Here is a 52,687-nt window from a genome sequence, read left to right on the forward strand (position 1 = left end):
GAGCTCATCAAAGTCAACCTGCACCCGTGAGTTTGTCCCCATTACTACAGGAGGCCCCCCAGGGAGCAGAAGTGCCCGGCAGAAATATAAAACATGCGAAACGTAGGATCTCTCACCATCTAAAGCATCAATCTGATCATGGGGCTTCTGATGCATCTGATTCTGATGGGGCTTCTGAGCAATATGTCTTTAGATTTTCACTAAGAATCACTCATTAAAGGGATAGTTCACTTTGAAATTAATTTTTGATATGTTTTAGCTTACCTCAAGGGCATCCAAGATGTAGGTGTCTTTGTTTCCGCAGTAGTTTCAATTTTGATATTTTTAGGTCAAACCGTTCTTGTCTGTCAGTCATATAATGCAGGTCTATGGTCACTGTCTCAAAACACAAGCACAGAGTCCAAATTAAAACAATTCCCCATCGTCCAAATGAAACAATTCCCCATCATAAGTACACATTGATGGCCTAAGACACGAAACGAGCGGTTTGTGTGAGAAAACGAACAGTATTTATATCGTTGTTATCTCTTGAAAACAGCACACGTCCAAATGATCTGACGGCGCGGGCGGGATGTCGCTTGGCTACGGTTTCGTTCCAATGAACTGCAGTAGCCAAGGCGACATCTATGTATATCTCTATACCCGCCCGCGCCGTCAGATCATTTGGACGTGTGCTGTTTTCAAGAGATAACAACGATATAAATACTGTTCGTTTTCTCACACAAACCGCTCGTTTCGTGTCTTAGGCCATCAATGTGTACTTATGATGGGGAATTGTTTCATTTGGACGATGGGGAATTGTTTTAATTTGGACTCTGTGCTTGTGTTTTGAGACAGTGACCATCGACCTGCATTATATGACTGACAGACAAGAACGGTTTGACCTAAAAATATCAAAATTGAAACTACTGCGGAAACAAAGACACCTACATCTTGGATGCCCTTGAGGTAAGCTAAAACATATCAAAAATTAATTTCAAAGTGAACTATCCCTTTAAATCTGGTCAGAATTGCATGATTATGTCTGTTCCTTCAACAGGACAATGCTGGCAAAAATTAAAGATCCCTGAGCCACTGAGACAGGAGCTGCTGCAGCAGAAGCCTCCAGTCTATTCTCTTCAGGGAGCACCTGTGCCCAACAAGATCCCAGAGAAGAAAATAATTAATATCCCTGAGCCACTGAGGCAGGAGATGCTACAGCAGAAGCCTCAAGCTTCTTTTCTAAAGGGAGCACCTGTCTGTTGTGCACAGGGTGCTCAGGGTGTCTCTGACAAGATCCCAGAGAAGAGAACTGTAAAGATCCCTGAGTTGCTGTGGAAGGAGCTGCTGCAACAGAAGCCTAAAACCTTTTCCATACAGGTAGAACCCATGCCTACCAAGTCCCCACTTGATGCACCTTTACCCAACAATACCCCAATGGGTGCGCTTGTGCCTGCCAGGTCTCCACAGGCAGCGGCAGTGACAGCCGAGTCAGCAGCATTGCTCGTCCAAAAAAAAAATAAGAGCAAAACGGAGGCTTGCTGAGCATCTGAGGGAGAATTTACAAAATGCACCCGTCTCTTTCACCCAGGGTGCCCCTATGTCCTCCAGGATCCCAAAAGGTGTATCCGTGCATTCTGGGACCCCACAGATAGCACCTGTTCCACCATAGCCGCATTTCCACTGTCACTTCTGGGGCTTGATCGAGCCTTGCTGGGGCTTCCTTCCGAGTTGACTTAAAAACACTTTTTCTTGAATTTTCTAAAGAAAGGGTAAATTTGAGATTAGGCGAAAGTTACTCAGGAGTGTAGAATCCAAATTTGCTTTTTTAAGACAAGGCAAAACCTAAGCATGTTTAAGACAGTCGGGAACGATCCTGGTGGGAAGACATTTGTTAATGATGGACAACAAATCAAGACTTGAAATACTTGCTTAAGAAAAGTAGTGGGAATCACATCCTGAGAGCAACTAGTAGGTTTTAAAGTTGCAACAATCTCATTTAGGGAGTCCAAAGAGACAGGCTCAAAGACAGACCAAATAGAAGACCACACGAGGTCATCAAGTGGCGTATATAGGCTGACGAAGGCATTTGAGATTGAATCAGTGAGATCTCATTAAAATATATTGCAAAATCCTCACAAAGAGAGTCAGACATCTCTGGGAACTGAGTAGTGGGGTTAAGAGCAGATAGAATAGAGAGATAGATAGAATCAATTCTGAAAATTATTTATTTATTGAAAATTATAGTATTTACGCTGGGCAACAGTAGCAGCTCGCCGGAAAGCAGAGAGGGAATCCTTTAAGATTTCATAGGAAACGTGTAGTCTATCCTTGTTCTACTTGCGTTCAGCCCTTCTACAGATCTGTCTGAGAGAACGAACATTGTCATTTAACCAGGGCTTCGAGTTGTGTTTTTTTTTTTTTTACCTTAAGAGGAGCAACAGCATTTAAGATGTTAGAGCAGATCGAATCAAAAAAGTTCAAATGTTCATCAGCATCCAAGAAGCTTAAACATGAGTCCATGTCTTGATTGGCATGTAGACCAAGATATGATGCACTAAATCCTCTCTTGCGTGATCAGTAAACATGTTATATCTAGGATACACCTCAAGTCACAGACAGACAAGTCCTGCTACTTGTAAGATTCTGTAATCTGCATTTACAGAACATCATTCAGATTCAGATTCTAGTAGCTTCACTGGTAGCCTAATATTTACACTATTTATTTATTTGTTGTATTTTTTTATTGGTATGATGAAAAGAAGCTTTACATTACCATTATTAAAATGACATGCATAAATGCGTGAATGTATGCTTAAATTCAAATTTGCGGCTATAAAATGTAAAACAAAATATTTTTTGTACATTTTATTCTTTATGGTTTTAAAATTAAAATTAAATTAAATTAAATTATTTATTTTTTTCGAGGATTATCATGAAATTTGTCTTTTGGTTGGAGTAAATTCGACAAATGGACGCTGTGTAATTTTAAAATGTATTAGTAATGAGTCAAACTCCTATGTGTTAACAAGACAAACATTTTAACATAAAACTGAGACAAATTTAAAATGTTTGCAATAAACATATTACTGCCATTAAATGAACGACTCAATATAAAACGTGTATATGGCAGACAGTAGGCAGGCTAGTGTAAACGTGACAGTGATTGGATTGGTTAAGGTGACTGGCGTGGGTGGACCAATATAGTAAACAAATCCATTGTGCGCATGCGCAGTGTGCGAGTGCTGATGGAGGTTTGTCAGGAGAAGGATCTGCTGTTAGCTAAACGTCTCTGCGAAGGTTGAGGGCAGCTATAACCATTTTGTTCGACAGACAGTAAGTAAATATGTGCATATAACCTCCTTATTAATTTCTGTATTCAAGCTATTTCTATAATATACGGTTTAAAAGCATTGTTAGTAGTGGTAAAGTTGCTAGCTTCGATGAGCTAACGCTAATCGTTGCACTTTCACTACTGCATCCAACAGCTAGTGTCCCAATTTTTGCATATTATATGTTATACTTGGTATATTCTGCACAGCCTGTCGTGTACTTTGTATAGGTTGGATCTTTAATTTATCCGATGATAAATTAATGCTAAATTTGTACATGATAATGTTTACGATTGGCCTAACTCGTTAGCCTAGCCATACGACTTTTAAAGAGACGCTGGTGTTAGCCAATAAGCATCAGATCTTCCGAATACAAGGCGGGGCGTGCGAATGGGCGTGGCGTGTATTGTGTACAGTACACTGACGGGTTGCAGTGTAAGAATATGAGGTTTTGTCTCACTGTCTTAGGCCTATTAACCAGCCTTTACACCGGAATGCTAACTGTTACTCGGATGTAGTTTGTCACATGTGGTTTAAGGTTTTTAACTCCGTTCTGCTAAAACATCTGTGGTTAACAATATTATAGGAAGTTAATGAAACCTAGCAACCCAGCATGACAGTAATGCGATGACTGTGATGTAAATTAAGTCAAAGTGACTGGTTGTCTGGGTAATCGTATAATAATGGTCTAAAGTCATCCCACATATTATATAGCAGGGGTTTTCAAACTGTGCTCTGGGGGGTCCAGGTTAGGGGGTCCATGGAAAAGTGCAAAGGAAAAAAAGTGTAGAATAAATAGTTAATTACATAACAATTATATTTAAACAAATAAAAATGGATTAAAATTGAGTAAATAGATGTGTAAATAAATACATACTAAATCTAACAGTACAGTACAGTGCAATGTAATGTAAGATTACTAGATAATTTCCAAATAATATTTTAGACACATTTTCACATTATAAATTGGGTTTTTATACAAGATAATATGAAGATGCCTTTTCAATTTTAGGATGGGTGTCCCTCACAGAAGGAAGATCATTTTTGGTGATCCGTGGCATCTGAAAGATTGAAAACCCCTGTTATATAGTGCTTTAAAACATGACTATTCTATTGTCAAATAATCAAATAATAATTTTATGTTTCAGTATTTTGCTAATATAGTCTGTTTTATATTAGTTGTACTTTGAGAATACAGTTCCAATAACATTTGTCATACAGGTGCTAAGGACTCGGTCGGTCAAGATGGCATCAGACACGCCGATTTCGAGGGGTATAATGACCTTTTACCCCACCGTTGAAGAGTTCAAGAACTTCAGCCGCTACATTGCGTACATGGAGTCCCAAGGCGCACACAAGGCAGGCCTGGCCAAGGTTAGAGGAAAACCCTACTTTCTTAGCATAATTTGTATTTATTTATTTCTACTGCTGTCAATAAGTCATTCACAAAATGACATTTATTTTTCTAAACTACAGATCATCCCACCCCAAAATTGGAAGCCTCGACGTTCATACGATGACATTGACGACCTGCTAATACCTGCACCGATTCAGCAGGTTGTGACTGGGCAGTCGGGGCTGTTTACGCAGTACAACATCCAGAAAAAATCCATGACTCTGAAAGAGTTCTGCAAAACAGCCAACAGCGACAAGTAAGTCTTGTTGACTCATTTTCTTGTTCCTCATTTTCCAGTAGAAATGGACTATAAATGCACCTGTCCTTCCTTTTTAAGGTTTTGTAGCCCTCGGTATGATGATTTTGAAGAGCTTGAAAGGAAATACTGGAAAAATGTAACCTTTAACCCTCCCATCTATGGAGCTGATGTGAATGGGACTCTTTATGACCCGGTGAGTAAACGCTTGTAAGCAATCTGAATTTTATTTTTATTTTTTTTTGGTTTGAGAGCTCTGAAGTGAATGGAGTCATTGTTTCTTTTTTCGTGTCTTATGCAGGATGTCAAGGAATGGAATGTAGGGCATTTGAATACCATCCTTGACACCGTGGAGCATGAAAGTGGTATTACTATAGAGGGAGTAAACACACCCTACCTCTACTTTGGCATGTGGAAAACCACTTTTGCTTGGCACACTGAGGACATGGATCTCTACAGCATTAATTACTTGCACTTCGGGGAACCAAAGTCCTGGTAATTGCACCTGCGGCTTTCAAATAAAGTCTTGAATTGTTTTTTTCTTTATAGAAAAATGTCATCTGTAGATGAAATGTGTGCCTTTTAGTCATAAAGATGGTTGTTGTAATTGTCTGTCCTGATGCCAAGTGCTAAATTTGTCTGGAATCTCATAGGTACTGTGTGCCTCCAGAGCATGGAAAAAGACTGGAGCGGTTAGCCAAAGGTAAACAGCTTTTTTTGTCGTCAATTCTGCACACACAATTTGACAAATATTTTGCTTGATTTATATTTTCTCATATATAATACATCCCATTGTTATACAGGCTTTTTCCCTGGAAGTTCACAAAACTGTGAAGCATTTCTTAGACACAAGATGACTCTTATTTCACCTTCAATTCTAAGGAAGTATGGCATTCCTTTTGAAAAGGTATGTTTTTATGATCATGAGTGCATTTTGCCCAATTTTTTATGCTTCCTTAGAATGCACGTTTTTGTAACTTAATGTTTGGGGAGGCTTTGTGATGTCATTGTCCATTTTTGATTTGTAGATCACTCAGGATGCAGGAGAGTTCATGGTGACGTTTCCGTACAGCTATCACGCAGGCTTTAATCATGGCTTTAACTGTGCGGAATCTACTAACTTTGCCACAAGGCGATGGATCGACTATGGAAAACAAGCCATACTGGTAAAAAATAATGTAAAAAAAGTTCATTCAAAAATTTGGGGTCAATAATCTTTTTGTTTTATGACCCTTATGCTCTCTAAGGACATTTATGTCATATTGTGAAATGCTAAAATAAAAAAATTATATTTGAATTTTAAAATGTAATTTATTCCTGTGATGGCAAAGCTGAATTTTAAGCATTACTTCAGTCACATGTTACATGATCCTTCTGAAATCAGTCTAAAATACTGATTTGGTGTTCAAGACACATTTCTGGTTATGTTGACAACAAATGTGCTGCTTAATTTTTGTGCGAACTGTGATCCTGTTTTCAGGATTCTTTGATGAATAGAGATGAAATAGAAACATTTAAATAGAAATCTTTTGTAACATTATAAATGTCTTTACTGATGCTTTTGATCAATTGAATGCATCCTTGCTGAATAAATGTATTCATTTATTTAAAAATATATATATTACTGACCCCAAACTTTATTTACCATGTACTGAAATGCCTGTACACAACATAGTGCATCAATCTTATATATAAAAATATCAATCTTGTATCTTTTTCCCCTCAGTGTTCATGTAGGAAAGACATGGTGAAGATCTCCATGGATGTGTTTGTAAGGAAATTTCAGCCCGAACGCTACGAGCTGTGGTTGGCGGGGAAGGACAATGCTCCCATTGACCACTCCAAGCCCACGCCTGAAGCAGCTGAGTTTTTAGGTGGAGAGGCTGGAAAGAGTGGCGCTCAGGAACTCATTGAGAACCAAAGTAGTGAGGGACAAAAGAAAAGGTAAAAAAAGTTACGCTCACTTTACTTCTTACATCGTACATACTGATATGTAAAAAGCATGTAATATCAATCTCCAATGGTGCCTTTTCCAATTAAATTAGCCTGTCCAAACAAAGGATAGGAACCAAAAGACACAGAGTGTGTCTGGACTTACCAGAGGAAGTTCTTCCAAAGAGTGAAACAATTGACGAGGAGGCTGAATATGGAAAGAAGGGGCGCTTGACCTCATACATAGAACAATGCAGAGAGTATCAAGGTACATCCTGTGGTTATGGCCTAAAAAACGTTAACTTTCAACTTGAAGTGATAGCGGTTGTTGGAACTCCTTTGTTTTTTACATTTGATAAAAAATGTTTTTCAGAATTGAAGGACGAAGACAACCTCCTGCCACTGACAGGTTCGAACAGTTTAAAGATGCTTCCAGTTTCCAGAAGTCCTGCATCTGGGGAGTGTGGTAGGGGTGCGGGTTTTAGTGCTGCAAACCCGGTGACTGAAACTACTTCTCTGTCCTCAGCCTGTACCCAGTCCTTCCCAAAGCGTCATCTCTCTATAGCATCTGTCCCTACTGTCCCTCACTGCCTGTCAGCCGTGCCACGGATTTCTTCCAAACCAGGGGTGGCGAGCCTTCTCTTTCATCGGACCCTGAGCCCTTCAGATGCCCTACAGGTCCAAAGCTATGCAGCCAAATCAGCGCTCTGTAAACCTGAGCAATCCAGGTCGGAGAAACTCAGAGAAGAACTCAAAGAACCAGACATTCAACTAGATGTGAGGCCAAATACGCAAACTCCACAACCAAACACAGAGGTTGGTAACTGCATTGTCTTAGTGTGTATATTTCAAAAATGAGCATTTTGTAGTCAAGTGCTTTAACATATAAAAAAAGCGAGTGGGTATATACTATGCAATTAAATCAGGGGTGGTATTAAAATTGTACGTTATGGCTGTTAACTGAATGGATAGGGGTCTGTATCTTGTCTGAGTAAATTGAAAATAAATCTCTAAAATCAATACCTTTAAATGTGAATTCAGGCATCATAACATTAGAACGTGCAGTATGATAATTGATATTCGTTTTAAAATTTATTGAAGATGAAATATTATTAAATGTATTAATGTTTTTAATGATTACTTTTAAATTAGTTAGATGACTTCAAAGGTAATCTAAATGTAAAAATAGTGGAATGAGCTGCATAATTAAATATCTGAAAACAACCATTACTGATAAATGAAAAAATATCTGATAACTGATATGGTACCAGTATATTTTGCATACCTAAATAAAATGCAAAATGTAATAAAATGTATCACAGTTTCCACAAGAATATTAAGCAGCATTGTTTTTAATAGTGATAATTATATGAAATGAATTAATTTTAATTCACATGAAATATATTCAGCTTTTTTCACAAACATTACAAATAATGTTTTAAAAACAAGCTCAAAATGAAGCACTTCCACAACGCATATCCAAATGAAATTAACGCCTCTCTTTTTTTTTTTCAGCATGAAATTGAGGGAGAGAAAGAGAATAAGAGCATGAAGAGGAAACTGCAGCCACTCAGCAAGTTGCCGTGCTTGCATCCCCTGCTCAGAGAGAACTCCAGTGATGACGGTTAGGGTCTGTTTCATGTTGTTCATTTATTGGTGCATCACTGTTTGCTCTTTCTCATGAACTCCTTCACTCCACAGAGATTCAGGTACCAGCAGCAGAGCCAGAGGAGACCGATCCCTGGGCCAGACTCCTGGCTCCCATGTGGCAAAGCAAGCCGCGCAATTTTAGAGTTGAGAAGGATTTCAACTTCCGCATGGGCCAGCAACCGCCGTACTGTGCAGTGTGTGCCCTCTTTCACATGTACACACAGGTAACACATGCTAATACTATCATCACGAAAATCTATTATTACTCAGTTTTCATTTGTGCGAACCAGCCAACACAGTCTGTGTCACTGGCTGTTTGATGCTGCTAGTGGCTCAGAGATCACACACTTATGTCTGGTGGATTGTGAAGACAAAATAGGCTAAAAGATGTGATGCAATCAGAAGTAATTATTCTTTTATTCGTGAAAGATGACTTGTGCGAACCTCTAAAAGACAGTGCCCTGCACATTGCTGTTTCATCTGTGTAGAGTGATGTAATCCGTCTGAGCCAGTGCAGTTCTGCAGCTGAAAGTGGAGAGCAGAGGACCATGCCGCTGATTCCAGAGATGTGCTTCACCAGCAGCTCTGAGGGACACCTGTCCACCCCGAATCTGGATAAAGATGGCACCAGCAAACTCGTCAGCTGCACTGTGTGTAGTGTGCGCGTACACACCAGTAAGTTTGTCCTTCACTGTTGCCACTGAAATATGTGCAGGCAGTCACTGCATTTTAAAAGCATTTTTCTACTTCCTTTATAATTTTGTTTCCCTTTTACGTAACCATTCAAAAGTTTGAGGTCAGTAAGATTTTTTTGATTAATTTACATTGTAATCCTTTTATTTGTAATATTTGGCTAGTTTGTGTGCCGCGTCCATGTGTGTGGAATAAGCAGAGTGTACGCACGTTGTGGACCTGCCTATAGGCGCATATTACTACTGCGCACTTTAAATAAACAAACAAAAAAAAACGCGCCATTGACCAACTGAAACCTGGTCTAAAGTCAATGACGCGTTTTTTTTTTTTTGTTTATTTAAAGTGCGCAGTAGTAATATGCGCCTATAGGCAGGTCCACAACGTGCGTACACTCCGCAGTCTTTCAGTTGAATCAAAATAGCAATGTGCCAACAATGCGCCCGAACACACCTCGTTTTCAGACTAGCACACATGGGCGAACAGATGGGCTCAAATGCATTTACTATTTAAACAACGTGGCGCAGGATGTGAAAACGAAAACTGCGTTGAGCTGAAACTAGCAAAAGACACTAGCGTCGCGCCTGGCGCTGCATTGCGCCAGGTATATGATAGGACCCTAAAGTGTGTTGCTGTTTCATTTTGATTTTGGTGAAACTGTGAAAATCTTGAGATGGTAACCAGTTACATAATTAAAAAATATGCACTTTTCTTTATTTATTGGTATAAATGTTATCCTCAAGTTTTTATGTTGCAAAAGAAATGTTTATATCCATGTAATTTGTCTGCTACCTGTAAAAAGATAGTTTTGTCTACAGGTTGTTATGGTGTGTCTCAGGATACTAAGCTGGACGGGTGGATGTGTTCCCGCTGTGAAGCGAACGCCATTACTCAGGTTAGTTGGATCATTTGTCAAGGTTTACAGTTGGATTTATTTTTTAATTTATTTTTTAAACCTCTGCCATGCATTTTTCGAGCTGTTAGGGAGCGCTATCATATCTGGCCATCATGCGTGACAAGGTTTTGCTCACACTTTAACTCGTTTGTTTATTATTCTCAGTGGTGTGACTATGCGTTTGTGTCTTTCCCTCAGGACTGCTGTTTATGCTCTCTGAGAGGAGGAGCTCTGCAGAAGGCAAACAATGACAAGTAGGTACCCAGGAGCCCTCCTGAGGGAGCCCTTCATGGTCAGATTGCACATTTTCAATAGCACACATTCCTCTCAGCTGAATGACACTTTTATGTACTGACTCTCTCAGCTGCTTGACAGCGTGTCATGTGAACGGTTTTACTTTAGGCGCTAGTGAAACCTGATTTGGTTGACAGTGTGGTTTTGTTGCAGGTGGGTTCATGTGTTATGTGCTGTGGCAGTGCTGGAGGCTCGATTCGTGAACATTGCAGAGCGCAGTCCTGTTGATCTCGGTAATATCCCGCTTCAGAGATTTAAGCTGGTGAGTTAATGTGTTGCACAAACATATGACACAATCTGAATGCTGTGCTGATTGGCATATAGAGGGAAAGTGGATTTATATCATTTATTTTAGAAATCTTGGCTAGTACAAAAATGAGTCATTTAATTACACTGTTGAAGATGTAATTAATGACTTTTTTAGAGTAACTTACCCAACACTGGTTTAGGGTTAGTCAATTAATTCATAAAAATGAATAAATCTTACAGAACCCAAACTTTTGAATGATAATGTATGTGCATGCAATATTATATGAAACAAAATATGGCAATGAAGCATTTTTTTCATGCTGTTCATTGGAAAATGATCTTGTTACTGTAAAAGCTTTGCTATTCTGAGAACAGCTGGGGTTTTTTTTTTTATATTACTGAAAAATAGTAGGTAGGTTGGCAGCATCTTTACTCCTAAGGCCCCGATCCCCGATATACTTCAAGCGAAATCGAATAACGAACTGATGTGACGTCATTTCGTACAAAATCAAGCCAAAACAAAGTTAGTGTGGAGTTCGTATTTGGAATTCGAAACAGCTTGCCAAGGCGAGCTTTACGGAAAGGTTTGCTACTGCTAGTAAACACCTTTGTACTACCATTAGTCCGTGGCGATACGTAATACGTATTGGTGTGCACGGAGGCCCCGCCCTCTTTCACGTGGAAATCTTTTCCTTTTCATTTCTCCTGTTCAATCCGTAGAGGTCAGGCGTGACCCGAGAGTGAAAACATGAACACACTGGAGAGCTGCTTTATAGTAGAAAAGTTGTACTTCTGATGAAACACTGACACTGTTTTTCATGTTTAATTAATACAGTAAAGCTGCTTCATTTTAAGCAATCTATTGCAAAAATGCTAGATGAATAAACGTGACGTGACTTTACTAGGGTGCCAAATTGCAGAGCTCAGGCAAACATTTCCACGTTGCTATGATGATCGGATTCTTTTCTTATGCTTTATTAAAAAATGCTTGCTGTTTTCTCAATTTTGTTGTTTATTTTGTTATTGAGAGAAAAAACGAGCAGCACATACAGTATTTACATACAGTATTTTTCTAAAATGCTCGCGTATTTCGAACTTCGTTTTACCCCTAAGCAAAGAACAAAAAAGTCAGTCTTACAAATTTCTTTCTAAATTCATCAGAATTTGTTTAACTCAAGTCTGTGTCAAGTTTCTATTGTTAAAGGCATGACTAACAATGGTTCCTTTTCAGAAATGCCAGTTCTGTCGTAAGTGGGTGAAGAGGAGCTCGAGTTGCTGCGTGCAGTGCTCACACGGCCGCTGCTCATCTTCCTTTCACGCCACCTGTGCACAGGCAGCCGGGGTTCAAATGCACCCAGACGACTGGCCATTCGTTGTTTACTTCACCTGCTGGAGACACAAGGGCGGCAGCCAAATAGAGGTACAAACACAATAAAGACATGTTCAGGAAGAATGCAGTTGAAAAGAGGGTGATAGCAAAGTCTAGATATGACACCTGAACAATGGAAAAGCTTATAAGAAGCCTGTTCACTGTTTTTGCCTTTAACTACATTGAATGGCACAATAAGAGTATAACAGGACAGATTCTCCTTCATTTCCTGGTATACTGCCTCTGCTCTGCACTGGTGGATTTTATCGGCCGATATGAGCCTCCACCGCACTGGTAACTAGTTAACAATTTACTGTTAAGACACCGCTTGACCGCTTGACTGCTTGTCTGCTGCTGCCTGAGCAAGACACCGGACGCGAGCGGCGCGATGCGTCAAAAGACAGTTGAATCTGATTATAATCAGTGATGTTGTCCACACTGGATGCGGTGCGGCGCGAGCGACAAATCTCCGACAGTAAACTGATGCCTCGTTCTGCTTTGTAACTTTCATTCCATGAAAACTTTTTCAACTTTAAAAGTGTGACATTCTTGAGAAGAAAACCTTAAGCAGTCAGGGATAATCTTATTTATTTGAAATAAAAATATTTGAAAAAATCTGCTTTACTGCTGATTAAACCGTAGACGTGCAGAATACTAAAATACGTAAAGGAAATGATATCATAGCCCGAGGGCCCCTGCAGACTCTCATTACTGTGAGTCAAGGCCATGTACTGTAATCTCTTAAAAATCTGATAATTTGATCTTTTTATGAATTGTAAATTGTATGGTTGTAAAATGCCATAGAGTGTGACTCTCCAAATACTTATACAAAATACAAAAACAATATGAAACAAACATAATTCATAAAAATTAATTTCTCAAAACTTGGCACAACCACTAAAAAAGAGTTTTACAGGAACTGGTCCGTCTGCGTGTTTCAGCAGGGTGGAATTCTAATCTTTGAGCCAGCATGTACACATATTTCAAGTGTAAGCAATTTGTTTGCTGTAAGCCAAGTATGTTAGCGGGGTATTGTTAACTCTTCAAAAGATGTGTGTTAGATGTTATCTTAGATGTCTGATCTCTGATGTCATCTTCTGCAGCGCAACAAGGCATCAATGCGGGAGTTGGTGAAGGGGCAGAAAGTGATCTGCAAGCACAGAAATAAACGATACTACTATTGTGAGGTGGTTGAGCTGACCAAAGCCACCTTCTACGAGGTTATCTTCGATGATGGCTCATTCAGTGACAACCTCTTCCCTGAGGATATAGTGGTATGTGAGGGGCTATGCAGCTCAAAACAATGTTTAGTGATCAAATGCACAGTGTACTGAAGCAGTGCTGGTGTTTATTTCTCAGAATAGAGACTGTCTGAAGCTCGGTCCACCGTCAGAGGGCGACGTAGTTCAAGTACGCTGGACAGATGGCCTGATCTATGGAGCCAAATTTGTGTCTGACCATATCATCCCAATGTACCAGGTCAGAGAACAACAAACACAATTGCGCACACGATTTGGGTTAGAGTTCAACTTCAGACACTGCAAAGTGGATAGGGTGTGTAACAGTAGGATCACTGTTTTTTTTCAGTGTTTCAGTGTAAGTGTAATCTGTACTGTATACTGTTAAAGTTTAAAATCATAACATGCACTACCATATCTATTCACATGCATATAATGTGTCATTTTTCGATAGAGGCCGTTTTTAAACTTTTTTCATGACATTGGCCTTCATTGTTGTTGTTGCTATTATTGAGGCAATAAGCTTTGATGGGTCATGCAGTAGGCTTACCCTTACCATGGGTACACTCCTTACCCATGCTAAAATCACTGTAACCCACTGACTCCGGTGGCTTATCGCTTTTATAAAACAGCAACATGATAAAAACTACTGTTATTAAAATCTACTGTTGATGTGTACTGTTATTGTCAATAATATTCATATCATATTGACAGTAAAGACATTTATCATTTTATAAACAATAAAAAAAAAAAAAGCTGTTCTTTTGAACTTTCTATTAAGCAAAGAATCCTGAAACAAAAGTATCATGGTTTCCACAATTTTAAGCTATACAACTGACTTCACATTGATGATAAATGTTTCTTGAGCACCAAATCAGCTATTGAATTGGTTTTCTGAAGGATCATGTGACACTGAAGACTGGAGTAATGATGCTGAAAATGCTGCATTGCCATCACAGGAATAAATGGCATTTTACAAAATATTAAAATAGAAAAAAAATTATTTAAATTGTAATAACATTTCACAATGTTACTTTTTTCTGTATTTTAATCAAATAAATGCAGCCTTCATTCTAAACATATTTTAAAAAAACACGTCAACCCCTTTTGAATGGTAGTGTAATCAGAATAAAAAATATATATTCCTCCATGTACTATGGTTCATAAGCCTGAGGCTGCCTGGGATGTTCCATGAAAATGTTGCTAAAGTCAACATTATTATATGGCATGTTTTAAGATATTTAGGTTTGGAAAATGGACACATTGGGTAGTTTATTTTAAATTTTTTTGCTTATTGACTAAAGGCGAGTTCACACCTAGAATAATAACTAGCGATAACTATATTAGAGTCCACACCAGCGGACGATATCTTTCTGTTTATTCTAAGCACACGCTGCAGGTTCGTCATCTGTTGCTTTAAATGTGCAAGCTCTTTAAAGCAGAATGGATTCTGATTGGCTGTCAATGTTTTTATCATGCATCAGCTGAAAAAAAAAAAAGATTCTGAAAGTTATTTATCGTTATACTTCTGGTGTGGACTCTGCTATTCTTATTTTCTTATTTCTTATTCTTATTTAGAATGATTTTTTTTTTAAACTATATCTTTATTTATTAAGTTGGCTTGAGAGAGCCAACATATTGAAATCCTATTTAAACTTATTAAGTTGGCTTGAGAGAGCCAACATATTGAAATCCTATTTAAACTTATTATTAAGTTGGCTTGAGAGAGCCAACATATTGAAATCCTATTTAAACTTATTATTATTATTATTATTATTATTATTCCGAGACTAAAATTTCTATATGAAACTCGTCCTAGAGCTTTAACTCTACATACTCCAAACTCGGCTCAGACACTCACACTGTTCTGACTCGCGTTGCTTTATCTTTTCAGACTGATCGGACTTACGGTTTTCCTACAAATGATGATCAAAACTCGGAAAAACTCCCATTGACTTACATTGGGGAGTTCTAAAAAATTCAAATCCAGATTCAAACTCGCCAACCGACAAAAATTCAAATCTAAATACCTCGAAGACTAAACCAAACTGCCGTTCTATATATATTAGCCAATGAAACTCATTTAAACTAATAAACTCTAATCTCATACATTTATAAACTAATTAACTTAAATTTAATAACTAATTAACTAATAAACTCATGAATTCATAGACTTATGAACTCTTAAACTCATAAATTAATAAACTCTGAACTCTAAACTCATTTAAACTTATAAACTCTAAACTCAAAAACTCATACACTTATAAACTCATCAGTTTATACACTTATAAACTCTAAACTCATAAACTCTGAGTGTGTGTGTGTGTGTCTGAGTGAGTGTGTGAGCGAGGTAGTCTGTGAGTGTGTGTGTGTGTGTGTGTGTGTGTGTGTGTATCTATCTAACTTATTTATCTATCTATCTATCTATCTATCTCTCTGTCATAAACTTCAAACTACTTTAAACTTCTTAAGTTTAAAGCTCCCAGCTCCCAGCTCCCAAGCAACTCCATAGCAACCAAACTTGAGTACCCTAGCAACCGTTTTGTAAGACCTATATCTCTGTATCAGAACATCGTATAGAGATGAGGTTTGGCTCTTTTGACACATGCTAGCAAACAGCACTTCCAACATGCTACATATGCTAGCAGTGAATAGCTACATGCTAATAGCGATTAGATAAGTGTTAAATCATGCCAAGATCATGCTAAGAACTCTATAAAAACTCCATAGTAACCATCTGTGACAACTACCAACCACCTAGTAACACCATATCAACTGCCCTGAATACCATAGCAACCCCCCAGAACACCCTAGCAACCGCCTAGCAACCACCCAAAAGACCCTAGCAACCACCCAGAACACCGTAGCAACCACCCAAAAGACCCTAGCAACCACACAAAACACCCTAGCAACCGCCTAGCAACCACCCAAAAGACCCTAGCAACCACCCAAAATATCCTATCAACCGCCTAGCAACCACCCAAAAGACCCTAGCAACCACCAGAAATATCCTAGCAACCGCCTAGCAACCACCCAGAATATCCTAGCAACCACCCAAAACAGCCTAGCAACCACCCAGAACACCCTAGCAACCGCCTAGCAACCACCCAAAAGACCCTAGCAACCGCCTAGCAACCACCCAGAACACCCTAGCAACCACCCAAAAGACCCTAGCAACCGCCTAGCAACCACCCAGAACACCCTAGCAACCACCCAAAATACCCTAGCAACCACCCAAAATACCCTAGCAACCACCCAAAATACCCTAGCAACCGCCTAGCAACCACCCAAAAGACCCTAGCAACCACCCAAAAGACCCTAGCAACCGCCTAGCAACCACCCAAAACACCCTAGCAACCGCCTAGCAACCACCCAAAAGACCCTAGCAACCACCAAAAATATCCTAGCAACCACCTAGCAACCGCCTAGCAACCACACAAAAGACCCTAGCAACAGCCTAGCAACCACCCAAAATACCCTAGCAACCGCCTAGCAACCACCCAAAATACCCTAGCAACCGCCTAGCAACACCATAGCAACCACCCAGAACACCCTAGCAACCACCCAAAATACCTTAGAACACCATAGCAACACCATAGCAACCACTCAGAACACCCTAGCAACCACCCAAAATACCTTAGGACACCCTAGCAACACCATAGCAACCACTCAGAACACCCTAGCAACTGCCTAACAACCACCCAGAACACCCTAGCAACCACCCAAAATACCTTAGAACACCCTAGCAACACCATAGCAACCACTCAGAACACCCTAGCAACTGCCTAACAACCACCCAGAAAACCCTAGCAACCACCCAAAATACCTTAGAACACCCTAGCAACACCATAGCAACCACTCAGAACACCCTAGCAACCACCCAAAATACCTTAGAACACCCTAGCTACACCATAGCAACCACCCTGAACACCCTAGCAACCACCCAAAATACCTTAGAACACCCTAGCAACACCATAGCAACCAGCCAGAACACCCAAGCAACCACCCAAAATACCTTAGGACACCCTAGCAACACCATAGCAACCACTCAGAACACCGTAGCAACTGCCTAACAACCACCCAGAACACTCTAGCAACCACCCAAAATACCCTAGCAACCGCCTAGCAACCACCCAGACCACCCTAGCAACCACCCAGAACACCCTAGCAACCACCCAAAATACCCTAGCAACCGCCTAGCAACCACCCAAAAGACCCTAGCAACCACCCAAAATATCTTAGCAACCACCCAAAACACCCTAGCAACCACCCATAACACCCTAGCAACTGCCTAGCAACCACCCAGAACACCCTAGTAACCACCCAAAATACCCTAGCAACCGCCTAGCAACCACCCAAAAGACCCTAGCATCCACCCAAAACACCCTAGCAACCGCCTAGCAACCACCCAAAAGACCCTAGCAACCACCCAAAAGACCCTAGCAACCACCAGAAATATCCTAGCAACCACCCAGAACACCCTAGCAACCACCTAGCAACCGCCTAGCAACCACACAAAAGACCCTAGCAACCGCCTAGCAACCACCCAAAACACCCTAGCAACCGCCTAGCAACCACCCAGAATACCTTAGCAACCACCTAGCAACACCATAGCGACCACCCATAACATCCTAACAACCGCCTAGCAAAAAACATTCTGCTCCAAACTTTCTCAAGCCAACTTAAAGTTTGTCTCGACGAACTTTCGCATCTAGTTATTATTATTATTCTTCTTACCAAAAAATTCCACTCAATCTCCTCCTAGAGCTTTAACTCTACATACTCCAAACTCGGCTCAGACACTCAAACTGTTCTGACTCGAGTTGCTTTATCTTTTCAGACTGATCGGACTTACGGTTTTCCTACAAATGACGATCAAAACTCGGAAAAACTCCCATTGACTTAACATTGGGCATTCTAAAAAAATTCAAACTCACCAACCGACAAAAATTTAAATCTAAATCCCTTGAAAACTAATTCAAACTGCCATTCTATATATATTAGCCAATGAAACTCATTTAAACTAATAAACTCTAATCTCATACACTTATAAACTAATTAACTTAAATTTAATAACTAATTAACTAATAAACTCATGAATTCATAGACTTATGAACTCTTAAACTCATAAATTAATAAATTCTGAACTCTAAACTCATTTAAACTTATAAACTCTAAACTCAAAAACTTGTACACTTATAAACTCTAAACTCATAAACTCTGAGTGTGTGTGTGTGTGTGTGTGTGTGTGTGTGTGTGTGTGTCTGAGTGAGTGTGTGAGCGAGGTAGTCTGTGTGTGTGTGTGTGTGTGTGTGTGTGTGTGTGTGTGTGTGTGTGTGTGTGTGTGTTTGTTTGTTTGTATCTATCTAACTTATTTATATATCTATCATAAACTTCAAACTACTTTAAACTACTTTAAACTTCAAACCAATTTAAACTTCTTAAGTTTAAAGCTCCCAGCTCCCAAGCAACTCCATAGCAACCAAACTTGAGTACCCTAGCAACCGTTTTGCAAGACCTATATCTCTGTATCAGAACATCGTATAGAGATGAGGTTTGGCTCTTTTGACTCATGCTAGCAAACAGCACTTCCAACATGCTACATATGCTAGCAGTGAATAGCTACATGCTAATAGCGATTAGTTAAGTGTTAAATCATGCCAAGATCATGCTAAGAACTCTATAAAAACTCCATAGTAACCATCTGTGATAACTACCAACCACCTAGTAACACCATATCAACCGCCCTGAATACCATAGCAACCCCCCAGAACACCCTAGCAACCGCCTAGCAACCACCCAAAAGACCCTAGCAACCACCCAGAACACCGTAGCAACCACCCAAAATACCCTAGCAACCACCCAAAAGACCCTAGCAACCGCCTAGCAACCACCCAAAAGACCCTAGCAACCACCCAGAACACCGTAGCAACCACCCAAAAGACCCTAGCAACCACCCAAAATACCCTAGCAACCACCCAAAACACCCTAGCAACCACCTAGCAACCACCCAAAAGACCCTAGCAACCACCCAGAACACCCTAGCAACCACCCAAAAGACCCTAGCAACCACCCAAAATACCCTAGCAACCACCCAAAACACCCTAGCAACCACCTAGCAACCACCCAAAAGACCCTAGCAACCACCCAAAATATCCTAGCAACCACCCAAAACACCCTAGCAACCGCCTAGCAACCACCCAAAAGACCCTAGCAACCACCCAAAATATCCTAGCAACCACCCAAAAAACCCTAGCAACCGCCTAGCAACCACCCAAAAGACCCTAGCAACCACCCAAAACACCCTAGCAACTGCCTAGCAACCACTCAAAAGACCCTAGCAACCACCCAAAAGACCCTAGCAACCAGCCAAAACACCCTAGCAACCACCCAAAACACCCTAGCAACTGCCTAGCAACCACCCAAAAGACCCTAGCAACCACCCAAAACATCCTAGCAACCACCCAAAACACCCTAGCAACTGCCTAGCAACCACTCAAAAGACCCTAGCAACCACCCAAAAGACCCTAGCAACCACCCAGAAAACCCTAGCAACCGCCTAGCAACCACCCAGAATACCCTAGCAACCACCTAGAACACCCTAGCAACCACCCAAAATACCCTAGCAACCACCCAAAAGACCTTAGCAACCACCCAGGACACCCTAGCAACCACCTAGCAACCACCCAGAACACCCTAGCAACCGCCCAAAATACCCTAAAAAATACATTAGGAACCACCCAGAACACCCTAGCAACCTTTGCGGCCCAAACTTTCTCAAGCCAACTTAAAGTTTGTCTCGACGAACTTTCGCATCTAGTTATTATTATTATTCTTCTTACCAAAAAATTCCACTCAATCTCCTCCTAGAGCTTTAACTCTACATACTCCAAACTCGGCTCAGACACTCAAACTGTTCTGACTCGAGTTGCTTTATCTTTTCAGACTGATCGGACTTACGGTTTTCCTACAAATGACGATCAAAACTCGGAAAAACTCCCATTGACTTAACATTGGGCATTCTAAAAAAATTCAAACTCACCAACCGACAAAAATTTAAATCTAAATCCCTTGAAAACTAATTCAAACTGCCATTCTATATATATTAGCCAATGAAACTCATTTAAACTAATAAACTCTAATCTCATACACTTATAAACTAATTAACTTAAATTTAATAACTAATTAACTAATAAACTCATGAATTCATAGACTTATGAACTCTTAAACTAATAAATTAATAAATTCTGAACTCTAAACTCATTTAAACTTATAAACTCTAAACTCAAAAACTTGTACACTTATAAACTCTAAACTCAAACTCTGAGTGTGTGTGTGTGTGTGTCTGAGTGAGTGTGTGAGCGAGGTAGTCTGTGTGAGTGTGTGTGTGTGTGTGTGTGTGTGTGTGTGTGTGTGTGTGTTTGTTTGTATCTATCTAACTTATTTATATATCTATCATAAACTTCAAACTACTTTAAACTACTTTAAACTTCAAACCAATTTAAACTTCTTAAGTTTAAAGCTCCCAGCTCCCAAGCAACTCCATAGCAACCAAACTTGAGTACCCTAGCAACCGTTTTGCAAGACCTATATCTCTGTATCAGAACATCGTATAGAGATGAGGTTTGGCTCTTTTGACTCATGCTAGCAAACAGCACTTCCAACATGCTACATATGCTAGCAGTGAATAGCTACATGCTAATAGCGATTAGTTAAGTGTTAAATCATGCCAAGATCATGCTAAGAACTCTATAAAAACTCCATAGTAACCATCTGTGATAACTACCAACCACCTAGTAACACCATATCAACCGCCCTGAATACCATAGCAACCCCCCAGAACACCCTAGCAACCGCCTAGCAACCACCCAAAAGACCCTAGCAACCACCCAGAACACCGTAGCAACCACCCAAAATACCCTAGCAACCACCCAAAAGACCCTAGCAACCGCCTAGCAACCACCCAAAAGACCCTAGCAACCACCCAGAACACCGTAGCAACCACCCAAAAGACCCTAGCAACCACCCAAAATACCCTAGCAACCACCCAAAACACCCTAGCAACCACCTAGCAACCACCCAAAAGACCCTAGCAACCACCCAGAACACCCTAGCAACCACCCAAAATACCCTAGCAACCACCCAAAACACCCTAGCAACCACCTAGCAACCACCCAAAAGACCCTAGCAACCACCCAAAATATCCTAGCAACCACCCAAAACACCCTAGCAACCGCCTAGCAACCACCCAAAAGACCCTAGCAACCACCCAAAATATCCTAGCAACCACCCAAAAAACCCTAGCAACCGCCTAGCAACCACCCAAAAGACCCTAGCAACCACCCAAAACACCCTAGCAACTGCCTAGCAACCACTCAAAAGACCCTAGCAACCACCCAAAAGACCCTAGCAACCACCCAAAACACCCTAGCAACCACCCAAAACACCCTAGCAACTGCCTAGCAACCACCCAAAACATCCTAGCAACCACCCAAAACACCCTAGCAACTGCCTAGCAACCACTCAAAAGACCCTAGCAACCACCCAAAAGACCCTAGCAACCACCCAGAAAACCCTAGCAACCGCCTAGCAACCACCCAGAATACCCTAGCAACCACCTAGAACACCCTAGCAACCACCCAAAATACCCTAGCAACCACCCAAAAGACCTTAGCAACCACCCAGGACACCCTAGCAACCACCTAGCAACCACCCAGAACACCCTAGCAACCGCCCAAAATACCCTAAAAAATACATTAGGAACCACCCAGAACACCCTAGCAACCTTTGCGGCCCAAACTTTCTCAAGCCAACTTAAAGTTTGTCTCGACGAACTTTCGCATCTAGTTATTATTATTATTATTATTATTCTTCTTACCAAAAAATTACACTCAATCTCCTCCTAGAGCTTTAACTCTACATACTCCAAACTCGGCTCAGACACTCAAACTGTTCTGACTCGAGTTGCTTTATCTTTTCAGACTGATCGGACTTACGGTTTTCCTACAAATGATGATCAAAACTCGGAAAAACTCCCATTGACTTGCATTGGGGAGTTCTAAAAAATTCAAATCCAGATTCAAACTGACCAACCGACAAAAATTCAAATCTAAATACCTTGAAGACTAAACCAAACTGCCGTTCTATATATATTAGCCAATGAAACTCATTTAAACTAATAAACTCTAATCTCATACATTTATAAACTAATTAACTTCAAATTTAATAACTAATTAACTAATAAACTCATGAATTCATAGACTTATGAACTCTTAAACTCATAAATTAATAAACTCTGAACTCTAAACTCATTTAAACTTATAAACTCTAAACTCAAAAACTCATACACTTATAAACTCATCAGTTTATACACTTATAAACTCTAAACTCATAAACTCTGAGTGTGTGTGTGTGTGTGTGTCTGAGTGAGTGTGTGAGTGAGGTAGTCTGTGTGTGTGTGTGTGTGTGTGTGTATCTATCTAACTTATTTATCTATCTATCTCTCTGTCATAAACTTCAAACTACTTTAAACTTTAAACCAATTTAAACTTCTTAAGTTTAAAGCTCCCAGCTCCCAAGCAACTCCATAGCAACCAAACTTGAGTACCCTAGCAACCATTTTGCAAGACCTATATCTCTGTATCAGAACATCGTATAGAGATGAGGTTTGGCTCTTTTGACTCATGCTAGCAAACAGCACTTCCAACATGCTACATATGCTAGCAGTGAATAGCTACATGCTAATAGCGATTAGTTAAGTGTTAAATCATGCCAAGATCATGCTAAGAACTCTATAAAAACTCCATAGTAACCATCTGTGACAACTACCAACCACCTAGTAACACCATATCAACCGCCCTGAATACCATAGCAACCCCCCAGAACACCCTAGCAACCGCCTAGCAACCACCCAAAACACCCTAGCAACCCCCCAGAAACCCTAGCAACCGCCTAGCAACCACCCAAAACACCCTAGCAACCACCCAAAACACCCTAGCAACCGCCTAGCAACCACCCAAAAGACCCTAGCAACCACCCAAAACACCCTAGCAACCGCCTAGCAACCACCCAAAAGACCCTAGCAACCACCCAAAATATCCTAGCAACTGCCTAGCAACCACCCAAAAGACCCTAGCAACCACCAGAAATATCCTAGCAACCGCCTAGCAACCACCCAGAATATCCTAGCAACCACCCAAAACAGCCTAGCAACAACCCAGAACACCCTAGCAACCGCCTAGCAACCACCCAAAACACCCTAGCAACCACCCAAAACACCCTAGCAACCGCCTAGCAACCACCCAAAAGACCCTAGCAACCACCCAAAACACCCTAGCAACCGCCTAGCAACCACCCAAAAGACCCTAGCAACCACCCAAAATATCCTAGCAACTGCCTAGCAACCACCCAAAAGACCCTAGCAACCACCAGAAATATCCTAGCAACCGCCTAGCAACCACCCAGAATATCCTAGCAACCACCCAAAACAGCCTAGCAACAACCCAGAACACCCTAGCAACCGCCTAGCAACCACCCAAAAGACCCTAGCAACCGCCTAGCAACCACCCAAAAGACCCTAGCAACCACCAAAAATATCCTAGCAACCACCCAGAACACCCTAGCAACCGCCTAGCAACCACACAAAAGACCCTAGCAACCACCCAAAACACCCTAGCAACCACCCAGAACACCCTAGCAACCACCCAAAATACCCTAGCAACCACCTAGCAACCACCCAGAATACCTTAGCAACGCCTAGCAACACCATAGCAACCACCCACAACACCCTAGCAACTGCCTAGCAACCACCCAGAACACCCTAGCAACCACCCAAAATACCCTAGCAACCGCCTAGCAACCACCCAAAACCGCCTAGCAACCACCCAAAACACCCTAGCAACCGCCTAGCAACCACCCAAAATACCCTAGCAACCACCCAAAAGACCCTAGCAACCACCCAAAATATCCTAGCAACCACCCAGAACACCCTAGCAACCGCCTAGCAACCACACAAAAGACCCTGGCAACCGCCTAGCAACCACCCAAAATACCCTAGCAACCGCCTAGCAACCACCCAGAATACCTTAGCAACCGCCTAGCAACACCATAGCGACCACCCATAACATCCTAACAACCGCCTAGCAAAAAACTTTCCGGTCCAAACTTTCTCAAGCCAACTTAAAGTTTGTCTCGACGAACTTTCGCATCTAGTTAAGTTGGCTTGAGAAAGCCAACATATTGAAATCCTATTTAAACTTATTAAGTTGGCTTGAGAGAGCCAACATATTGAAATCCTATTTAAACTTATTATTATTATTATTATTCCGAGACTAAAATTTCTATATGAAACTCGTCCTAGAGCTTTAACTCTACATACTCCAAACTCGGCTCAGACACTCAAACTGTTCTGACTCGCGTTGCTTTATCTTTTCAGACTGATCGGACTTACGGTTTTCCTACAAATGACGATCAAAACTCGGAAAAACTCCCATTGACTTACAATGGGGAGTTCTAAAAAATTCAAATCCAGATTCAAACTCACCAACCGACAAAAATTTAAATCTAAACACCTTGAAGACTAAACCAAACTGCCGTTCTATATATATTAGCCAATGAAACTCATTTAAACTAATAAACTCTAATCTCATACATTTATAAACTAATTAACTTAAATTGAATAGCTAATTAACTAATAAACTCATGAATTCATAGACTTATGAACTCTTAAACTCATAAATTAATAAACTCTGAACTCTAAACTCATTTAAACTTATAAACTCTAAACTCAAAAACTCGTACACTTATAAACTCTAAACTCATAAACTCTGAGTGTGTGTGTGTGTGTGTCTGAGTGAGGTAGTCTGAGTGTGTGTGTGTGTGTGTGTGTGTGTGTGTGTGTGTGTGTGTGTGTGTGTGTTTGTGTGTATCTATCTAACTTATTTATATATCTATCATAAACTTCAAACTACTTTAAACTACTTTAAACTTCAAACCACTTTAAACTTCTTAAGTTTAATGCTTCCAGCTCCCAAGCAACTCCATAGCAACCAAACTTGAGTACCCTAGCAACCGTTTTGCAAGACCTATATCTCTGTATCAGAACATCGTATAGAGATGAGTTTTGGCTCTTTTGACTCATGCTAGCAAACAGCACTTCCAACATGCTACACATGCTAGCAGTGAATAGCTACATGCTAATAGCAATTAGTTAAGTGTTGAATCATGCCAAGATCATGCTAAGAACTCTATAAAAACTCCATAGTAACCATCTGTGACGACTACCAACCACCTAGTAACACCATATCAAACGCCCTGAATACCATAGCAACCACCCAGAACACCCTAGCAACCGCCTAGCAACCACCCAGAACACCCTAGCAACCACCCAAAATACCTTAGAACACCCTAGCAACACCATAGCAACCACTCAGAACACCCTAGCAACCACCCAAAATACCTTAGAACACCCTAGCAACACCATAGCAACCACTCAGAACACCCTAGCAACTGCCTAACAACCACCCAGAACACCCTAGCAACCACCCAAAATACCTTAGAACACCCTAGCAACACCATAGCAACCACCCAGAACACCCTAGCAACCACCCAAAATACCTTAGAACACCATAGCAACACCATAGCAACCACTCAGAACACCCTAGCAACCACCCAAAATACCTTAGGACACCCTAGCAACACCATAGCAACCACTCAGAACACCCTAGCAACTGCCTAACAACCACCCAGAACACCCTAGCAACCACCCAAAATACCTTAGAACACCCTAGCAACACCATAGCAACCACTCAGAACACCCTAGCAACCACCCAAAATACCTTAGGACACCCTAGCAACACCATAGCAACCACTCAGAACACCGTAGCAACTGCCTAACAACCACCCAGAACACTCTAGCAACCACCCAAAATACCCTAGCAACCGCCTAGCAACCACCCAGACCACCCTAGCAACCACCCAAAATACCCTAGCAACCGCCTAGCAACCACCCAAAAGACCCTAGCAACCACCCAAAATATCTTAGCAACCACCCAAAACACCCTAGCAACCACCCATAACACCCTAGCAACTGCCTAGCAACCACCCAGAACACCCTAGTAACCACCCAAAATACCCTAGCAACCGCCTAGCAACCACCCAAAAGACCCTAGCAACCACCCAAAACACCCTAGCAACCGCCTAGCAACCACCCAAAACACCCTAGCAACCGCCTAGCAACCACCCAAAAGACCCTAGCAACCACCAAAAATATCCTAGCAACCACCCAGAACACCCTAGCAACCACCTAGCAACCGCCTAGCAACCACACAAAAGACCCTAGCAACCGCCTAGCAACCACCCAAAATACCCTAGCAACCGCCTAGCAACCACCCAGAATACCTTAGCAACCACCTAGCAACACCATAGCGACCACCCATAACATCCTAACAACCGCCTAGCAAAAAACTTTCCGGTCCAAACTTTCTCAAGCCAACTTAAAGTTTGTCTCGACGAACTTTCGCATCTAGTTATTATTAGGGCCCAAGCCCTGAAGGGGCGAAGGCCCTATTGTTTTCGTTAGGATTATTAGGGCCCAAGCCCTGAAAGGGCGAAGGCCCTATTGTTTTCGGTAGGATTATTATTATTATTTTTCTTACGACTATTTAGGCATTTTTGGGGCCCTTAACATGCTCAAAAACTCTTGAAACTTTGCACACGAGTCAGAACCCGCGGCCATCAGGGCCGGGCTGAAGCTGGTACCCGGGCGTGGCAGGGGGGCTCGACAGCGCCCCCTGGAACAGGGTCCGAAAACTTGGTCCATAAATCAAACACGCTTGCATGTAATAATATGAAACTCGGTACACATATAGATCTCATCGGGCCGCACAACTTTCATGCTCTAAGTTTTACGCCAGCCCAACAGGAAGTCGACTATTTAGGGTTGTTTGGAAACGCATGCTTAGGAATTTGAAACACTTCTCTTAGGGAATTCACCCGGTCAGCACCAAACTCTGTGTGCATGAAGTCAAGACATTGAGGATGAAAAATTGCCAGGGGATTTTTGATATCTCGAACGGTTTGGCTGTGGCGAGGAAACAAATTTATGGCGAATAATGGGACACAGGAAGTGTATTATAACTTCTGCATACATTGACGGATCTTGATAAAACTTCAGCAGTGTGTTCGTGGTCAGAGGCTGATCACATTGATGTGACTATTGTGAGTCAAAATTATAGCGCCACCTACTGGCAGCAAGAAGTGTGTCACTTTCAAAATGCTTTGAAATCACCCTCTTATTTTTACCCGATTTGCTTCAAACTTTATCTGTATAATGTAAACACACGGCAGATGTAGACCTGTGAAAGGATTATTGATATCTTAGATACTGTTGCCGTGGCAACGCATCAAACTTTAATTTTCTTTTTGGATGCTTTTGAGACTCTTAAGATGCTTGAAATTGGATGAAACTCGACAGACACATCACATTTATTAGCCCGTAGACATGTGCAAAGTTTCAGAAACGGGCGTGGTGAGGGGCTCAGTAGCGCCACCTTTAGTCATAAATGGGGCGGTTAGTTTTATCAACAGCAACAAAACTTGGTATGTGTATTGTTCTCATCAAGACGGACAACTTTCTAATTGACATTAACCATCTCCGACCAACAGGAAGAGAGATATTTTGGTTTGAATGTGGATTTTCTGAAGAATTTTCTCTCCCTCTCTCTGTGTGTGTGTGAGGGGAGGGGGGGGCATTTGACTATTGCTTTTATATTGTTAATCAAGGTTTCAGGGGCTTTTGGGGTCCTTAACATGCTCAAAAACTCTTGAAACTTTGCACACAGTTCAGAACCCACGGCCATCAGGGCCGGGCTGAAGCTGGTACCCGGGCGTGGCTGGGGGGCTCAACAGCGCCCCCTTGAACGGGGTTCTAAAACTTGATCCATATATCAAACACGCTCGCATGAATTAATATGAAACTCGGTACACATATAGATCTCATCGGGCCGAACAACTTTCCCCCGGTCAAGTTTTACGCCAGCCCAACAGGAAGTCGGCTATTATGGGTTGTTTGGAAAACGCTTGCTGTGTAATGTGAAATACTCCTCCTAGAAAATTCACCGTGTCCCCTTCAAACTCGGTGTGCATGTAGTCAAGACTTTGAGGATGCTAAATTGCGGACGGATTTTTGATATCTCGAACGGTTTGGCTGTGGCGAGGAATCGAATTTATGGCGAGAAAAGAGAAACACGGAAGTGGAATAACTTCTGCATACATTAACTGATCTTGATGAAACTTCAGCAGTGTGTTCGTGGTAAGAGGCCGATCAGATGGATGTAGCTATTGTGAGTCAAAGTTATAGCGCCACCAACTGGCAGCAGGAAGTGTGTCACTTTCAACATGCTTTTGACAAAAGTGGGGGGGTTACTTTTAACTACAGTAAAGAAAAAATAGTTTGTATATTGTTCTCATCAAGCCGGACAACTTTCTAATTTACATTCAATAGCTCTGGCCATCAGGAAGTCAGATATTTTGGTCTGAATGTGATTTTTTTTGCAAAATCAGCCTCTGAATTTTTAGCCACTCCTCTTAAACTATTTATTTTATTCGTACCAAACTTTTTCAACATGATGAAACTACATTAAACATGCTAAATTGTGAATGGATAATAAATATCTCAAACGGTTTTGCTATGGCGAGGGATTAAAGTAAAAATCTTCTAAAAATGTAATTATATACCATTTATTTCTATATAAAAGTATACAAATATCACAACTAAACCCATTTTATTCTGTTTTTGCAATTCAAGAAGAATGAAAAAGTTAAAAACAGGCTATTTAGTGCTATTTGGTTCAACAAAAAAGCAAACATAGGGCTATACTGCCCTCTTGTGTCCAAAAGGACATCAAAATAGTATATAAAACTTTTTACCAGGTAGGCCAATATTGTATTTAAATATACATTTATTAGGTATGTGTCTGAGGATATTTTCCCACCGGTTAATCGACGTGTGACACGAGTGGGTGCTTTTAAATCGCTAATATAATAGTGAAAGAAAAATAATGATAATGTTGCACACACAAATCACACACATGTGGGAAAGAATGATGCTTTTAAACAACACTAAACCGCCATTAGGTGTCGCCAGGCATCCATCTTAATAAGCGAGTCATTGATTCATTCGTTCAAACGATTCGTTCGAATGAGTCGATCATGATTAAGACAGATGTTTATGGATTGATCATTCAATCTTTGAGTCAACCGATTCGTTAAAAATGCTGAATCGTTCAGTTATGAGAAAACACGTGATGCGTGATGGTTCTGCCGTGATCTTTGTTTAACTATTTTCGCTGCTGAAACAGAACAAAAACAGTCAACATTGCATCTAAAATGTAAGTGACTTAATTGTAACTGTTTATTAACCTGTTGTATGAAATCTAGGGGTGGGAGAAAAAATTGATTCTTAGATGCATCGCGATGCGGACGTGGACGATTCTGAATCGATTCACAAATGTCAAAAAATCGATTCTCTAAAAAAATTTTTTTCTAATAACGTAATATTGACGGAAGGCAAAAGGTGGAACTCTAAGCGGACGTGCGTGCAGTCTGTGGCGCGCACATAACAGAGAAGTTTCTTCTGCTCACCAAGGCTGCATTTATTTGTTTAAAAATACAAACAAAAACAGTAATATTGTAAAATAGTATTCCAATTTAAAACAGCTGCTTTCTATTTTAATATATTTTAAACTGTTATTTATTCCTGTGATCAAAGCTGAGTTTTCAGCATCATTACTCCAGTCGTCACTGTCACATGATCCTTCAGAAATTATTCTAATATGATGATTGATACTCAAGAAACATTCATTATTATTTTAAATGTCGAAAACAGTTGTGTACAGTCTTTGATGAATAGAAAGTTCAAAATAACAGCATTTATCTGAAATCTAAAGCTTTTGTAACGTTAAACACTACCGCTCAAAAGTTTGTGGTTAGTAATAATTAAAATTTTATTTTTGGGGGAAAGAAATAAAATAAATCAGTACTTTTATTTATGAAGGATGAGTTAAACTGATCAACAGTTACAGTAAAGACATTTATAATGTTAAAAATATATATATTTGAAATATATGCTGTTCTTTTGAACTTTACATTCATCAAAGCATTTTGAAAAAAAAAAATCTGTACACAACTGTTTTCAACATTGAAAATAATAATGAATATTTATTGAGCATCAATCATCATATTAGTATGATTTCTGAAGGATCATGTGACACTGAAGACTGGAGTAATGATGCTGAAAACTCAACTTTGATCACAGAAATGAATTACTATGTAAAATATTTTAAAATTGAAAACAGCTGTTTTAAATTGGAATAATATTTCACAATATTACTGTTTTTGTTTGTATTTTTAATCAATAAATGCAGCCTTGGTGAGCAGAAGAGACTTCTCCTAAAAACATTAAAAATCTTACTGACCCCAAACTTTTGAACAATAATATATATATATATATATATATATATACATATATATGTATGTGTGTGTATGTATATATATATATATATATATATAAATATAGCTGCGAGCAGCGATGGAGGGCCAAAGCCGGCGGTACCGCCACCCCGGTGCCTTTAGGTAACTAAAGGCACCGGGGTTGCGGTGCCACCGGCTTGGGCCCGTAATCGCTGCTCGCAGCTATATTTATTATTATTATTATTGTTCTTCAAGGGTTCGGGGGCTTTTGGGGCCTTTAACGTGCTCAAAAACTCATGAAACTTTGCACGCAGGTCAGAACCCGCGGCCATTAGGGCCGGGCTGAAGCTGGTACCCGGGCGTGGCAGGGGGGCTCAACAGCGCCCCCTAGAACACAATCTTAAATCTTGGACACATACAAGAACGTATTAGTATGAAACTCGGTACACATATAGATCTCATCGGGCCGAACAACTTTCGCGCTCTAAGTTATTAGCTCTGCCCAACAGGAAGTCAGCTATTATGGGTTGTTTGAAAAACGCATGCTGTGGAATTTAATGTACTCCTCCTAGGGAATTGATCCGATCCACACCAAACTCGGTCAGCATGAAGTCAAGATATTGAGGATGCTAAATTGCGGACGGATTTTTGATATCTCGAACGGTTTGGCCGTGGCGATGAAACGAATTTATAGCGAGAAAAGATAAACAGGAAGTGTGTTATAACTTCTGCATACATTAACTGATCTTGATGAAACTTCCGCAGTGTGTTCGTTGTAAGAGGCCGATCACATGGATGTGACTATTGTGAGTCAAAGTTATAGCGCCACCAACTGGCAGCAGGAAGTGTGTCACTTTCAAAATGCTTTGAAATCACCCTCTTATTTTTACCCGATTTGCTTCAAACTTTATGTGTATAATGTAGACACACGGCAGATGTAGACCTGTGAAAGGTTTATTGATATCTTAAATACTGTTGCCGTGGCAACGCATCAAACTTTAATATTCTTTTCAGATGCTTTTGAGACTCTTAACATACTTGAAATTGGATGAAACTCGACAGACACATCACATTTATTAGCCGGTAGACATGTGCAAAGTTTCAGAAACGGGCGTGGTGAGGGGCTCAGTAGCGCCACCTTTAGTCAAAAATGGGGGCTTAGTTTTAAGTAGAGTCACAAAAATCATTATGTATATTGTTCTCATCAAGCCGGACAACTTTCTAATTTATAGTCATAAGCTGTGACCAACAGGAAGTGAGATATTTTGGTTTGAATGTGATTTTTTGTAGAATTCTCTCCCTCTCTCTCTCTGCCTCTGCGTCTCTGTGTGTGTGAGGGGTGGGGGGATTTGTCTTTTGAGTGAGATTTGTTTAAAATTCCTGTTTTTCAAGGTTTCAGGGGCTTTTGGGGCCTTTAACGTGCTCGAAAACTCTTGAAACTTTGCACACAGGTCAGAACCCTCGGCCGTCAGGGCTGGGCTGAAGCTGGTACCCGGGTGTGGCAGGGGGGCTCAACAGCGCCCCCTGGAATGGGATCCGAACACTTGTCCATAAATCAAACACACTTGCATGTAATGATATGAAACTCGTTACACATATAGATCACATCGGGCTGAACAACTTTCGTGCTCTAAGTTTTACGCCAGCCCAACAGGAAGTCGGCAATTATGGGTTGTTTGGAGAACGCTTGCTGTGGAATGCGAAGTACTCCTCCTAGAGAATTCATCCAATCCCCACCAAACTCGGTGTGCATGAAGTCAAGACATTGAGGATTCTAAATTGCGGACGGATTTTTGATATCTCGAACGGTTTGGCCGTGGCGAGGAAACGAATTTATGGCGAGAAAAGAGAAACACGAAGTGGTATAACTTCTGCATACATTAACGGATCTTGATGAAACTTCACCAGTGTGTTCGTGGTAAAAGGCCGATCAGATGGATGTAACTATTGTGAGTCAAAGTTATAGCGCCACCAACTGGCAGCAGGAAGTGTGTCACTTTCAAAATGCTTTTGACAAAAGTGGGGGGGTTAGTTTTACCCACAGTTTTAAAAATCAGTACGTACATTGGTCTCATCGAGCCGGACAACTTTCTAATATACAGTTATTAGCTTCGACCAATAGGAAGTCAGATATTTTGGTTTGAATGTGGATTTATTTGCAAATTCAGCCTCTGCTTTTTACCCACTCCTGCTAAGTGTTTTTTTTTTTATTCACACCAAACTTTTTTAACACGATGAAAATACATTAAACATGCTAAATTGTGAACGGATATTAAATATTTCAAACGGTTTTGACATGGCGAGGGATTAAAATAATTTCAAAAAAGGAATCAGAAAACATCTCATATATTCTTAAAATTTAATTATACACCATTTATTTTTATATAAAATTATACAAATATTAGAACTAAACCTATTTTATTCTGTTTTTGCAATTCAAAAAGTATGAAAAAGTTAAAAACAGGCTATTTAGTGCTATTTGTTTCAACAAAAAAGCAAACATAGGGCTATACTGCCCTCTTGTGTCCAAAAGGATATCAAAATAGTATATAAAACGTTTTACTAGGTAGGCCTATTGTATTTAAATATAAATTTATTAGGTATATGACTGTGAGGATATTTTCCCATCGGTTAAGCGACGTGTGACACGAGCGGGTGCTTTTAAATCGCTAATATAAAAGTGAAAGTAAAAAAACGGACGTCCGCACGGACATTGATAATGGTGCACGTTGGAAAGAATGATACTTTTAAACATAACACTAAACCGCCATTAGGTGTCGCCAGGCGACCATCTTAATGAGCGAGTCATTGATTCATTCGTTCAAACGATTCATTCCAATGACTGAGTCATTCATGATTGAGACAGATGTTTATGGATTGACCATTGAATCTTTGAGTCAAGCGATTCGTTTCAAAATGCTGAATCATTCAGTAATGAGAAAACAAGTTGCTGTGATCTTTGTTTAACTATTTTTGCTGCTGAAACAGAACAAAAACAGTCAATATTGCATCTAAAATGTAAGTGACTTAATTGTAACTGTTTATTAACCTGTTGTATGAAATCAATGTCACAGTTTCAATCGTGATTGTATTCAGGAAATAGTTGCCTACTCGTCAAGTGAGGTTGCTTAACTCTATCATATGTTATAAAATATGTAAAAACTCCATATTTGTAATTTTTATAGTCAGTATGTTGTCAACTGGGTTGCTTTTTTGTGTGCTGCGCTCATTTGTTTACAATTCTCCTGGAGAAGCAGCATGAGCCTCAGCAGTGCAACCTTGTTACCATTGATCAGTAATACATTTATTATTAACTGCTGATTGCAACTTAAAATGAATGTAATGAAATTAGAATAATCTCTCGTTTTAGTGATTCCCAAGTTATTTTTTTTGTTATTGACGTTCTAATCAGGCTATACTCTGGTCGGGCAAGTAAAATTCTCTTTCAGGTAGGCCTATTGTATTTATATATAAATATATTAGGGATGTGACTGTGATAAAATTTTCCCACCGGTTAATCGACGTGTGACACCGCTGAGCGCTTTTAAATCGCTAACTATAGTATACTATATACTAGTAAAATACAGACGTCCGCACAGACATTGATAATGGTGCGGAGTAGAGCGAGCATTTTCAATGTATTCCTATGGATGTAGGAATTAACTAAAACATTTTATTTATGTTTTTGTGTCCACTGTTCAACCGCAACCGCGTCACACACACATTCCAGAATTGCAATCTTGACATTCATTATAGCCCTAATACAATATAATAATAAAAATAGTCAACCTAACATAAACGAATTACACTGCTCTGTTTAAATAGTCAGTAGTACAATCTGTACCATTCACAGTAAGCAGAGCTCCACTGTGATGTTTCCAAGCACATTTTTGCGCGTGTGAAGAGGATGATTTTTTCCATCAATATTGGAACACGAGTGAAGTACAAAGCCTATAATAAAGAATAGTTTAGCATCCAAATACATCGCAAAAATTGAAACATTTTGATTCTAATGAGAGGGTTACGTGAGACCAACACTTCTTACTTTCGTTTTTATTTTTACATTAAATTTAAAGGATTTGTTGTGGAATATTTTGAGTGTATCATAAAATCAGAATAAGGTAATACAAGTAATATGTTCTGTCTTATAAATATATATATATATATATATATATATATATATGTGTGTGTGTGTGTGTGTGTGTGTGTATATATATATATATATATATATATAAATATAGCTGCGAGCAGCGATGGAGGGCCAAAGCCGGTGGCACCGCCATCCCCGGTGCCTTTAGTTACCTAAAGGCACCGGGGATGGCGGTGCCACCGGCTTGGGCCCGCAATCGCTGCTCGCAGCTATATTTATTAAGTTGGCTTGAGAGAGCCAACTTACTGAAATCCTATTTAAACTTATTATTATTATTATTATTATTATTCTTCTGTTAAAAACTGTTGACTCAAACTCGTCCTAGAGCTTTAACTCTACATACTCCAAACTCGGCTCACACACTCAAACTGATCTGAAGTTAGTTGCTTTATCTTTTCAGACTGATCGGACTTACGGTTTTCCTACAAATGACGATCAAAACTCGGAAAAACTCCCATTGACTTAACATTGGGCATTCTAAAAAAATTCAAACTCACCAACCGACAAAAATTTAAATCTAAATCCCTTGAAAACTAATTCAAACTGCCATTCTATATATATTAGCCAATGAAACTCATTTAAACTAATAAACTCTAATCTCATACACTTATAAACTAATTAACTTAAATTTAATAACTAATTAACTAATAAACTCATGAATTCATAGACTTATGAACTCTTAAACTCATAAATTAATACATTCTGAACTCTAAACTCATTTAAACTTATAAACTCTAAACTCAAAAACTTGTACACTTATAAACTCTAAACTCATAAACTCTGAGTGTGTGTGTGTGTGTGTGTGTGTGTGTGTGTGTGTGTCTGAGTGAGTGTGTGAGCGAGGTAGTCTGTGTGAGTGTGTGTGTGTGTGTGTGTGTGTGTGTTTGTTTGTTTGTTTGTATCTATCTAACTTATTTATATATCTATCATAAACTTCAAACTACTTTAAACTACTTTAAACTTCAAACCAATTTAAACTTCTTAAGTTTAAAGCTCCCAGCTCCCAAGCAACTCCATAGCAACCAAACTTGAGTACCCTAGCAACCGTTTTGCAAGACCTATATCTCTGTATCAGAACATCGTATAGAGATGAGGTTTGGCTCTTTTGACTCATGCTAGCAAACAGCACTTCCAACATGCTACATATGCTAGCAGTGAATAGCTACATGCTAATAGCGATTAGTTAAGTGTTAAATCATGCCAAGATCATGCTAAGAACTCTATAAAAACTCCATAGTAACCATCTGTGATAACTACCAACCACCTAGTAACACCATATCAACCGCCCTGAATACCATAGCAACCCCCCAGAACACCCTAGCAACCGCCTAGCAACCACCCAAAAGACCCTAGCAACCACCCAGAACACCGTAGCAACCACCCAAAAGACCCTAGCAACCACCCAAAAGACCCTAGCAACCGCCTAGCAACCACCCAAAAGACCCTAGCAACCACCCAGAACACCGTAGCAACCACCCAAAAGACCCTAGCAACCACCCAAAAGACCCTAGCAACCGCCTAGCAACCACCCAAAAGACCCTAGCAACCACCCAGAATACCCTAGCAACCACCCAAAACAGCCTAGCAACCACCCAGAATACCTTAGCAACGCCTAGCAACACCATAGCAACCACCCATAACACCCTAGCAACTGCCTAGCAACCACCCAGAACACCCTAGCAACCACCCAAAATACCCTAGCAACCGCCTAGCAACCACCCAAAACCGCCTAGCAACCACCCAAAACACCCTAGCAACCGCCTAGCAACCACCCAAAATACCCTAGCAACCACCCAAAAGACCCTAGCAACCACCCAAAATATCCTAGCAACCACCCAGAACACCCTAGCAACCGCCTAGCAACCACACAAAAGACCCTGGCAACCGCCTAGCAACCACCCAAAACACCCTAGCAACCACCCAAAACACCCTAGCAACCACCCAAAATACCCTAGCAACCGCCTAGCAACCACCCAGAATACCTTAGCAACCGCCTAGCAACACCATAGCGACCACCCATAACATCCTAACAACCGCCTAGCAAAAAACTTTCCGGTCCAAACTTTCTCAAGCCAACTTAAAGTTTGTCTCGACGAACTTTCGCATCTAGTTATTATTATTATTCTTCTTACCAAAAAATTACACTCAATCTCCTCCTAGAGCTTTAACTCTACATACTCCAAACTCGGCTCAGACACTCAAACTGTTCTGACTCGAGTTGCTTTATCTTTTCAGACTGATCGGACTTACGGTTTTCCTACAAATGATGATCAAAACTCGGAAAAACTCCCATTGACTTGCATTGGGGAGTTCTAAAAAATTCAAATCCAGATTCAAACTGACCAACCGACAAAAATTCAAATCTAAATACCTTGAAGACTAAACCAAACTGCCGTTCTATATATATTAGCCAATGAAACTCATTTAAACTAATAAACTCTAATCTCATACATTTATAAACTAATTAACTTCAAATTTAATAACTAATTAACTAATAAACTCATGAATTCATAGACTTATGAACTCTTAAACTCATAAATTAATAAACTCTGAACTCTAAACTCATTTAAACTTATAAACTCTAAACTCAAAAACTCATACACTTATAAACTCATCAGTTTATACACTTATAAACTCTAAACTCATAAACTCTGAGTGTGTGTGTGTGTGTGTGTCTGAGTGAGTGTGTGAGTGAGGTAGTCTGTGTGTGTGTGTGTGTGTGTGTGTATCTATCTAACTTATTTATCTATCTATCTCTCTGTCATAAACTTCAAACTACTTTAAACTTTAAACCAATTTAAACTTCTTAAGTTTAAAGCTCCCAGCTCCCAAGCAACTCCATAGCAACCAAACTTGAGTACCCTAGCAACCATTTTGCAAGACCTATATCTCTGTATCAGAACATCGTATAGAGATGAGGTTTGGCTCTTTTGACTCATGCTAGCAAACAGCACTTCCAACATGCTACATATGCTAGCAGTGAATAGCTACATGCTAATAGCGATTAGTTAAGTGTTAAATCATGCCAAGATCATGCTAAGAACTCTATAAAAACTCCATAGTAACCATCTGTGACAACTACCAACCACCTAGTAACACCATATCAACCGCCCTGAATACCATAGCAACCCCCCAGAACACCCTAGCAACCGCCTAGCAACCACCCAAAACACCCTAGCAACCCCCCAGAAACCCTAGCAACCGCCTAGCAACCACCCAAAACACCCTAGCAACCACCCAAAACACCCTAGCAACCGCCTAGCAACCACCCAAAAGACCCTAGCAACCACCCAAAACACCCTAGCAACCGCCTAGCAACCACCCAAAAGACCCTAGCAACCACCCAAAATATCCTAGCAACTGCCTAGCAACCACCCAAAAGACCCTAGCAACCACCAGAAATATCCTAGCAACCGCCTAGCAACCACCCAGAATATCCTAGCAACCACCCAAAACAGCCTAGCAACAACCCAGAACACCCTAGCAACCGCCTAGCAACCACCCAAAACACCCTAGCAACCACCCAAAACACCCTAGCAACCGCCTAGCAACCACCCAAAAGACCCTAGCAACCACCCAAAACACCCTAGCAACCGCCTAGCAACCACCCAAAAGACCCTAGCAACCACCCAAAAGACCCTAGCAACCACCCAAAATATCCTAGCAACTGCCTAGCAACCACCCAAAAGACCCTAGCAACCACCAGAAATATCCTAGCAACCGCCTAGCAACCACCCAGAATATCCTAGCAACCACCCAAAACAGCCTAGCAACAACCCAGAACACCCTAGCAACCGCCTAGCAACCACCCAAAAGACCCTAGCAACCGCCTAGCAACCACCCAAAAGACCCTAGCAACCACCAAAAATATCCTAGCAACCACCCAGAACACCCTAGCAACCGCCTAGCAACCACACAAAAGACCCTAGCAACCACCCAAAACACCCTAGCAACCACCCAGAACACCCTAGCAACCACCCAAAATACCCTAGCAACCACCTAGCAACCACCCAGAATACCTTAGCAACGCCTAGCAACACCATAGCAACCACCCACAACACCCTAGCAACTGCCTAGCAACCACCCAGAACACCCTAGCAACCACCCAAAATACCCTAGCAACCGCCTAGCAACCACCCAAAACCGCCTAGCAACCACCCAAAACACCCTAGCAACCGCCTAGCAACCACCCAAAATACCCTAGCAACCACCCAAAAGACCCTAGCAACCACCCAAAATATCCTAGCAACCACCCAGAACACCCTAGCAACCGCCTAGCAACCACACAAAAGACCCTGGCAACCGCCTAGCAACCACCCAAAATACCCTAGCAACCGCCTAGCAACCACCCAGAATACCTTAGCAACCGCCTAGCAACACCATAGCGACCACCCATAACATCCTAACAACCGCCTAGCAAAAAACTTTCCGGTCCAAACTTTCTCAAGCCAACTTAAAGTTTGTCTCGACGAACTTTCGCATCTAGTTAAGTTGGCTTGAGAAAGCCAACATATTGAAATCCTATTTAAACTTATTATTATTATTCTTCTTACCAAAAAATTACACTCAATCTCCTCCTAGAGCTTTAACTCTACATACTCCAAACTCGGCTCAGACCTTCAAACTGTTCTGACTCGAGTTGCTTTATCTTTTCAGACTGATCGGACTTACGGTTTTCCTACAAATGACGATCAAAACTCGGAAAAACTCCCATTGACTTAACATTGGGCATTCTAAAAAAATTCAAACTCACCAACCGACAAAAATTTAAATCTAAATCCCTTGAAAACTAATTCAAACTGCCATTCTATATATATTAGCCAATGAAACTCATTTAAACTAATAAACTCTAATCTCATACACTTATAAACTAATTAACTTAAATTTAATAACTAATTAACTAATAAACTCATGAATTCATAGACTTATGAACTCTTAAACTCATAAATTAATAAATTCTGAACTCTAAACTCATTTAAACTTATAAACTCTAAACTCAAAAACTTGTACACTTATAAACTCTAAACTCATAAACTCTGAGTGTGTGTGTGTGTGTGTGTGTGTGTGTGTGTGTGTGTCTGAGTGAGTGTGTGAGCGAGGTAGTCTGTGTGAGAGTGTGTGTGTGTGTGTGTGTGTGTGTGTGTGTGTGTGTGTGTGTTTGTTTGTTTGTATCTATCTAACTTATTTATATATCTATCATAAACTTCAAACTACTTTAAACTACTTTAAACTTCAAACCAATTTAAACTTCTTAAGTTTAAAGCTCCCAGCTCCCAAGCAACTCCATAGCAACCAAACTTGAGTACCCTAGCAACCGTTTTGCAAGACCTATATCTCTGTATCAGAACATCGTATAGAGATGAGGTTTGGCTCTTTTGACTCATGCTAGCAAACAGCACTTCCATCATGCTACATATGCTAGCAGTGAATAGCTACATGCTAATAGCGATTAGTTAAGTGTTAAATCATGCCAAGATCATGCTAAGAACTCTATAAAAACTCCATAGTAACCATCTGTGATAACTACCAACCACCTAGTAACACCATATCAACTGCCCTGAATACCATAGCAACCCCCCAGAACACCCTAGCAACCGCCTAGCAACCACCCAAAAGACCCTAGCAACCACCCAGAACACCGTAGCAACCACCCAAAAGACCCTAGCAACCACCCAAAAGACCCTAGCAACCGCCTAGCAACCACCCAAAAGACCCTAGCAACCACCCAGAACACCGTAGCAACCACCCAAAAGACCCTAGCAACCACCCAAAAGACCCTAGCAACCGCCTAGCAACCACCCAAAAGACCCTAGCAACCACCCAGAATACCCTAGCAACCACCCAAAACAGCCTAGCAACCACCCAGAACACCCTGGCCACCACCTAGCAACCACCCAGAATACCTTAGCAACGCCTAGCAACACCATAGCAACCACCCATAACACCCTAGCAACTGCCTAGCAACCACCCAGAACACCCTAGCAACCACCCAAAATACCCTAGCAACCGCCTAGCAACCACCCAAAACCGCCTAGCAACCACCCAAAACACCCTAGCAACCGCCTAGCAACCACCCAAAATACCCTAGCAACCACCCAAAAGACCCTAGCAACCACCCAAAATATCCTAGCAACCACACAAAACACCCTAGCAACCGCCTAGCAACCACACAAAAGACCCTGGCAACCGCCTAGCAACCACCCAAAACACCCTAGCAACCACCCAAAACACCCTAGCAACCACCCAAAATACCCTAGCAACCGCCTAGCAACCACCCAGAATACCTTAGCAACCGCCTAGCAACACCATAGCGACCACCCATAACATCCTAACAACCGCCTAGCAAAAAACTTTCCGGTCCAAACTTTCTCAAGCCAACTTAAAGTTTGTCTCGACGAACTTTCGCATCTAGTTATTATTATTATTCTTCTTACCAAAAAATTCCACTCAATCTCCTCCTAGAGCTTTAACTCTACATACTCCAAACTCGGCTCAGACACTCAAACTGTTCTGACTCGAGTTGCTTTATCTTTTCAGACTGATCGGACTTACGGTTTTCCTACAAATGATGATCAAAACTCGGAAAAACTCCCATTGACTTGCATTGGGGAGTTCTAAAAAATTCAAATCCAGATTCAAACTGACCAACCGACAAAAATTCAAATCTAAATACCTTGAAGACTAAACCAAACTGCCGTTCTATATATATTAGCCAATGAAACTCATTTAAACTAATAAACTCTAATCTCATACATTTATAAACTAATTAACTTAAATTTAATAACTAATTAACTAATAAACTCATGAATTCATAGACTTATGAACTCTTAAACTCATAAATTAATAAACTCTGAACTCTAAACTCATTTAAACTTATAAACTCTAAACTCAAAAACTCATACACTTATAAACTCATCAGTTTATACACTTATAAACTCTAAACTCATAAACTCTGAGTGTGTGTGTGTGTGTCTGAGTGAGTGTGTGAGTGAGGTAGTCTGTGTGAGTGTGTGTGTGTGTGTGTGTGTGTGTATCTATCTAACTTATTTATCTATCTATCTCTCTGTCATAAACTTCAAACTACTTTAAACTTTAAACCAATTTAAACTTCTTAAGTTTAAAGCTCCCAGCTCCCAAGCAACTCCATAGCAACCAAACTTGAGTACCCTAGCAACCATTTTGCAAGACCTATATCTCTGTATCAGAACATCGTATAGAGATGAGGTTTGGCTCTTTTGACTCATGCTAGCAAACAGCACTTCCAACATGCTACATATGCTAGCAGTGAATAGCTACATGCTAATAGCGATTAGTTAAGTGTTAAATCATGCCAAGATCATGCTAAGAACTCTATAAAAACTCCATAGTAACCATCTGTGACAACTACCAACCACCTAGTAACACCATATCAACCGCCCTGAATACCATAGCAACCCCCCAGAAACCCTAGCAACCGCCTAGCAACCACCCAAAACACCCTAGCAACCACCCAAAACACCCTAGCAACCGCCTAGCAACCACCCAAAAGACCCTAGCAACCACCCAAAACACCCTAGCAACCGCCTAGCAACCACCCAAAAGACCCTAGCAACCACCCAAAATATCCTAGCAACTGCCTAGCAACCACCCAAAAGACCCTAGCAACCACCAGAAATATCCTAGCAACCGCCTAGCAACCACCCAGAATATCCTAGCAACCACCCAAAACAGCCTAGCAACAACCCAGAACACCCTAGCAACCGCCTAGCAACCACCCAAAACACCCTAACAACCACCCAAAACACCCTAGCAACCGCCTAGCAACCACCCAAAAGACCCTAGCAACCACCCAAAACACCCTAGCAACCGCCTAGCAACCACCCAAAAGACCCTAGCAACCACCCAAAATATCCTAGCAACTGCCTAGCAACCACCCAAAAGACCCTAGCAACCACCAGAAATATCCTAGCAACCGCCTAGCAACCACCCAGAATATCCTAGCAACCACCCAAAACAGCCTAGCAACAACCCAGAACACCCTAGCAACCGCCTAGCAACCACCCAAAAGACCCTAGCAACCGCCTAGCAACCACCCAGAACACCCTAGCAACCACCCAAAAGACCCTAGCAACCACCCAAAATACCCTAGCAACCGCCTAGCAACCACCCAAAAGACCCTAGCAACCATCCAAAAGACCCTAGCAACCGCCTAGCAACCACCCAAAATATCCTAGCAACCACCCAAAACACCCTAGCAACCGCCTAGCAACCACCCAAAAGACCCTAGCAACCACCCAAAACAGCCTAGCAACCACCCAGAACACCCTAGCCACCACCTAGCAACCACCCAGAATACCTTAGCAACGCCTAGGAACACCATAGCAACCACCCATAACACCCTTACAACTGCCTAGCAACCACCCAGAACACCCTAGCAACCACCAAAAACACCTTAGCAACCGCCTAGCAACACCATAGCAACCACCCATAACACCCTAGCAACCGCCTAGCAACCACCCAAAATATCCTAGCAACCACCCAAAATATCCTAGCAACCACCCAAAACACCCTAGCAACCGCCTAGCAACCACCCAAAAGACCCTAGCAACCGCCTAGCAACCACCCAAAAGACCCTAGCAACCACCAAAAATATCCTAGCAACCACCCAGAACACCCTAGCAACCGCCTAGCAACCACACAAAAGACCCTAGCAACTACCCAAAACACCCTAGCAACCACCCAGAACACCCTAGCAACCACCCAAAATACCCTAGCAACCGCCTAGCAACCACCCAGAATACCTTAGCAACCGCCTAGCAACACCATAGCGACCATCCATAACATCCTAACAACCGCCTAGCAAAAAACTTTCCGGTCCAAACTTTCTCAAGCCAACTTAAAGTTTGTCTCGACGAACTTTCGCATCTAGTTATACTTATCGTCCTTGATGTGAACAGGCCTTAAAGGGATAGTTCACCCAAAAATTAAAATTGTCATTTACTCACCCTCAAGTTGTTCCAAATCCGTAAGTCTTTTGTTCATCTTCGGAACACAAAAGTACCACCACAGGAAATTACGGAAAAAGTAGTTTTGTCACCCAACCATGCCGCGTCATTACCCAGCTAAATGAGTAGTGTTTCCTGGCAAACATTATAACTGTCCTTAATCAAAAGTACACAAAATGCATACAAACTGGCTGTACAGTCACACTCGAAAAATAATTATTCCAACATTACCTGAAGACAGCGTAACTGTAGACCGTTTACCGTTGCAAAGCAATATATATCATTTTATTATGGCTTCATTCGCAGCTCATCTGAGGAGAAATTAAAGTGGATTTTTGTAACGCTGATATAAAAATGGCTCTTTTAATTATTCTCCAGGTGGAATTTGAAGATGACTCTCAGCTTACTGTAAAGAGGGAAGACGTGTACAGTTTGGACGAGGAGCTGCCCAAACGTGTTAAAGGCCGCCTGGTGAGTGATTTCCTGCCAGCTCTGCTTCATTAAGAAACACCTTTTCCTTGAACTATCTTACCACTACAGTAACATTAGCTTGTCATGACAAAGAGCTACTGAACACCGTGTGGTTTAACACACATTATACATTTTATTTCCGTCTCTAGTCTGTGGCGTCGGACATGCGCTTCAAAGGGGTGTTTGTGGAGAAGGATGTGAAGCAAGACTCAAAAAGACAGCGGGTGATCAACTCCCGTTATAGGGAGGACTACATCGAACCGGTCATCTACAGAGCCATCATGGAGTAACGTCCTCACAAACATTATCTTCAACAAACAGATCAATTGGCTAGCACCACTAACAACATGACAAACAGGCTGGACCAGATGCCTGAATACTTTGTGTGGACACATCACATGATCGGACAACTGCAAATACATGTCCACCACCGGCCTTTTTTTCTAAAAAAACACCAAGATCATGTTTTAGACCTTCAGGTTGAGTATTAATTCTCATTGAAATGATCCTGCTGTGAGCGGTCTTCGGGCGGCACAATTGAGAGTACAAGAGATGAAATGCTAGGAATGTCTTGTGTAAGAGTGTTTGTTTGTTCGGACGGCGCACAACCGGCTCAGGCTCAGCGGCTCTCGGACTCCTATTGTCTTAAGTCAGGGGGCGGTAATGTTTCAACTGTTCTTTTTTTTTTTTTTTTTTTTTTTATCGCCTCTTGCAGACCCACCGTCTGACCGCACATGAACAGACCTTTACACCGTCAGACAAATCTTTAGTCAGCGGGGATGCGCCGTCCCACTGACCATTTTGTAGGTCTTAAAGTGCTTTGCAATATCTGAATCTCATGGATGAATCTTGTGTTTCTTAGTACGAGCAGCTCTCATGTGTGATCTACTGTTAACATGGGACGTTATAGGAAACTAGCTTTATACTCTCATAATTAGGTGGATACAGCAGCTTTGGATTTTGTTTTTATTTAATTTATATTTCTGTTGAAGTGCAAGGACTGCCAGTTTCCTAATCGCACATTAGTTCTGGATTAACTTTGTTTGTAAAAAGAAGTATTTATATATGTTGAAGGCAGATTTTCTCTACTTTTTCTACTCTTAGTTGCATTACTATGCCAACACAGTTAAGAGTGACTTGTGACCAGTCATGGTCAAAGTGGTGCACTCATCCACATGTTTGGTTTTGTTTTTTTTCATTTGTGAGTTTTATAGTACTTAAGGCAGGGAAGGCAACATCTCGAGGCACTCCATTTAGAGAGTCCTAAAAGAGACGCCTCGTATGAATCACCTACATTATTTTTAAAAAATCGTTTTGTGGAGATCCCTTTAGCTGTATAGCATTACAGATCCTTGTCTTCAGTTGTTTTGAGCAGTAGGCATTACACTCCTTTGTCTTGGAATATAGATCCATTGTTAATTTAAGGCTAAAAACTTTATTTTTAAATTAAAAGCAATGTCTCCTCTCCCCCTGAACATTTGTTTGTCTCATTTTAGCTTCTTTTGAGTGTGTTTTCATGTCACAGCCTGCATACACATTCTTTGCGAATAATTTACAATGTTTAAAGTCAATATGAAGTGAATTAAACCAGGATTTACTTATGTCAACTGAAAATGTATATGTGTACACTGACAATTTATTGGATGGTAAAAAGTTACATCACGGCACGTCGAAATTACTGCAGTTATGAGAATCTGACTTGCGAGAAGCATTCACATCTTAAAACTCGTAATTACAACTTGAATTTCATTAGAGCTTCGATATGAACCACCTGACCGCTGCAATGTCATTCGGAAACGCTCAGAACTCCATGGCTTTAACGGTAAAATGTAGTTACGGTTTTATAAACTTTCTATTTAATAGTTTGTACAACTGACTATTGTTAATGTCTTAATAACACTAGAATGATCTGAAAATAAACAATAGACTTACAGTAGTTTAATGCAGCTAGCACAGAGTTGAATAACAAATCTAATATCCAGCTAAGTTTATTGAGGCACTTTTTGTATTGTGGTTTTGTCTATTGATTACTCAAATTACACGGATTAATTTTGTGGTTAATAGTGTTGCCAGAGAAACGCATGAACAGTTAGTGTCATCTAATAACCACGGCACTTTCAGGTCTATCGTTCTGAAGTCGGTGGGGAGTTATGGGGTTATTGTGTCCCTCTTTCCTGACACTGGCGCCCCCTCAGCTGATGACGCGAAGTCACATGGCTTACGTGACATCAGCGTTTTAGAGGGAGAGCAAGGATCATAAAGACAAACAGTGGTTTTCTATGCAGAAACATGCATTACTTAATAGTTCACAGTAAGTCTAAAACTTGAGTTAAAGTAAATAGGTGTTGAATTGATGTTTGACCTTAAGGTGTGTCTGATAATACTTCCGTGTCCCAGTGTATGCATTCACTGTCGTAACTTTCAGATATGAACTCAGAATACACTTAGAAGCTCCCACCTGCTGCCAACCAGTTAATTTTTATTTATATAGCGTGAAATCCGTAGGGAAATCATCCTTCACTAAGTGTTTTTGTGTTACCAAGCTCTGAGAATGACAAGCCCCCAGGAAGCTTGCGAGGGTGTGAAGGAGCTAATGTGTTATTCCGAGGCAGTTGTTCTAGTTGACTAGGCTTGGAATATTCTTGAGAAGGATTCCTGAGAGATGGGTGTCAGTTGCCGGGTTATGCCAATTAGGTTACTTTGGATGATTATGCAAAGTAATGATAATAATTTGTGACCAGATCGATTCTGTATGTTCATAGCACTGTCGAGAACCGGTGTTTTGTGTGTTTGTCTCTCTGCGTTATTTCCGCTTGTGTGGATATGCTAACAACAATGCCAGCTGGATTTTTACGTCTGAGTGATGTTAAAGCCACATCCTGTTTATGTGCATGCTGAGTATTTAAGATCATGTTTTGTTGAGACATCTGTTCTAGGTCCAGGTCAGAGCCACCTATTATCAGTTTGTTTGACTTGTGGAAGTCCTTGAGGTTTACAGTATCAGTCATATTAATAGCCTCTTACAGTGTCCTACTTAATCTCCTCACACTGTGTCGTCTCGGTGCCAGTGCTGGGAAGTGTCTCTCATTAAATGCACTATGAACTGCAGTAGGCTACTGTAGCTCTTATTACAATTCCCACCTCTATCAGTGCATTATCATGCTCATAGGAGATATGATAACAGGAACCAGCCATGACGTCTAGCACAACATGATATCACTATCACAACAGTATTGAGCACAAATTAACTAGGGGCAGAGGTGGACAAAGTACACAACTTCCTTACTTGAGTGAAAGTACAGATAAGTACGGTACTTGCTTTTAAAAGTACTTGAGTAGCCTATCAGAAGTAAAAAGTAAATATCAATGCATTGGTTTATTACTGTTGCATTGTTACAGTACCTTATGCCTCTGTACAGTACCTTATCCTAGTGAATACACTGACCAGATAGTAGTATCTGTGGAATTAAGAGCTTTTATAATGTTACAAAACCTATAGGAATTAAACAGCTGAATTGACAAAAAAAGAAAACATTTTTAACACTCCTACCACCCCAACAAAAGAAGTACACATCTATGTGTATCCATTCATGACATGCACATTTGAATCAAGTGGTCTGTAAATACAGACTCATCAGAAGAAGAAAAAAACCCATAGCTGTATAACTGCCCAACAGCAATACTGCTTTAACAGCAAACCAGAAATACTGATTTGCCATGAAGACAAAACTTTCAAACCATTAGTGACAACGATACTGTCTCTCACAGATCACCAGTAGAGAGAAATCGGTCTAATCGCCGAACTTCACGACACGTGACCCTACAGGAGCGATTACTGGTAGACTGTCTGACACCCGCAAAAATCCAAACACGTTTTAGAGACGGAAAAAATCATGCCCTGACTAACTACTTTCTACTCAAGGACCTTGACAGAAATGTAGTGGAGTAAAAAGTACGATATTTGTCTTTCAAATGTTGTGAAGTTAAAATAATACTCAAGGAAAGTACAGATACTCGAGTAAATGTACTTTGTTACTGTCCACCTCTGACCAGGGGTTAGCATCGTGCGGTTTGTAACAGATGTAGTCCTGGCTCATTTGTTGCCCTAGAGATTAAATAAGTCATGACAAAGAGGGCAACAAATATATGGAAAAAATTAAAAATATAAAATTTTGTAGACGGGGTAAAAGATTAAATTAGATTTCTTCTAGTAAAGACAGTTTTTGTTATCAGGAATTATATTTCCATTAGTCAATTTTTATTCTTGATATCAACATTGACGTCATCACTCGCAGAAATACCAATTCATGATAACATGAATTAAATTTCAACTAGTACAAACTATAATTCTTAATATCTGTAATTGTATTTTCACTAGAATCAAAAATTGCCATTGTTACTACTAGTATAAATCCAATTCCTGATGTCAAGAATTAGCATTTTATCTAGTGAAAATTGAATTGTTGATATCAAGAATTCATATCCCATGAACGGCTTGCCATAGATTGTCACTAGTGAATGACAGTGTTAATTTCTGATATCACGAATGTGATTTTTACTAGTAAGAGAGCCATTTTAGATTTCTGGAATTGCTCTTATAATGATTGATATTAGAAATATGGCAAGCCGTTTTAACTTTTATTCATTTCCAGGATATGATTCCTTGATATCAACAATTCAATTTTCACTAGTTAAAATGATAGTTATTGATATCAGGAATTAGATTTCTACTAGTAACAATGCTAATTCTTGATATCCACAATTAAATTTTCACTAGTTAAAATAATTATTGATATCAACCATTGAATTTCAACTAGTAAAAACTATAATTCTTGATATCTGTAATTGTATTTTCTCTAGTGAAATGTCACCACAGGCTGCCATTCAAAATCAATTGTTGATATCAAGAATTGATTTCTTACTAGTTGAAATTCCAGTTTCACATATCAGAAATACAATTCTTACTAGTAAAAACATTTATTTTTGATATCAAGAATTCAGTTGTCACTAGTTGAAATGTCTATTCTTGATATCAACAATTGAATTGCTAACACTTTTTTTGATATCAATAATTCCATTTTCACTAGTGACAATGTTAATTTCTGATATCATGAATGTGATTGTTACTAGTAAGAAAGCCATTTTAGATATCTGAAATAATATTGATATCAGAAATACATTTTCAGATATCAAAAATGAAAATTTTTACTAGTAGCAATTCAATTGTTGATATCAAGAATAGACATTTCAACTAGTGACAATTGAATTATTGATATCAGTAATTTGTATTTTTACTAGTAACAAAAATTATATTTCTACTAGTAAGAAATCAATTCTTGATATCAACAATTGATTTTGAATGGCAGCCTATGGTGACATTTCACTAGTGAAAATATAATTACAGATATCAACAATTACATTCTTGATATCAACAATTCATATCCTGCAAATGAATAAAAGTTAAAACGGCTTGCCATACAAAAGCGTGTTTAGTGTGAATTAATTCATCAGTGCATTCAGCACAATTCTGGTTTTTCGTACGCAAGTAGAATGATCATAAAGGAATTCACTCTCACATTTAAATGCAGGTTTCTCTCCAGAAATTTCTGTGTGTACCAAGGTTATTAGTGTTAACTAAAATCACGAAAACTAAAACAATCAATGAAGAAATTATTTTATTTATTTTTTTATTTTTTTTAGCCTATGTGTGAAGGTATTCCACGCATGGTCACAGTTAAATGCAAATTTTCTCTAGATTTGAAGCAGGATTTTATCATTATTATTATTTACTATTTTTGTAAATTACATGAGTAAATATGAGTCTTACCTGGTCACCCCTGAAAAAACTCTTTAAAGTAACTCTTTATTTTAAAGTGATATAGTTACACGTTACTACATGTATTACTTGTAAATTATGCTTCACTGTTATTACTATAGTAAATAACCCTAAACCAAACCCTAACCATAACTTTATAGTACTCTGTAGTAAATGTAGTTAATTAATATTACTCCGCACTTATTTGAGTAATTATGTCACCTTAAAATAGTGTAATCAAAAGTTCTGGCTACTCCCCTTGTTTGAGCTTCGAGGAACCCCTGGTCTCTTGGTTCCTGAGAGCATGAGAAGTTAGTTTACACTAATTGTTACGTAAACATCCATTAGCTTTTCTTCTGTATTTCTCAGGAAGGGAAATATAAAGCAAACAGTAATCAGACACGCTTGGCATTAAGAAGACGCAAACACAGGGCAGAGTTGTAATGAAAGAGGTATTGGCTTTTAACTGAGGAATATGTATGCAGGTAAATCTTTTTAGTTTTGCATGACACACAGATGCCTTTGTGACTGCAATGCAATAAACTGCATTATTGATATATAATTATGATAACCTGTGTGAAGCACTACCTAACTTTAGTACCTAGCACGAGCACAGGCTTTGAGCCAGCTGGATTGAAAAATGGTCACTCTAGTCCATGAACAGAGTTGTTGTGTGCTATAAATAAAGCATGTTATGAACTATAATAAGAATGTTAACCTGCTGTGTGCGCACTGGGTGAATGCTGACTGTACTAATGCCTGAAGTGATCGTGTACTACAAACACACTGATTGTTCACCTTTCATTAGAACATATCAGCACGTTAAAACTAAAGGGGAATATAAAAAGCCATTGATAGAATTATAAGGTCTATGTACATCTTTTTTTTTCTTTGGCTACATATATCATAAATGAGATTAAATAATTTTAGTCAGGGTGGAGGCCATATTAGATTTGAATGAAAATTAGACTGTGAGGGAGTTTCATTGTCTGGTTTCACTTTATTTTGATGGTCCCTTTAACTCATTTTGTTGACTATAAGTAATGTTGCACCTATACATGTCTACTAACTCTCTATTAGAGTGTTAGTAGAGTATTAGTAGACTGGTAGGGTTAGGGTCAGAATAAGTTGGCATGTAATTGCTTATAGTCAGTAGAATGTCTTTTAGAGGACCAACACAAGTATAGCAGATATTAAGCAGACAGTCTACTAATACTCTAATGACAGTTGACATGTAGTTGCAAAGTTACTCAACATAAAGTTCAGAAGGGACCATCAAAACAAAGTGTTACCCAATGTCTTAGTTCAGGTTAGCTTAGGTTTAACAACCCATGTTTTCTGAAGTTGGAGTGGAATTTTTGCTAGCGTTAATTTAAACCTTTATGTGAAAATTGAAAACAAAGAAAGGTTTAAGGCTAATATTTCAAATTCTAGGTCAGTAATCCAAAATAAATTTGTGACATTGATAGACAGCGAACTTGTTCGGGCAGGTGTTCTTGCTTCTGAAGCACAGGACGCTGGAGAACATCAACATCGCGTGCCACTTTCAAAAAGAGCAAACAAACCAAATAATAAGATATTTTGCCGTTCATGTTGTTTTTATAATCACGAAACAAGCATTTTCAAACATTTAACATTCATTTATTTTCTATTTTAACTTTTTAATGTTTAAAAAAAAAAAATTTAGCCAGCCACCACTAGCGTTTTTGGTCATTTTCAAAAAGATCAACACTCCCAAAGCTTGCATATTAGTGCTATAACCACTTCCTGTGTCGACATTTAACGCGGTCACATTAGGCGGCAGGCCGTTTTGATTTATGCTGTTTATTGTTGATGATCGCATTATTTTTCATTCGCATCTGCATACTTATATTTAAGTTCAGTAATTTCACTTAAATGACAATGAAAATTACCTATTAATTATCATTTAAGTGAAATTACTGAACTTAAATATACGAGCTTGATAAAAATGATCATTCTAGAAGAAAATTTCAGATGGCACTTAGAGGCTTTTGCATCTGAACTCTTCATATATATATATATATATATATATATATATATATATATATATATATATATATGTATATATAAAGTGTGCGTATTTTTCTTGTACCTAGCTGTCTCTTCTTCACCTGTCACTTGTTCTGGCCTCATGTTACAAACAGAACTGTCTCCACCTTGGTGTAAAACAACCACCTTATTGTAATTTGTTTGCCCAGAATCTACATTTATTTTAGTAAAAAAATCTAAGTATTATATTTATGACAAAATGTTGTTGTTTTTATCTTAAAATTACTTAAATATCCAACATTTAGCAACACTATACTTCATACAATATGTAAAAAAAAAAAAATCTTATTTTGCTTCTACATGTCATCTCACTCCCTGTCCCTGGCCTGAGTATGCAGATGCGAATGAAAAATAATGCGATCATCAACAATAAACAGCATAAATCAAAACGGCCTGCCGCCTAATGTGAGGGGAGGGGGGCCCATGAGCTTCAGTGCCCAGGGGCCCC

The 52,687-nt window shown here is 40.0% G+C and overlaps 1 protein-coding gene across 2 annotated transcripts; it reads left to right on the plus strand.

The window, feature by feature from the left end:
- Positions 1-3,199: 3,199 nt before the first annotated feature.
- On the plus strand, positions 3,200-45,829 carry kdm4ab (lysine (K)-specific demethylase 4A-b). Of its 2 annotated transcripts, XM_084411813.1 has the most exons (23): positions 3,200-3,315; positions 4,533-4,685; positions 4,788-4,963; positions 5,045-5,159; positions 5,265-5,458; positions 5,617-5,666; positions 5,767-5,870; positions 5,992-6,129; positions 6,690-6,907; positions 7,009-7,163; positions 7,269-7,304; positions 7,422-7,711; positions 8,411-8,519; positions 8,597-8,769; positions 9,034-9,220; positions 10,054-10,130; positions 10,329-10,384; positions 10,578-10,686; positions 11,905-12,093; positions 13,146-13,316; positions 13,402-13,521; positions 44,262-44,354; positions 44,504-45,829. In XM_084411813.1, exons 2-23 carry the CDS (start codon positions 4,557-4,559, stop codon positions 44,642-44,644), a joined length of 3,030 nt encoding a protein of 1,009 aa, XP_084267939.1. In that variant the 5' UTR covers positions 3,200-3,315; positions 4,533-4,556; the 3' UTR covers positions 44,645-45,829. The 2 variants fall into 2 exon arrangements, with proteins under 2 accessions (XP_084267939.1, XP_084267938.1); XM_084411812.1 differs by having other exon boundaries at positions 7,269-7,711.
- Positions 45,830-52,687: the final 6,858 nt, after the last annotated feature.

Source organism: Rutilus rutilus, assembly GCF_951802725.1.
Source record: "Rutilus rutilus genome assembly, chromosome: 6".
Lineage (NCBI taxonomy): Eukaryota > Metazoa > Chordata > Actinopteri > Cypriniformes > Leuciscidae > Rutilus > Rutilus rutilus.

Coding starts and splice junctions, on each gene's coding strand:
- kdm4ab (XM_084411812.1), top strand. CDS start 4,557: ATGGCATCAGACACGCCGATTTCGAGGGGTATAATGACCTTTTACCCC. Junction 4,686..4,787: donor ACAAGGCAGGCCTGGCCAAG/GTTAGAGGAAAA, acceptor TCTAAACTACAG/ATCATCCCACCCCAAAATTG. Junction 10,385..10,577: donor CAGAAGGCAAACAATGACAA/GTAGGTACCCAG, acceptor GTTTTGTTGCAG/GTGGGTTCATGTGTTATGTG.